At 34.7% G+C, this 72,089-nt stretch overlaps 2 long non-coding RNA genes across 2 annotated transcripts; both read left to right on the top strand.

Moving 5' to 3' along the window:
- The first annotated feature begins 14,057 nt into the window (after window positions 1–14,057).
- On the top strand, window positions 14,058–45,288 carry LOC150110395 (uncharacterized). Its single transcript, XR_016548381.1, has 5 exons — window positions 14,058–14,169; window positions 20,581–20,661; window positions 23,172–23,247; window positions 41,434–41,495; window positions 45,269–45,288. It is a non-coding gene; the product is annotated as an uncharacterized LOC150110395 (long non-coding RNA).
- LOC150110394 (uncharacterized) lies at window positions 45,287–62,250 on the top strand. Its single transcript, XR_016548382.1, has 3 exons — window positions 45,287–45,397; window positions 52,958–53,038; window positions 62,170–62,250. It is a non-coding gene; the product is annotated as an uncharacterized LOC150110394 (long non-coding RNA).
- Window positions 62,251–72,089: the final 9,839 nt, after the last annotated feature.

Here is a 72,089-nt window from a genome sequence, read left to right as displayed (position 1 = left end):
CTGTAGCCTTTTCGCATGGGGAATTGGCGGTTTTGACATGTAATAGCACATGCCCCTTCTATAAAACCTTCCCAGTGTGGGCAGCATCTGATTATCCAGAATATCAAGGTACTGAGGTGCTTCATGGAACCATGGAAAACAACCATAGGCCCACTCCGAACCAACTGAATGCACCCACACCATTACTCCTCCAACACCAAACTTTACTGTGGGTTAAACACACTGTGGTAACAAGCGTTCAGAAGGCTGACTCCACACCCTGCTATCAGACTGGAAACAGTTGAACATTGATTCATAGCTGCAGATTACACTTATCCATTTGTCTATTGTCCACTTCACACGCTCTTTGCACCAGGCCAGACAAGTTGCCTTGTTCCTTAATGTGATGTTCAGCTTGTGTGCAACAGCTCTTCCGCAGAACCCAGTAAATGGAGTTCTTTTCGTACACTATTAGTGTTCACCGTGTTACTTGCGCTCTGGAACTCATCTCGGATAGTCAGTGCTGATTTTAGTTTGCTTCTGCTTGCCACCCGTTTTAACCCCCTACTGTCCATATAACTCATTTCGGCGGCATTTTGCGTGTTTTACTGCACTACAGATGCCATAATATCTCCATTTGTTGATCATATCTCCACCCGTTGATTTTAGTTGCATGATGAAATTTAGTGTGCATAATGAAACCCCTTTCGAAGTCAGTGAATTCAGGTTGCGTTTCTATACCACCTGTATTCATCTGCTATGATGAAATGCTGCTTCTTACTTAACGTACACTGGTTTTTATGTTATTAACATAACTAGAATGTTCTATAACTTCAAATAGCATAAGTGTACGGACAGTTATTGGTAGTTATTTGTGCAGTGAATACACAAGTGTTTGATGGTTTGTTTTATCCGCATATAATCGATTTTTGCTTGATCGACATTTCAATTTTTTAGTTTTTAGTTCATTCAGAATAGAGGAGAATATGCAATAGACAGTAATTGATTTCTTACTAAGTGAGAAATATATATACAGCCTTACTATATATTCCTTAATAAGACTATCTTCTTCAGTAAGGATTATATTTCTTACTAAGTAAGGAAACTGCTTTCACCAAAATATTTTGCAAGCCGTGGTACTGGCAGCATTCCGCACATAATACCACACGGATTCCTCTCAATGTATAGCTGGATTGCGGCAGCATGATTATTCGCTAGCTAACCATCCTTATTATCAGGTTAAGTTAGACACAACATTACTTCACCTGGATATGAAGTAATGTTGTGTCTCTCTATGATCTGTAACGTAATTCTTTTAATAGACAGAGTGAGGTTGTTACCCTGATTGGTGAAACTGATATAACTCCTGGTATGTCTGTATCAAAAATCTGGGAAAGTCTAATCAGGATAACTCATTAATTCATATTAATTTTATGTTATTTAATATTATAAATTAATATCTTTATTTTAATCATGTCTCTGTTTAATAATATTCCCTTTAATACTTAGTGATATAATATCACGCGGCTTGTTCTATTTTTAAATGATCTATTGTTAGTATTCCACCTTGTATTTTTTTAAAACTGTTCATGTAGCGTCACTGAAGGTGGTCTGCAATTTTCAGACAGAAATGTTTGGCTAATTAAATATATTTCTTGTGTTTACGGGCTTATATTATTCAGAACTCCTAGTGATGCTTGACAAGGAAGAGGTTTAGTATTTCCTCTCGTGAGTCTGGATGCCCATTTCGAAGATTTTATAGTTCAGTTTATTCTGTATAATTTCTTGTGTTCTGAATGTCTGTGTCTGTTGAGTGAGAGATTTATCATGCATACTAACTGTCCCGAAGTAGTGGCCACAACATCAATTCATTAATAAATTTAAACTTCTCAGGTCGGGATCTAATAATTTCAATCATGAACTTACTTGGCTATTCGTGAAAAATGCCTTCAACCTCCTTTTAGGCTCATTGAATTCATTTCCAAAATAAATTGCATCACTATCGTATTCACTCCCTCATTACTGTGGTGGTTATCTATTTCGCTTTAAAAGATTTAATTCAATGGTCGCAAAATGACTACAAAAAGTTTACCGCTTTTGTTATTTACAAATTACTGCTAAAAGAAGCCGCTTCTTAATACCAGGGTCAACCATTCAAAGTGAAAGTATAATTATCAAATTATTATTAACCTACATCGTTTAGCACGTAAGAAAATATTATTCTTTAGTTTTACTGGCTTCGAATTAATTATGGCATCCGAATAAATCGGATGCCATAATTAATTCCGAATTATGGCATCCAAGCCCCCCTCCCTAATTTCTTATTTATATTTTCAGACAAAGTTATTGCTAACTACTTGGTTCAAATGTTTTGAATACTTTTTCCCTTACATTTTGTACTTGGCCGCCCAGCAGACCCTACGACCAATCGATAACTCTGTGTTTTTTTGTGTTTATGTAAACATGTATTGGGATATCTATGCTTCAAATCTTTTTTTCTATTAAACAAATGCCCGAACCTTTGCAAGCAAAAATTAAAAATTGTCTATTTTGAAGCTAAAGAAGTATGGAGGGCAAAATGAAAATAGAATTCTTTTACGAGACGCTCTTAGGTAAATTCAAAACAAAATTATACTATTATGTTATCTACATTCATTTTATCCTTTAGAAAATGAAGAAAACCGTGATTTTTTTGCATCTTTCAGTGTTTTGCAGTAATGCACGCATGAAGTTATTTTTAGGATCTCCTCAGTGTAAAGTAAGAAAGTTGCATATGAACAACAGCAGTGAAAAAAAGGAATATTACCAATGAATCTAACCAGACTATAGGATCAAAAATATTCGGACGCCGATTCATGCCAACTCTCACTCTAATATGAATGGCCATTAAAATAGAAAGGGTTCGTCTTTTGCCTATAACAACCTTCATCCTTCAATTTTCTGAGAAGTCTCTCTCTCTCTCCATTATATTTTAGTACGTTAAGGAATCCAATAACTTTCGTCACTAATTCTCTTCCATTCTATTAAAAATTTGTGACGAAGGTTACCGGATTCGGCCTAGATTGCATTCATAGTTACGATTTCACCCCATGTGTTTGACGGAATTGAGATCAACGCTTTGTGGAGGCCAGTTAATTCTTCAACACCAATCGCATCAAACCTGTTTCCTCAGCGAATTTGCTTTATGGACGGGAGAATTGTCGTGTTCTACAGAAAAGGCCTTCACCGAACTCTTTTCATAAATTAGAAGCACCGAATGAATTCTCTAGAATGTCATTATAGACTACGATAAGCCTCCAGTAAATATCACTATGAAGTTCAGCCCAACCATTAAAATCAACCCAAGACCATTATGTCTCTCCCTGCAAACTTCCCAATTGGCAATATACATTCCAGAAGATAGCATTCACCTGGCACCCCTACATCCAATCCCTTCATCGGACTGCCAGATGGCGATGGTACCAATAATTTGTTATTCCGGAGCGTCAGAGTCCAATGACGGCAAGATTTATACCATTCTACCAGACTGTTTGCATTACCTTTGCTGATGTTAGGAAAGGGTGTGGCGGTGTTGGATTGAAATACCTCTAAGCGAGTTTGGCACTGGCATTGATTACAGAGTCAAGCAATTCGGAGCTGGGTAATGAGTCTTTTTAGCGATTTTTTGCGCAATACACTTCACCACTTGGCAGTCAAGAGTTTTGATTTTATGAAGATCACAAGGTTCCGATTATGCTGTTGTTGCTCATAGCAGTTTTAACTTCACCATAACATTACTGACAGTTGATTGGATCAGCATTAGGGCACAAATTTCCGAAATAAATTGATTGCTTCAAAGGTAGCATAGTATGTTAGTACCAGTTCGAATATTGCCGTCTTCCGTACATCCCACTTTACTGTTAATGTTTCTCTATGAAGACTGCAAGAATGTATGCAGCTATGTCTTCCATTACGAAACGGTGTTAGGACATTTTTGATCAAAGTTTATACGGGATATAATTTCGCAATATATAGGGATAGAAATAACATATGCACTGCAGTTAGAACTACTTTTAAATTTTTGTTCTATTTTAACCGATTTTATTTAGTTAAGTAATAAAAATAAGCACTCTCCACTTAAATGTAAAAATTACACTTATTATTTTTTATTATTGTTGTTTTGTCAATTTCAATAGAGTTTATATTAAGTCAACTTTAATTTTAACAGTTATAGTAAAGAGAACAGACATAATCATTAACTGAAATGTAATAACGTTTGATACTAAAATGACTCCAACCTCTTCGATGCAAAACGAGTTGTAGGCTCTAATGCAAAATCATGGCGGGCATCAACATTCAGTAAACCACTAAAATCATTCTTTAAGTTATTTGCCTTCATTTTCAGTATCTTCAGGAACTTGATATAAAAGAATTTTGTTGAGATAATGTTGTTAAGATCAGTACAGATTGTAAACGTCGCAGAGGACTTTAATATCACATCAAAAATCAAACAGAAAAAAACAACACATATTTTGAATTAGAAAAATAGAACAAGAGCATAAAATTAATTAAAAGAACAAAAGCAACGACTAGTATCAGACAAAATCATAGGACTGATATAAGTGTGAAAATTAGAACAAATTGGAAAAATTAAAAAATACATTTAGGAGTGATTCTCACAAGCCAACCAAATTACGGGGCAGAATAGCAGAATGGGATAAAAATTGGTAATCAGACTTATTGCACTCTCTTTTATCTGTACTCTTAAATGATATCCATTGGGATACTAAAGTACAAATACAGAAATCGATTATTCTACCAAAATATATTAAATTTTAAACAACTTGTATCACGTATAACTGATAAAGTTAAAAATAACTAATATTAATGTAAAGTTTATATTTTCATATTTTTATATTATTATTACTTATTTATAACTTTATCATTTATACATACGAGTATATTAATATGCATCAGATAAAAGCCTATCAAACATCAGCTTCGAATGTTGGGAATAAATGAAGACCCAAACATCGAACTATTGACATATTTCTAAAGACAGACAGACAGAGGGAGAGAGAGAGAGAGAGAGAGAGAGAGAGAGAGAGAGAGAGAGAGAGAGAGAGAGAGAGAGAGAGATGTGGAGTTTCCACATTTTGAAATTACGTTGAGCCAAAGGCTCCATCAAAGCTTGAAGGCTAGAATTTCAAATAAATAAATAAAAAATAGATAAATAACTGTTTTATTAAAAGAAGTAATGTATTAGTTAGGTGACATTTATCTGAAGAAAGAAACATTACTAAAATGGGTAACACTGCATCTTTTAATGTCATAATCATCGTTTAATGTCATATTTTAATGTCATAATTAAATGGTTATATCCACTTGAATTTTGTAATAAACTAAGACTCATCTGGATGAATAATCACGCTTTTAATGAAATGCATTTAAAATAGAGCTCTGGAAAAAGAATATCGTTCAGAAATGTAAAATAAGGTGTAAAGATAATAGAAACAAATTAATTATATCTATATTATTCGGAACAGTTTTACATTATTCAGCTGAATTTGGTTACTGAAGAATTTTTAAAGGTATTTTGCTGCTGTCTATGCGGGCACCTTAGTGGTGCCTGCATACAGAGGCGGTACCTTCATAAAATACTGTTTGAAAGACAAGAGTAACCTAATGACAAGTGGATGGAGGAGGAAACAATTGACATATTAAATCACTTGGATATTGATAAGTTTTGCGATGGGGATGATGCATCACAATTGGAAGTAAACAGATGAATGACATAGTTAATTAATCCACATTTGATTATCTTCAACGAATTTCCCAGATTGGGAACAGTAACTTCTGATTTGTTACATTACATTTAGCGCAGATAGTAGAGAGTTGTTGAGTAGCAAGCCTTCTGTGTTTCGAAATACTGAAAAAAAAACTACTCATGTAACGCATTCAGGATTTTTTTCATAGAGATTTCTTGTTGATCACAGCAGAGAATAGTTTTTTGAAATAAGATCGGCTAGAGCCTCCGTAAATCACTCGGTATAGACGAATTTCTTTGATCAGAAAGGCCGGTGTTCGATTCTGTCAATGAGGTGAGAAACCTTAATTTGATCTGTTTTGACTATAGGTGAGTTAGCCGGTGTCATGCGGAGGTACACGGTTTTTTTACCCGGAAACTTAAGTTTTTTGTCCCTCAGAATAGGCTAACTGGTCCTGTGAACACACGTATCTACTGGCATAAGACACTACTGGAATAACGATTGACAGAACCTGTTCCCTGGGATTTAGTCTTTCGAATGCCTGCACGGTGAAGTGTGGGTCTACGCATGAACGTATATCTTGCTAACAGGAAGATCAATTATGAGAAACCTGCATACATTTTATCGTGATCATGAGGAAAATAGACCAAGGTTATGACAGTGATGATAGATTTAGATTATAGCAAACTCTTCGATAGTGTTCTCCATATTAACACGTCCAGGACGTGTTGGACGTGTTATGTCCTTACGGTACACAAGGACATAACACTCTGAGTGAAAACTGGTTTTTCATCCTTGAACAGAGGTAAACCTACGAGAGGAATAACAAATTAGCAGAACGAATACACGATATCTTTAGTTACTTCAGCGAAATTCCAAAACATCTTCAACAATAACACATAATAGCCTGAATAAGAGATGCCAGAAATATATTTTCGATCAGCTAATGAAATAGGTAGAAAACTATCCGACAGATATACGAGGAACATTAAGCATTTAGAGGAAAGTTTAACGTTTCAGACTGTCAAGGGTGCGGTACAGCATTTAAACAGTTGATAAGTGATTTAAGTTCTAATATTAAATGATATAATCCCTCTTTCTTAATCATGTCAGTTGTATAGATGAACTACATTCTTTACCGACTTGCCTTAAAATAATAAAAATCAGAAATAAAAATATATCAGGTGGATATAAATTGATTTGAGTTCTAAATTTAGTTCTAAATGATATTTAACAAACTAAATTATTGGTGTATTGATAAACCCCAGATGATTGCGAAATTTATTAAATCAAGTTTCACTTGTAGATGACAAGAAGTAATGCTAATGCAGGTATATATTGAATAACTTATTGAATTATTTCATGTTTTTCTGTCTACTCAGCTCAGGTAATCTCATATGTAATTTTATGTGTAATTTTGTTTTAAAAACGTTAAAAATTTAAAATATATAACCAAAGATTCAAGTATGAAAGTTTATGTATGAAAATGCAAGTATTTTATACGTAAAAATAAATCTTCGAAGGTCGTTTTATTCCCAATGGGATAGAGAAGGCCATTCCACAAGTCTAAACAAGTCATACGTGCTTTTATCTATTAAAAGCACGTATGAGTAAGATATCTAACATACAGAATAACTTAACAAACGAGTGCTGGATCGTGTACAAATTATCTAAGAAGCTAAAACCATGATAAACTAAAAAAGATTCTGATAATGAAGTAAAACACGAAGTATAACAAATTATACTTTCCTCTTGTTAAGTACTGCCACTCCTCTCGTGCCATCCTTATTTATCTTCTCTTGTCATTTACTATTTTGGAAACAGGTGTTGACAAAGAAAATTCAACCTTTACCTTGAACTAATTATGATATGAATTGGAAATGATCTCATCCCATGTAGATGTGCCAAAAAAGGTTGGCTTTAAACAGGCGAATGAAATTGTTACACGTATAATTTCAGCTGGCTTATCATTCATTTATATGTCTAATACACCTGCTATAGGAATGTTCATTTCGTTGTTCACACAAGGCGAAATCTGCACAATGAAATTCAAAATAACCTTTTTTGCTATCCTCTGTACCGGTTTTCATCAGAATAGTCAAGCAGATGTTTACGAATTCATTGGTTCATGGCTCTGTACTTCATGCGGTAAGCGTGTCTTTCTTTTGGAAAAATATTGTTGTGTGAAAGCAAATCCCAATTTTTTTTTTTTTAACAAGCTTAATAACAATTCGAAATTTTTACATTCAATATATAGTTAATTCTAACAAATATTTGATTGTGCAATTAAGATAATCAGAATTAAAGTAAAAACATTTATGTTACAGCACTTCCCGAAAATGTACTAATAGACTACGGTATTTGTTTGGATCACCATACCGATGAGCAAGTAAGTTCATATCAACAGTCAGAGTGATAAATGTGTCGTGAGTAACAATGCAATTCATTAAGAATAAATTTCTTGTAGAAATATATAAAAGTAATTAATGTATACGATAATTTTTAATAAAACGTTTATATGATAATATGATAATTATAAAAATAAATGTTATATAGAAACTATCTTAAAATATTGTAGATGTGGTGAAAAATGTAAACAAGATCATATCATTAATTAAGCTCATCTGAGTATTAGCAAATGTTTAAAAATTACCGAATATATATATATATATATATATATATATATATATATATATATACAGAGAGAGAAAGAGAGAGAGAGAGAGAGAGAGTTATAATGCAGAGACACTTAAATTTCAAGAGATTTAATTGTTGTCTGCTTACTAAAGGAATCTCACTCTATAAGATAAACAGAAATCAAAAGAATTCTGTTTTTATGCTGTAAATAAATAACAAAAACGAACAAAATGAAATAATTCTACTGGTTACAGGTGGAAAGCAAATAGCAGATTCAGCAGGGATTTTCTCAACTGCCTACCGTTTGGGCACGCAGTTGAGAAAATCTACGTGCCTCTTTGGGGACACTGTATACCTAAAGAGAAATGTGAAGAAAGCGAAAAAGTGGAAATCAGAGGAAAAACTAAAAAACTACTTTATTGAAACAAAAGCATTTAATGACACTATTTATAGACACAAAAAAAAAACAATATAGAAACAAAAACATAAAATACATTCTGAAAATAAACTAATAAAATGTATAAAATCTAGTGTATTGAATAAATTAGTTACGCTTACGGGGACATATCAGTATTGCATAATACACCGAGCCACTAAATAAAACTAAACAATAACAATGAATCCAAAAATTAATGGCTTCCTTGGGACTGTGTTACGGACGAAAGCTTTTCGTATGATGGTGATACATTGGAAATTGACACTCTTAGTTCTCTTTCTATATTTATCTGAGATCTATATTTTGTTCTTAAAGCAGCCACTGCAGAAAATCCAATTTTACAACGATAAGATGTTGGAAATAGTAATGTACACAAAAACTCTTGACTTTAGGCCACAAAATTCATCATCAAGACCGGTCCAAAATTCAAACTGCGATTTAGATGCAATTGTCATTTGATTTCGCTGCTTGACGTGAAGTCATTAAATTGTTCTTCTTCTTCAATTGAGAGACCTTCAATGGTAATTTGAAATGAGTTTCTAACACACTCGTATATTGCCATTATGTTGTCGTCGGCTATTAAATAGTTTCTTAAATTCTTCGTCAAAATTGTTAAATGATTTTGAATAGTCGCAAATAAAACTTTGGTATTTGCTATTTCTGCCTTGCAAGTTTTGAAAAATTCATCCACATTTGCAAACATTTCTAATTTTTATTGATTTAACTTTTGGTTCCATAACTCTAGATTTTTACAAAAGCATTACCTTTGTCACTTATCTCTAAGTTTATATAAGTTTCTCGAATATGTCCACAAAGTGGGTCAATTTCATCATAAATAAGTGGTCTCTAAATTTCTCTGTTCTCTGCTTCGTAGTGATTTTGCTCTTCCAAGAAGATTGCTATTTCGTCTCTTAAATCGTAATCACCTTGTAAATATTCCCCCTGTGATAACAATCTTGTCTCGCAGTAAAATAATAACGCTGAAAGTTCCGCTCCAGCTATGTCTTTGCAAAGTTCAGAAAACAGTCTTGATTTCAAGGGTCTCATTTTTCATATAATTCACCACGGTTATAACTGTTGTTAACACAATGTTTAAATCAGGACTCATTTCTTTGCAGCAAGAGCTTCTCTCTGACTCATGCAATGTGTCCAAATACATTGTGGGGATTTTTCCTTGGGTTTGCAAACTGCTAAACCTTCCAGGCATAACTCGAGCACCATCAGTGCAAATTCCAACACAATATTTCCACTGTATGTCTGCCTTGCATATAAAATCGTCCAATATTTTGAACAATTCAGGTGCTGCGGCTCTTCTTTCTGTTGGTTTACAAAACAGTAACTTTTTAACTGCTGATAATCCATCCAAAATCGAACATAAGCAATTAAATAGCAATCCTTGTTGCTATCTGTTTCCTCGAGAAGCTGAATTGAAAATAATTGGTCATAAAGCTTCGACAAAAGTTGTTGATCCATATGTTCACATATATCACCAGTTCGTAGCAACACTATCATTTGATAGACGTATGCACTGTAGTTGTTTAGTAAAACATTTTCCAATCATGGTTTCCACAATAATATCAATCGCAGCTGGCAGATTACGTCTTCTCCGATAGTTTTTGCACCTAGCTATTTTATATATAACTTTGTAAGCAGCTAGGAAAGCTCTTTAATTTAGAGACAAAGATTTTTTAATGATAGGTTTTTGATTGTCAAAACATTTTAGTTTGGCTGCCAAGTTGAAGTTTGTTAAGATATTCCTTATGAATGTTTCCAAATGTCTTTTAAGTTTGTTTAGTTTCATGCTTTCTGCCCCCCAAAATTTTCAAACAAATTATACGCAAGGGTCTTTCTTCATCATTTACTTCGGTCTTTGTAAAACCGAAATCTAAATATTTTGCTGTATAATTTCATGATTTTCCTTTCGAAGTGATATTCTGTGAACCTGCATTTCATGACGCCTATGCCCCACAGTCGTCAGATGCCCGCTTACGTCCAATTAAAAATGTATACATTTCTCTACACTAGAAAAGATTGTTTTTATACTTCTCACTGTTGGTGAGAAGTATAAAAACAATTGCAGTCTTACTGCCGTCTTGCCATTTCAAGCCTTATTTTTACTCGCAGAAACATTTCCAGAACATCCGATACTTCCCGGGATGAAATCGCGAATGTTTTCGAACGGCCGATACGATTCAACGATCTGTTCAGTGATGTCAGATCTACACAATTTTCAAAAGATTTGATGACGTATTTAAATGTGTATAGATATATATAAAGTTTGATTAATTCCTAGTTTCTTTTTTGTTTTGTTTTGCTAAGTTGTACGGGTTTTGTCAGTGTCTTAACAGAAGAATTGCAAGGGGAGACGTTGGGTGGCACCACCAAAACTAATATTAAAAATTGGGGCATAAATAAAAGAAGGTTGCGAAGCACTGCGTTAAACTGAATAAAAAAAATTAGGTATATGATGGTGCGCATTTCTAGAGCTGTTATATAAATTGAAGAAGAACTACAATATGTGTTGATTCTATATAAGTAGGGATTCTCACGTGTTTAACTTGACTTGAGTGCATAATTTGAGGTACAGTACACAGAAGATACTTCAGGAAAAAGAGGAAAGAGTGTAAGATGAATCCGTTTCGCAAAGATGATGAAATGACTAGCGTGTCTGAATACCTGCCTATTACTGTTTCTGAGGTGGTGATGGCGGTGTAGATTTTGAAAAAGATTGATAAGAGCTGGAATACAGAAATCGGTTGACGATGAACCTATACACTGCAACGAAAATCATGATTTTATTATGGGAAGATTCATGTTTGAGTAACTTGCTCGGTTGAGTTAAACAAGGTGAAGGGTTTTCTTTGGAATTTTTTAAGGCTTTTGATAGGATACAACATGGAAGGTTAATTCTTAACCCTAGAAGATATAGTATTGTATTATAACCTGTTAGCTTGGAAAGAAGATGATGGCTGAAAGATATCTAAGGCGGTATATTGTTTTGATTGTTAGGATTTGGCGTACAGCTGCTTGTTGATGACAATGAAAAGATAGGTAGGGTAAGAATATAAATAGCATGCATCACTTGCAGAATGATATGAATAGGCCTAGAAATATGGACGTGAAAATAGAAGCAAACTAAGTTCTCTTTCTGTGATCAGGAAATGCTACGGATATTTTGTATTGTTTCTAACCCCATCCCTTCTGTTCTTTTATTAACTATATGAGTAGGCAGTCCAATATTACATAAACATGGTATTTCGTTGTTATGCGAAGGGATTTCGTAAGGAGAAATTTCATTTCTCCTTATATACATTTCGTGTGTATAAGGAGATTTTCGATATCCTTTAAAATGAATTGATGGAAGAAGGTCTTTTATTTCTTTTATAACTGTAAATGCTCTCTTCTCAAAAAAGGCTAATAATGTTAAGATTCTGTGAAACGATTTAGTATAGAGACTGTGTTATTCGGTAGGTTTACCGTAGATATCTAAAGTGACGATACCTCTGGGTTCTCTTTAATAAAACAACAAAAAAAAAAATTTAAAAAAAGTAATATATTATAATTTTTCAAATTCATTGCTGATTTTTATTATGTAAAAATGTGAGTCGAGGAAGAGTAGGAAATTTTTTAAGTCAGAAACACATTTTCAGTGTATCTGACTCTGACTATATGTGATGTACTGTTCATTCGAAGTTGATCGACACACGAGTAAGAGACTGGATATGATCAACTTCGAAAGAGCCATGATTGTATGGCAATTATTGAATTCTGACAATATCTAGGATATCTGGAAATATTGTGGGTTTTTGCCAAGCTGCTGTGGTTTAGGTATCCTAAGATTCAATGGATACGGAAAAAATACCAATCATCTACCATGAGCGTCGATATGGTGTGCTACAGCACCCACATTGTGGATGCTCTGCCATATTGGTTACGTAGATCTGCAAGTGCTAGTTTTAGAATATTCACAAGTAGGTTCTCGGGATCCACATGAGGCTTGAAAACAACAACAGTTTTAGTGCTTACTGCTCAAATAAAGCACTTACGCTTCTTCAGTGCTCGTAGTGCAGGCAGGTTTCACTGTAACAATTGTATAAATCTATGGACGAAACACTGTGAAATGGCTGTCCAGGAAATTTAACCCGTGGATAAAAAGCAGTGTTTTCCAGATCACAAACCAATACACCTCCTAAATATGAGCTTTCAAAGAAGGCACTCAGAGAAGATTGCCATTCTAAAATATAATCGCCAACGTTGCATCTACAGTTTGGTAGACGTAGGAGTTGATGCTTATGAAATCTTCAAAGGTCCAGTCAGAGGCTTGAATGTGTGCCATTAAAGACTGCGAGAAAGTACCCTTTTTAAATATCTCGTTTCTAGCTGTGTATGGACTGCAGTTCTAAATGGCGAAACCTTGGGTCAGAGAGATTGGATCAGAATTATGATATGGTTTGGTTTCCCTCGAAATCTTTTAGCTCACTAATATCCGCAGAATGTGTTCTGAATTCTGTAAAGTATCTATATAAAAAAAGATTCTTCTTCTCTACTACGATAAATAATTCTTACGATCAGATCTGCAATCGCTTAGCTAATAAGTTACACTTTACATTCTTCTATAATACAATAGTGGAGAAATGAAAAATATTAGATAAACTCACTCTTTTCTTCTGTAGATCTGACTTATAAAATCGTCCAAAGAATAGTACGATGTCTTCTCGATTAAAATAAAAATGGATAAAGAAATAAACTACATTGCACAAATAGTCATAATTATTTCAAATTATCGAATGTACTATTTTTAGAATAATATTCTTGGAAAGGTTGGATGTTTTGTAGTTATTTATTATCACGTTTTATTTTTTTGTTATTTATTGTCACGTTTTATTTTTTTGTTATTTATTATCACGTTTTATCGTATGTCGCTTAGAAACTGTAATTAGAAATACGTTGCTAATGACATTAGACTTAAAACTGAAACTCAGCTACTCTTTTGCTCTCAAACAACATTTCTAGTTTCGAAAAGGAGGGTCTTTTTCAATCCAAAAAAAGAAGAAGAAGCATATAACTATGCTAAAAATATATGGAAATATTTTTTGTCTACGTGCCTCCCTCAAAAATAATTCCTAATGAATAAATTTATTGGGCTGGATTATTCAACAGCCAATTTGCATGTGAAATATCTTAATACTCTCATATTGATGACACATTATCATTAAATGAACGGTCCATTTTTCTTTCAAGATCGTATCCCGTTATGCGAGGTGTATGGTGAAAACGGGGATAATAGATTCTACTCCTCACATTAGAGATGTAGTCAAGTTCGTCTGTAGAGGAATCTGGAAGGATTGTAGCTGCGGACATTTTCCTAAGGTAAGAGTAGTACATATGATAATGAGATTAATGTAAGCTTTATATCATCATTATATCCAGTTTAGAAATAAATTATTCTTCTGTGCTTTAAGTTATATTGTTCAGGAATTTTGTCACCCATATGTTTAGGTAAGATTTGTTATGCTTTACGCTAACTTCGAAATGGAAACAAAATGTACTAGCTCTGACGCTTTTAACTAACACGTAACTGGCATTGTCAATAAATTAGTCGAGTTTTTTGCATAATGTCAAAGCAACTGAAGATATACGAAGTGTTTTACATTTTTTAATTATTTTTATATTTGCGAATTGCATATGTTCTCTGGTTACGTTGATGAAACACTTAAATTTCGCGTAAATTCCTAGACATACAGTAATTTGTTTATGCGTGCAGACTTACTAATTCATCGTTAGTATTTTTAAAAGCTTCTAATAAAATTTCACATCGATCTAGAAATTTTCAAAACTAAGGATATTATTCCTACCAAATGTAATTGCAAATCATCTGATACTTTAATGAGAGAACCTCAACATTGTTCAGATCATTTCATTTAAACAGTCGTGTAAAGATATAAAAAATATGAATCCACTGAAGGTATTTTCTGATGATATTATCCAATGCAGATTTATATATCGTAATACGATATTTTTATCATTTGGGTTGTGTCTTTATGACCAAGGAAATTTCCTGTTAATCTGTGTCTCCAATCAGAAGGGTGTGTGTGTGTGTGTGTGTGTGTGTGTTAAAATAATGTTATATTATTCGTGTGTTACTTTGAAATGTTTCATCGCTTTTTCTAGATGTGGCCCATTGTTACCTGACAGACGGCGACAAAATTATGCTGTCCCCCACTGACGTTTGTTCTGTGGAAGATGAAGTGGAACCATCTCTCTCTCTCTCTCTCTCTCTCTTGTAACATGGAGGGTCAACCCTTTAATTTATTAGTATTTACTGGTAATTCGTGTGATTCATAAAGAAAAGAAAAACTTTCTCAGTTTTTTAAATCCCACTCTAGAGTTTGTTATATTTATTGCATCATTCTTATTATATGAATATTTAATTCGGATGTTTAACAAAGCTTTGTTTGGATTCTCTGATAAATGAAGATACTTAGACCATCAGTGTAGGAGCTAGTGTACGTACTGCATAATCATCATTTTTATTATAAAAGAATGGGAATTTTTATTTTGTTGTAAGGTAGGGAGATTGAATACGCAGTGCACACCCTATACACTTTCAGAATATATTCTGTAAGAGGTTTAAAATTTTGGAAAGCTGGCTAAAATGATCTCTCCAAACGCAGTTCCATATTCTATGCTGTAGAAAGAAGCGAAATATCATACATAATTCTGCTAAACAAACATATTAAGCATTACTGCAAAATCTAAACAAACGAATGGATGAAGCATAAATGCTTTTCATATTTCCCTTTGTCTGAGTGGGAAGTTCTTTGAGCGTAGAGTTATTGAGCTTTAAACTTGCCCTGGAAGGGCAATGAGATTAGTTATGTTCAGCTGAGCATAGAATTGACTTGGGTCTTTTGTATTTGTAGAATTTTGCTTCATTGTAATCTGAAGCTTGCTTGATTAGCGGGTTTGAATGATTGCTTGTCTTGGTGAATAGATTTTCTGCTATATCATGAAGGAGGGATGTGATGCAGGGAGTGTTGACTTCTCGGTGAATCTGGGAGTTTCTAATGAACCATGGGGCGTCCAGAATCATTCTCAGGCATTTATTATGTATCTTCTGCAGCTTTTCAATATTTGTATTAGAAGTATGGCTCCATGCAGGAGATGCGCAAGTGATGACCGGGCGTATTACCATCCTGTTTGTTCCTAGTATCCAGTTTGCTTCTTCTGTTGATTATGGTTGTGCGATTACTTTGGATGTCTTCGAGTTTATGTGTTTTATCTGACTAGTGAATTGGAGTTTTCTGTTAATCATCACGCCGAGATATTTCACCTCTGTCTGCCATGGAATCTTGACTCTTAGCAGGTGTATGTCCTCCTTATTCTGGACCTTCTTTCCAAAAAGAAGAGTTCAGACATTGGCTGAACTCTTCTTAGGGTTTGCTTGGATCCTCCAACCATTTCTCCAGTGTGTGAATACTGGTTTTGAGTCTTGTGACAGCCAATTTGGGGCTGAGAGATCTTGCTAATAAAGAGGTATCAACCACATATAATGCAGTGATTGTGGAGCTTAGGGTTTGAGGGATATCAGCTATCTAAATAGAAAACAGCAGGGAGGCCAGAAGTGAGCCCTGCGGCACACCTACCAGGATCTTGCGACTGGTTGATACAGTTTCATTTATTTTGACACGCATATATCTGTCTTTGAGGTATGCGTCAATTATTTTTACTAGATTAATTGGTACATCGAATTTGATGAGTTTGTAGAGAAGACCCTGATGCCACACCTTATCAAAAGCCTTCGCATCATCTATAAAGACCGCAGCTGTGTGGAGGTGCCAGTTGAAACTAATCAGTAATGATCTGCGTTCTACGCTCAGCGTAAACAAACGAAAACCTTGCAGTGCCCAATTCCATGACTGTATCGTCTTATTTGATGGGCGCACAGATTTTACATAATGATAATGTGTAACGACAAATCTAATATTTTATTGATAAAAACTGAATATTGATTCAAGTCTCGAAACCCGTTTTGTTCAGAAGTTTCATAGAATTTTTTTTTCATTTAGTGTGAGCAATTTCATGATCTAGATTTATCTAAAATTTAAGCTCACCTTTTGGAGTTTTTAGTTTCCTAATAGAGACTGAGATGTTGTTATTCATTTAACATTAGAAACAACAGTTTAGTTTTTTTGTTTTGAAATTATAACTTTCGAAAAAAACTGCAATAATGTGAATAGTTTAAGAAATATAATAATCCAAACATGAGGCAGGTGCTTATTAAGAGTATTCTTGGAATAGGAGATTAAAATCTGTGCTTTTCTGTGAAGAATATATTACTGTATTTTGTTGTTCATTTCGATTAATCATATGGCAGCAGTCAATTCAGTGTATAATTTCTGATCATTGTGTTGTGGAATGTAGAGTTGTTATTGAAGAAATTGTAAGGGCGAGTATATATAATTTGTTTCAGGCTGGAGATTCTGGTAATATAAGTAAAGTTATTTAGAACATCAATGTAGAAACTAGTGTTCCCGCTGCAGAAGTGAAACGTACAAGGAATGCTTCACTATTTCCCTCACATCATTATACCAGATCGTTATATTCCTTGCCTCCTTTGCTTCAGGCTACATGACTTACACAAAGCATTGAGTAATAATTATGCGGACATCACCCATGCTATTAAACATGTCTCACACTAGAAGAATATGGGACCGGCTTTATCTTTCCTCGGAAACGATCTCGATTGCTCCATGGGAAGTTTTGTTTATTTGACATGTGAATCCATTATAAATATTTGCATCTGTCGGTAAAGGCCTGTGGTGGTAAAAGCTGCTATGCTAAATTCATGTCACTGCTACCTTAAGCATTGTGTAAGCACTTATGAGACTAATATCTCAAAACACTGATTCTCTAAAACCGTATACAAGTCGAGGTTATCGGTAGTGTCAAGTAGCGTTCTACCTGAAGTCACTCATAATTTCTGACTGAATGATAGGCGCTGACTGATTGCCAGTCGCCTCTTGTCATGCATTTATCCAGGTGATAACCACGGACTTCGCAATTCTTACTCGCTGTCATCTCTTTATTAGAGACATCCAAAGAAACTTGTCATGTTCTTACTTATCAGTACTTAAAACTTCAGCTCTACACAAATATAAAATTTATTGTAAGAAGTAAGCACGTAAGCATCCATAGTTTCTAGTAAAGCCAGCACTTTATCAAGGCCTCGCAAAGAGGCAAAATGTTATCCTTATCTTTAGATGTGAAGATTCGTTGAAGCATTGCAATTATCTTCTCAGTTATATTTGCAATCTGTCCTGAATGGCCCCTGAACATCAACTTTCTATCTACTAATACTCCAAGATCTCCAGCCTAATCACACTCTTCTAGCATAATTCCACCGATATAATACGGCATTGGATATCTAATCAAGCCGAAGTGAATGATTTTACATTTACTGACATTGAACTGAAATCCATTTTCCCAGGCTTACAAATCCAACCTATTCAAATCATTCTGCAATTACTGCATATCAGCAATACTTGCAGAATGATTTTGCAAGTCTTTCCATGATTTCGCATCATCAGTAAATAACTGTATGTCGCTTGTCGCTTGTCAAATCCTTCGCAATGTCATTTATGTACAGATGTAATAACATTGAACTAAGCTGATCCCTGTGGTACACCACTTGCTACCTGAAATCTTGCAGACTCACATCCCCCATAGACACTTTTTGATATCTGTCAGTCAGCCATCCTTTTATCCATGCTAATATCCTATAACCCCAAACCTATGTTCTCCAATTTATGAACACCCTACGATGTACTCCGTCAAAAGCCTTAGCAAAATCCAAAAGTATCATGGTGTATCTATTCCTTTTGTCTAGTTCAATGGCAAGATTGTTACAGAATGTGAGCAAGTTGCTAAAACACACCTTCCCTTAGTAAACTCATCTTACTCATTGCAAAGTAGAGATTCACTGTCAACCCATTTCTGAATGCGAGCGCTAACTAATTTTTCCAAAAGCTTCACACCACTCCTGAGATACTGACTGGTCCATAGTTGGATACATCGGTCTTTCCATCACACTTGTGCAAGGGAATTACGTACATTCCTTCCATTCCTGCAGAATATTCCCTGTTCTGACACTCATATTAAGCCTGGTCAAAGGAATAACCAGTTCAGCTGAACACTCTTTTATCCAAGTGGTAACTGTGGACTTCGTAATTCTTACTCGCTGATATCTCTTTATTAGAGACATCCAAAGAAACATGTTATGTTCGCACTTATCAGCAACTAAAATTTCAGCTTTACACAAATATAAAATTTATTCTAAGGTATAAGCACGTAAGCATCCATACTTTATAGTAAAGCCAGGCCAGTAGAATGTTGCGTACACCAGGTTGATACCTTTTATCAAAAATGAGCGCTTATTAGTACAACAACCTCTTCTACATCTGTAATCCTCATATGTATCCACGGTGGTGTTCTTATTTTTCTATTTTTAGAAACACCTTTAACACACACTTCATACACATAATTTAACACATAGGTTAGCACATCCCAACTGAATCAATTGAATGCCTTCTTCAGAGTTTGCCACTGAGAAATCAAAGTTTGGATTTTGTTTTCAAAGTGTGCTGAAAATTTTCTTCAATAATGTTTGCATGGTTGAGACTACAATTTACTTGTAAAAATTGTTTAACATTAATTATTTTTAAAAACTTTCTTAGATATTGTTCTTTTCAGTGTGATATTCATTATAATCCAGCTTAGTACTAAGTAATGGTTACGTCTAATTTCGAACTTCTGTACACTCTTGTATCCTGTACCAGCTTTATGATATCTCTATCAACGATGACGTAGTTAATGAGGATTGTTTTCTTTCTTGTGTCTTCTCTTCATGTGAAGAACCTTTGCACATCTTTATGCAGAAACATGTTGTTAGTGATGACAAGTCGTGTCCTGAGTAGCAAATACCTATGTTTATTATTAGCTTTGCCCTATTCTTCACATTTCCCCAAAATGTTCCTATATGCCTGGCGAGATTTATTTCCTACTCTGCTGTTCAGGTCTCCAACAAGGAGCACTTTTTACACTTTCTTTTTGTAGCTGCCTGTTCGGATTACTCAAAAAACTCCTTCACTTTTTTCTTACAAGACCCTTCTATGGGAACATAGGCACAAATAAGTTTCACTATCAATTTCCCTATTTTGAAGTTTGTCCACATAACCTTACTTGAAATTGCTTTCCAATCAAAAATTTATCTTCATGGTCAGTGTCGAATGATAGCATAATTCCTTTCTTTCCTTGATCATTATTGCCTGAAAATAGCATCCTATTTTTATTATTTAGGAAACGGCTCTAGAATGCAAAGAAACTTTATAAGAAATTTCTATATAAAAGTGAGTAAGTCGATATCTTACCGAGATTGCAGAGTTTTGGTTGGAAAACGGATTTTCAACCTCACAAACCAACCAAAGTAGCCAGAATCCTCCCCCCCTCCCCCACACAAAATTCTGCAGACTTAGATAGTACACTAACACTGGCCTCATAACTTCAGTTGTTTCGGACGTAAATCAAAACAGCCGCAAAGGAACTTAGAGTTTAAAAAAATTCTTTAGTTAAACTACTCTTACTCATAAATAATAATTACGATTAAATACCAACTGATATAACTTCCAGTTATTTTATATTTAAAAGTATTTAAAGGTAGAATGCGTGCGCTTAAAAGTATAATGATCATGAAGATATCAGCTAAAATCTTTAATATTTTAGGAGCAGAAGAAAGTTCTGGATTGTTTTCTAAATAATACTTCAAATTCAGGGTTTTCTAGAATCGGCGTAGAAGCAAGCAAGGTAAGATATTTTTGAAAGTGATAAATATATTTTAATCCCTAAATGATTAAAATAAATGTGTTTAACTTATTTTGAAGTTTATGCAGAGTTAACGAAGTGGGTTGAAGTTATTTTCTGACATCAGATGTATATTAGAGACCTATTCTAGGAATAGGTCTCTAATATACATCTGAGATATATATTCTCTAATATACATCGATATATATTCTAGGAATAATTATATTATTCCTAAATATGTATGTCAATTTTCCCAAAATGAAGGGAAATGCTTAAACAACAATACAGATGTATCACTTACATCATACAGATTCTCCATGCATATCATAATATCCTAATAATATTGGTTCATAATGTGGAAAACAGCGAAACAAGCACAAATCATTGAATAATCCTCCAGTTACAGATCAGCCATCGAAATCCTCAAATACCAAACTGTTTGTACTGTATAATATCAGGTAAGAAAAAGCATGTATCGGACACTTCCCATACCTGTATAACCAGGGCAAACTTCTTTGATCGTAGTTCGAAATTATTAGGCAATAACTGCCAGCAGAATAGCAGAAGAGATTGCTAGGCATATTCGCCTGACATATTCGTCAGGCGCATTATCAGGAGATGAATTAATGTACGTGCTTCTAATCTTTGAAGATTTAATCCTAAGATACATTTTTTATCCTCAAGGTTTAATAAACTTGAAAACCTAGAGATCTGGTGAAATTTTACCAACTTCAATTATATCGAATCGATTTGAATGTAACTGAAAAAAAAATACACACACAATGAAATATCCAATTATCATCATCGTTATACCTTTTCCACAGCGTGCCATGCGCCTCAGCGAAATCTAAAGGAATAGGATCGCCAGCTCAATTTCTAAAATTGACTACTCGTGTTATTTGCATGTGCACTATTTATATTAGTTTAATTGGCATTTTATAATAGATCTTGAAATTTTTATAAGAAATGCTTATCATATCCAAACCCAACATCCTCTTAACGTCTCTCAATGGTAGGTGATTCCGGAGATGATATCAAGTTTCTATGAATATTAAACATATAAAAGTATTTCTTTTTGCTAATCTAGCATTATGTAACGATAAGCATTGCACAACAATAATGCCACTTGCAGCTTACTAAATCATTCTGATGTCTGTTTTCAAAGTTTAATACAATCCATTCCACTTCATTTTTTATAGTTGAGAGATTATTACGCTCTCATCTTTTCCTAATCAGTCAGGATAAACAATTTGTTATGTTTCCGTAACTATGTTTATAGCAACACAACTAATATGACAGAGTGATGAATTCTACTGAATAATATGTATTTCTTTTATTTGCATGTATTATCCTGTTTGTCTCCTAACGAGATAAAAACTAAAGTTTTTGTTAGGAGCTCGGGATTATGTTACGAAAGTTATTATCCTAACGAGATAAAAACTAAAGTTTTTGTTAGGAGCTCGGGATTATGTTACGAAAGGAAAATCAGCCATTCTGAGACTATAAGTAATTCAGCTTTGCTCAAAAAGCCTTATAAATCTTCTTTATCACATAGACCACTTTCAAACCTAAGTTTTTCAAACCAAAATTATTATTATTATTATTATTATTATTATTATTATTATTATTATTATTATTATTATTATTATTATTATTATTGATAAAACCAGTGTTAGTGTTGAAGAAATAAATGTTGTAATTTCTTGTTGGATAAATTCTTATTAATACTAAGAAAAGTTTATTTGCCGTCAATTTTCTTTAATTGTGAAAATCATAAATTTAATGATCGGCTGTGGAGTCAAACATTTATTATATAATTCTTCCAGAATTATTCAGATTTTCTTAACAATATAATTCACTATAATCTTTAAGGCATATTTTAGATATATTTTTCTACATCATTTCGAAGTTTAGATAATTTCTTGGGAAACTTTGTTATACTACTATGAAAATTTCTTTCAAGGAAAGATGAAAACACATAGGACTTCAATACGTAGATATTAATCTAAGTATTAACCAGGATAAAGATTAGATAATCCTTTTCTAACCCAAACATTGTATTTTTCAAAACATTTCCTAACATCCATAGGAAACCTTCTGGCTTCTGGTCATACAACCATAAACTGCACACCACGTTTTGACTTTCATAAATATTCAACTCAGAATTGTAACGTGAAATCTAAGGTGTAACTTATATGTTGAAAAGTGAGCATATTATTCGTTTGAACAGTCAGTAGTGTAAGCTGGATTCTTCTTTCTATCTTTTTTTTTTCACTCTACTGAAGAAATTAGGACGACTGCTGCATTATAATGACAACCAAAAATAATTTCCGAAGCAATTTCAAAAGAAAAAAAATAACATTTATGACAACGATATTCAGTGTTTAACTGATAATTTGATAGATGGTTATTATCAGTTTAAATTCAATAGTATTACTATAATGATTTGATCATTACAGTAAAAATAGTTATTGATTCTATTATAATTTATCTTTCCTTTTTTGTATTCATAGATTTGTGGGATTGACATCAGTCCGAACGAATGCGCTTACTTTAATACTTAATGTTCAGGAAAATGATTCTATGCGGGTAAGTTAACTGCATTTGTGACTCATAATTAATGAATACTTCTTAATATTTAAAGCAACGGTTAGGTTTAAGAAAAAGTATTTAATCATTTCTGAAAAAATTCACAATAAAAATCTTTCATGGAGCAATTCGAGCTCATCCAGTGCTGGCTTTTGCAATTACCCATGGCCAGAATAAGATTCGAACCCACACCCTGTTGTTTGGACAGCTCGCTTGCTAGCTACTCGGCTAGCTAGGCCACTATTTGGATTCGGATGTCCAAATTGAAGCGTGTAACAGCCAAGAGCAGAAAAAAAAAATCTAATATTTGAGTTTTTCGTTATTTTACTTCTTATAGATTTGCAATTTTCTAAATCAGAGTTTCTGTATATTCCAAAGTTATTGAAGGCCTGTGCAAAGATTAGCTTTCGGCAGATAAGTATATAAACTAACACATTTAATATTTCTTTAAGCTATGGCAGCATTGGTTTATCTTTTGTGTTGTTAAATAATTTAAAGAAAGCTCATTAAGCTTTAATAGATCAACTTTATGTCATAGTGTTATTTTAAATTATACAGTCATTTGAGGATATATTTTCCAGTTCGTATTTTTTTTTTTAAATTTTGATTACTAGAGAATTTAAACTTTTGTTTTTAAGATTAAAGAGAAAAAAAAGACATCCCTTTACGAACGGATAACATTTTTCTTCCTATAGGACAGACTTGGAGAGAAACACAGTATCTAGAGTACACTGGCAAAACTTTAAGAGGATAAAATTATTTTAGTGAATAACTGTTATAACACTTTTCTGAAATTTAATAAACGTTTATGTTTGTGCAAAAGATGTCTTGTTTTTTTATTGGTGAAAGAAAAACGAGTGTATATGCTCAAGAGAAACGTCATGTTTCTCTTTGAATAAGTAATCTTTTGCTTTTCAATGAAGTTATTTCAGTTCACTGCAACCGGACTATTACTTTATAATGATTATGAATTATTGTTTAGAGACAATGAGTTAAAAACTCTTAATTAACTCTTAAATGAGTTAATTAGGAGGATATCTCTTAAACTACGATGGACCTTTTGAAATAGTTAAAGTAACAGGATTTATATTAAAGTAAGTTGTGTCCTTATTTCCTGACAAATTTAGAATATTTTGCATTACCAATTCCTTATGAACAATAATATTAGTTACCTCCGTCGATTCTTTCGTTTCACTTCTTAGGTTACAAAGAGATTTTATATCAGATTCTCCCCTTCGAAGATTGCCATATTTGGTTTTATATTCTAATGCTCCATTTCATCAATTTCAATTAATAATTTTAATTATTACTCTTTATAAATTTCACTTTTAACCTTTCTTTCGCACACACACACGCACGCACGCACGCACACACACACTTTATATATGACTTTTCTATCTTTTAGCAAACAATTTTTCCGACAGAAACTGTCAGGTTCGGCGAATCAGATCGCTCCATTTATTCTTGTCCTCCAAAAGTCCTCTCATCTGCCCTCTCTCCCTTTTCCTTGGTCTTTTTGTTAGTCTCTTTCCCTCAAATTTCATTTCATACATTCTTATTGGTATTCTTTCCAAAATCATTCGTACTGGATGTCCAAACGATTTAAAGTGAGAGTTCATAGAAATACTTTTAGCGTAAACTATTCCCGATGTCAGCATTTCTTATTTTATCTGTCCTTTTTCTTGCCATCTTTGTCCGTGAAACGTTCGTTTGCATTGCCTGCACTTAATACTCTTTTAGTCTCCATGAGTCTATTTGCATAAGTCAAAATAGGTAAAGAACAGTAAAAATGTTTTCTTAATCAAAAGCTTGCAATTCAGTGAAACTTCACTCTCCCAACGTAGACTACTTATGCTGTTAAAACGTTTGAACTAGTGAAATCTTCCTCATTATTTCCCGGTCTAAACTTCTATCACAAGAAAGTCTACTTCCCAGATATCTGAAGTTTCAGCTTTACAGATATTGTCCACTGAGACTAACGTCACTGATGTTTACATTTCCACTCAATGCTCTCCCTTTTCTTTCTATTAATATATAACCCATAATCATGTGTCATACAGTTCCATCTGTCCGGTTGCCTGTTATCCTTTTGAAGAACAAGAAACACCAAAGCCACCACCACCACCACCACCTGCAAACAGAGCAGTTTCTCCTTTTTGATCGTTAACGTTCTGTCGTTCATGAACTTACATAGCTTCATATTCCTATCTCCTTTTCTCTTGCTACATTTTACTCTGCATATACCTTACATATGACTTCACTTTATTACTATTTCTCTTTTGTGACTATCTCTTGGTGTTTGTATGAGTCTACTTTCGTTCCTTTAAGAGTTTGGGAATGATATCTATACTATAATAAGTAGCATTGCAATCTTGTTACATGCAGAATTAATAAGATATTTACACATCTATGCCAATGGTTACAATCGATCAAATAGCCTGTCGTTTGGAGATTATACTCTATCCACTCTACCAACCTAGCATTAATCATGTTAGACTAGTGGTAATATATTTATATTTTTGTATACATTTATCAAACGATGTACGAAAGGAAAAAATCAGCTATGTTGCATAAATAAAGAGATAATTGTGAAAAGAAAAGATTAATATTTTGAACATTTTAAGTAATATTTTTGGATTAGGCTTTGATTTAATACTGATCACTCGTGTCATGAAGTGCTGATTACGGTATCAGAGGCAACCAGGTAAATTTTGGTGATTCGCGGTCAACGTATAAATAAACGGTGACTCGCGGTCAACGTACAAACGTTGAACTGTGAGTTCAACGTTTGTCTTAATAGTGCCAGAATCGTCATACAAGAAAATCTAAAATGTAAATAAAATCTTACTTTTATAGGTCATTAATGATCCGAATAAACCGAAATCTATTTTTATAACTTAGAAAAGTGAGAAAGATTTGTTTTGGTTGATGTTCGTGATGGATTCTAGATTTTTTTCTATTTTCCTAATAATCTCTGCTATAGTCTTTATTAAAGTTCAGATATCAGCAACTTTTTATATATCTCCATCTCCTTGATCAAAATGATATGCTTATTATTCATAAATTGTCTGAATGTGAAATGTAAATGGCAATGATTATAATTAATATACAGGCATGCGATGACACAAGACTTTTGGTGAAACATGAATTCTTCCAGGCATAATGGAAATATATAATTATTAAATAATAAATGCTATGACTTTCCATATTCAACAGTCATATCAGCGCTTTAGTTTTCGAAGGATACATCTGAAATTCCGCTAATTCAATAAGCTAAAACAATTACACTTCTTGGAAAGAAGTCAACAGACATCCCGATGTGAAATATAATTTCACATCGTGCATATAACGGGTTATGTTTATAGACGGTATAAATTGGAGGAATGTGATGTTCCCAAGTGAATGCAACTCTTCCCTGGTGAAATGGTTGCGACAAGTGTACTGATGGAGTTTAAAAAAGGTTTTGTGATAGGATGCCATGATGCAGGCTGATCTGTTAGGAAAATTGTTGACATATTGGGCCATCCCAGGTCAATGATCAGTGATATCATACTGAAATGGAAGCGCAGAGAGTCAGCTTCAAGCGCTGCCCACACTCGACGACCGACCACACTCACCCAACCTTAATTTGGATGGTACAAAGGAAAAGATTGGCCGACACGTTGAATGAGGAGTTCTGGACATCGACTGGAACACAAATCTGCACAAAAATATTCAGAACCGAGGATCACAACATAGTAAACATTCCATTGTAGAACCGCAGTAAGCAAGTCCCATATTACCGAACCAATATGTAGCGTCGTCTTCAATTATGCAAATTGCATAGCGTGTAGAGTAGACATGAACGCTGGGAAAGTAGTGTTGTGGAGCGAGTAATCACACTTCACCCCTCTTCTGAGTAGATGGACGGGTGTGGGTGTGGCACATGACGGGTGAACGTCTATTACTAGAGTGCGTGACACCAAACTTTGAAATATCGAAGTGGAGATTTGTTTTTCCTGGTTTGGACTCGGAACGTTTTTGTGGTGCCACGAACATTGAACTCTGCGAGGTATCTGAACATTCTAGACAATACAGTGCATTCAATTTTGTGACGTTTCTACGAAACTGACCATTATATCTTTCAGATAGATAATGTACCGATAACGCTGCTGCTCTAACTGCATGATCTGCGGACATGAATGAGCCGACATTTGAATGGCCTCCACAGAGCCCTGATCTCAACACTATTCACATACGTGGGATGAATTGTGCATCGTGATAAATCAAGGGACGTCTGCCTCACAACAGCACAGAACCTCATTACATGCCTACTGGAAGAATGATCCAAAATTCCCATTGATCGGTATCGTACGCTAATGAATTTATGCCGTGTAGAATTGCTGCAGACATTGCAGCGAAGATAGGTCCTATATCTTATTAAGGTGTCTTTTACCTTTCAAACTATGTCGTCCGTTGACTTCATTCCAAGCATTGTATGAGAAAATGAAATCTATAGAGACAGGATTGTACTAACATTGATTCTGTTGTACTAACATTGAACACCATCAAACCATCCAAACCCCACTGAAAAGTGAATAGGTGATCGTATAACAATGCAAAAGTTTATATTCTGCAACTTCAATGCAGTCTAGAATGAGAATGCAGTTTAGTTAAAGGGGAGAAAGGGGGAGTGTAATGCAAAGTCTTGTTATTGATAAATGTTACTGAAATATACGGGTGAAAAGAGTATGTGAAATAACAAAGCCTTCTGGGTGATGATTATTTTCAAAGGTTAGGGATAAACATCAATCTACAATCAAACGTTTCACCTGAAGGTGATGTGGTGGGATCTTATCGAGATGGAGGGATTTTCCCTTTAAAAAAAAAAATTCATTTTTAATTACTGCAAAATAGAAAAACCGGCAAAGCGGCAAGAGGAATACACGTGATTTCCAGGAATAATACGCAGACCTCAATAGCATCAATTGTTTCGGTGTATGTAATGAGCTTGAGCTTTCAGGTAGAAAGCTCATAATAGAGTTGCTTAAGTCATAATACAGAGCATATCATGAAACCCTACTTGACAGACCTTTTGTGTAAAACTGGATCGAATGCCTTAGATATGTGATAAGAGCAATCCATTAAAACTCCAATCCCAAATTATAAAATATGTGTAGATTCTTTGAATAATAATAATATCCACTATAATTAATACCATATCGGGAAAATTATTTGGTTCTTCAATCTAAGAAATTGGCTACAAAATTATTCATTTTCATCATAATTATTTAGTATTATACAGAATTATTTAGCTTTAATTTAGGTTTTAGTTTTATGAATTTATAAAGACGCAAAATCAGTACAGTGGATTCAATATAGTAGTTGAGAGGTGGATACAGTATACTAAATTCAAATTTTATATAATGTATATGGTCAGTAGATGTTTTTGTATTACCTGGTGAATAGTTTTCTAATTAATTCACTGATAATCAATGTAGAAAATACTATTTGAGAAACACCTCTATGCTAACGAAGGAATTGATTGGGTAAGAATTATCATTGCATATATTGATCCAGGATTCTGAATAAAAACAGCAACATCGGAAGGTAAAAGCAGGATATACTGAAGGGAAAATGAACATGTTTTTGTGTACAAATTAATGTTACCACTCTGTCCTCTACAGTAAGTTAAACTACTTACTGTAGAAGACAGTAAGTAGTTTAACTTGATTTCCACACTAACATACAAATTAGACACAAAAAAAAACAGAAGAGAGAGAGATAGAAAGAGAGAGAGAGAGAGAGAGAGATTACTGCAATTAACATGGGGACCTTGATCTCTTTATGAAGTGTTTATGAAATTACTGCATCTTACGAACAGTAGCTATCGAAATAAAATCTATTAGTTAAACAGGCCTGTGATATTGTTGACGTTGCTGTATATAGAGCTACATACTCATATGTTAAATCACTGTTAATGATACCAAAAATAACGTAATTAAAGAGTTTGTTTTCTTCATTTTTCTATCAAGACAAAATTGACGAGATTATGTTTAAGGTGTTGTTTTTTACCTTTTTATGCGCAACGTTTTTAAATGATAGTGCTTCGAATTTCTACGACTTTATAGGTTCCTGGCTTTGCACTGCATGCGGTAAGTTTAATTTGCAATTTGAAAAACTGTTTGATGTTAAAAGATAACATTTTTATTCAGGAATTAGGAAACTCTGATAATAGCTTTGGTAGCCACTTATTCGCCTATTATAAGGTGTATTTAAAGCAGGAAATGAGGGGATATACTAGTGGGTGATACTGAGGCCATTTCTCAATAGCAATACTTCTGAAGTTTCTACCATATTCCAGTTCATGACACTCGACACTTTGAATTTAAATATGGTAGTATTATTTATATGCTAATAATCATTAAAACTACATTCATCACGAACATCTTTCTTAATTGATAATTCAAGTATTGTAATCCAAAGAGCTTCTGTTACCGGACTAAAAAGTAATAAAGTAATTGAAAAGAGGGAGACTTTTAATACAATAGTTTGCTATTGGAATTATGACGTACGTTTGAAACTAATAAAGGCAGAAAAACAATAATTGCTTAATAAAGCATTTTCTTGCACTGACTGGGAACTGTGAGAACGATATTCGGCACATAACAGATTATGTACTGATGCGATGAGTGATTGATTTTTGCCGAAGTGCATAATGCATGCCAGACGAGAGGAGAGCATTCGTAAGTTAGTCATTACGATGTGACTCGTTATCACTATCTCTCAGAAATATTGGCATGCAATGATCATCATGCTCCATTGTTTCAAGAAATTAATACATTCAGCTGTCCACAGCTTGATTGTGATGGCTTGACAAAGATTGAGAGAAAAAAAAAGGGGCGGAGGGAAAGCTCAGCTTGATAATAATAAATTACTGAAGATATCATAGCTGACACCGCTATAAGAATGATAAAAATTAGACTAATAAAGAAATATTATGAAGAAAATTCTGTTTGGAGTGTTTTCTATTTACATTTTTATTTATATTTTTATTTTCATTTATATTTCATAAATGTTGCTGTTGTTACTACTAGCACTCCCATGACAATTGCAACTGTCTCTTTCCATTTATTCCAAAGTGGTCGAATGTCAGTCTCCAGATCTCTATACTTGGTCAGTTTTTCACACTTTCTTGTACTCTATTGTCAACTAGTATTGCTACATCAATAAACCATAAATATTGTTCCTCGGTACACTGATGTGTAGCAGATTATGTTCTAGATAAATGCCTGATTTTGAAGTCTCATAATATCTTTGTATCTTATTTTCAATATTTTTTCAACTGTGTGTTCCGAATAGGTTCTGCAAATTGGGAACTATTTTCTTTCTCAAGCTCCTCTGTTTAATTTTTTATAACTCGATTATGCTTTTCGTTTATAGTGTGCATAAGCAATGTTGCTCCAAAAACTAATTACATGATACATTATCTCTTATTTCTCTGCTCAGTCGATATTTTCTATCTCTACCCTTCTTTTCATTCTTCCCTGATTGCATTCGTTTGTAGTTCTTGATCAAGAGTAGAAAGCATCCGACCTGCTAATTTAATTGCCAAGTTAAGCGAAGGTCAACTTTCTTTTCAATATTCTTCAAATATATAACATGGACTGTTCAATTGTTCCAATTTACTGATCTTTTTGCAATTTCTTTCTCTTTACACTCCATTTTAGAAATGACTAAATTCACTACTTTTGGTCTGTGAGCTTCAATTAGCATCTTTCTATGATGTACAGTAATTATTCAACGCTCGCTTTTCAAATTCTACTGTTTGCTTTACTTGTAAAAGGCAATATCCACTTTTCTTAGCTGTGTTTGAATAAGCGATACACAGTGCATGGATGCAAATCATGATTCATTGTTATTATTATTATGTGGCTCCCCCACACACACACTAAAGGCTTCTGTAAACATGTAGTACATTCACACCATCGATTATTTTTTTTTGCATTTTTGAATTAATGTCATATATTTTTGGTATTTTTTCATTTATTTTTATATACCCCAGATACCATGCTCAAGAGACCATTCACGAAAAACTTTTAAAGTTATTTTAGGCATCCACTATGTGGAGAGGCTGTGTCACACTAGATAATGAAATTCATCTTCTACTTGAAGACAATTACAAGCATCGATACCATGTAGAGATTCGAAAACCACAACCAGTTTGTTGGAAGGAATAAGCTAACCACCTGGCAAACCAGGTCTGCAATTTGGCGACATGTACTGCATATACAAGTGGAAGGGCTCAGACTGTCGAGAAAACAAAAGAATGTAGCCTTCAACGGCAGACGGTACATAGCCATCGCAGCAAAAAACATCAGATGCCAAACTGTCGACACAGTAACAAACAGTAGAGGAAATGAACAGCAAGGAGTACAATAACGGAAACTCAGATGAGGCTACTATGAATATATTACTAGAAAATAGATTACAAAAAAATTAACTGCTTAATCATATTTGTTTGAGAATAATTTGAAAAACTTACCGCACAAATTACGGAAAAATTTAATCAATATAAGGAGTTTATTAAATTTAATAATAGTTCTGTAGAGCACGTATTGAGGACCGTTAGAGAAATTAAAAACATCATAAAAGTGTTAGGGAAAGACAGTATAACTTCATTAAAGAGACAACGGAACTATGGTAAGAACTAACTTCTGTAAACAACATTAAGAACTCCTAAATTAAGAAAGGCATAAAAATTATCTCCTAATACATGCACACCCAGAAATTGCGACAGAACATTTAAAGGACACTGTAATTCAACTAAGCCAGAAAATCAGTCCATCGATTATCCCAAAAAAGAAAAAGAGAATGTTTTGTGTGACATAGTATGACTCTTTAACAGCCCGACAAAATTTAACCTCATAAAAGCTAGCAGGATTAAAAAAAAAAATGAGTAGTCCAGGATCTGAATGGAACTCACGACAACATCTCATTCTACCTGTAAGAGTACTTTACACCACATTATCGGAAAGTGTTGTACCATGCAAGAAAGTTAAAACAGAAAAAAAACTACCAGTTTATATGGATAAGAGACAGCAAAATATTCCTTAAAAAGATACGAGATTCAAAGAGGATCCAAATAAAATCCGTAGGAAATCTCAACAGGCTGCTACATTAAAAGTAACACTGATGAGTCTTAAAGAAGGGAACAACATGCCAACCCACTTGAACGCAGACCACCAAGAAGATCTAATTACCTCAGACTATTGCCACATTCTAAACTCGATAACAGAATGGAAACAAGTGACTAACCCCCCCCCCCAAAAAGGACTATTTCTCACATCAACATCAGGAGCATTAAGGTTTCAATAATTGAATATCAATTATTGATATAATTAATAAATAAAATCTTTAAAAGTGGACAACTTCTTAGTATGTTAAAAACTACCGTAATTTCATTCATGAGAAAAGATATTAAATCATCAATTTTCAGGCCTGCAACTACATGACCAATCATCGACCAAATTTTGTTGCGAATATTTTTTAACAGACTCGCAACATATATAGAAAACTTTCATATCATCGCGAGAACATTAAGTTTCAGAAAACGAGTAGACAAAAACATAGATTATTTAGCTCAAACTGTCCAGACACTCCATTAATCTATATTGCCTCACCCGTATGTCGCAGATACACGTCTGCAACTCTATCGAGAATAGACAAATGAAAATTAACAGTGTTCACATTCTTTGCGGTTAGAATGAGTAGACACAAAAAGAGCTGAGTTCGTTAGAAAGTGTGTGTGATATTCGGAGCTTACAAAGTCTGTGTAAAAACTGGTAGCTCAAGAAACTGACAAATCAGGACCGGCAAATTCTCTAGGGCAGTATTTCTCAACCTGTGGTCGCGGACCACATGTGGTCCGTAGGCAGACTTAAATTAATTAAATAAATATATATTTTTAGTTATCCAAACAAATTAAAATTGATTAAATAAGTAACAATTATTGAAATCAAATGGAGACGACCGCGCGGTTAGCCTAGTGACTTTGCGATTCGCAACCGTATGCCTGGGGAAGGAGTGTCCCAGGTTCGATTCCCGTTGTAGACGTGAGGAATTTGAGGATCTTTCTCAGGCATAGCCAAGTTAGCCGGTCTTGGGCGCGGTCAGTAGGGTTTTTTCCGCCAGTTTATCTGGCGTTTTTCATCCCGCAAACAGGCAAACCGGCCCCGTGAACATACGCCTCTACAGTCAAAAATATATCCCCCCCCCCCCAGCGGCAGACCAGGCGACGGGTCGGTTGGGAGTAGTACTACCAAGAAGTCGCATCTAAGTAACACGCGGACTCTGCATAGGAAGCGGGAATAACGCGTAGTAGAAGAAGAAGAAGAAGAAATGGAGACTTAAAAAAACAACAAATAGCCGGAGAATGTTCAAATGCGGAAGCAATAAAACTATATTGCTGATCACTTCACCCTTCTTTTATTACTCGTCATTTTGGCACGATAATAATTTATGGTGACAAAATGAATAATAATAAGAGGGTGAAGTGAATAACAATATAGGTTCATTTCTTCCGCCTTCCTTTGCTGTTTTGTCAGATTTGAAGTGAGCATGTGTTATCCACATTTCAGCCAATAGCTTGTTGTGTATTGATTTTTATTACTTATCAACCAAGGCTCAGTATACCTTCAGAAGTGCTAAATGATACTTGGACAAAATGTGTCATGAGTTAACATCAGTATTTATATATTTATTAAAAGTGGCTTAGAACTAAGACTATGAAAAGAAGAGCTAACCTTAATTGTGATACACGTGTTATAACGACGAGTAAATCTGATACTATTAAAATAGAAGAAATAAGCAGTTCAAAGAAAAAATTTGATCTGATCCTTTGGCTTCCTCTCTTTGAGAGAGTTGCAGCTGATTACTAAGGAAATAATGACGCAAGGTGGTTTCCCGTTGCCTTCCTTGCCGTATTTCTATGACTGTAGCCTGTGTGTTCATGGGTTCGGTTTGCCTGTTTGCGGGAGGAAAAATCCCAATAAACTGGCGGAAAAACCGTGCTGTCCACGCCCGGCTATCTTGGCTATGGTTGAGGAAAATCCTTAAGATGCTTACGTCGTCGACGGGAATCGAACCTAAGACACTCCTTCCCCAGGCATATGGTTGCGAAGCCAATAGGCTAACCGCGCGGACAAAGAAAAAATACAGTAGGAAACATAACAGTTCATATTTGGAATTCGGGTTTACTTGGAGTGGAGATGAAATTTGCAGAAACTTCAATGGGTTTTATGTTATGAAATGTTGTCGAACGAATGCATGAAACCTGAAAACTCCGACATTTAGAAACGAAACATCGTGATGCGAAAAATAACCAAATTAAAAAAAAAAAAAAGCCAAATTCCGCGACGCTTAGTGACATTAAATCATTGGGAAGATGTTTCGGCGATGGGTTCGATTACTAACAAGGCGTTGGAAGCATCTATCTCTTAAGGTTTGCGTATAGCGAAAACAGGGACATCTCATTATATCGGGGAAAATGTCCTCCTTCCAGCTATAAAAGATGTGGTAAAAACTATGTTTGGCAACAAGTTACTAAAAGATGTTGATTTGACTCCTCTTTCAATAACACTGCAGGTGGCAGAATTAATGATGTGGCAGGTGACGTAGAATCTTAGTTAATCGAAAAAGTTTAGTCCTTATTATGCGTTACAAATAGACGAGACTACTGATGTTATAGATTATGCAAAGTTAATATGCTACGTACGATATGCGCATGATAACAACATTCATGACGATATTGTGTTTTGTAGAACTTTGTCATCCCGAACAACTGGAGAAGAAATATTTCACACTCTCAATAATTACATAATACACATAGGGATCCAGTGGGAAAAATGCATCGGCTTTTGTTCAGATGGAACTTTCGCCCTTACAGGCAGGCATAGTTGGGGATTGTTTCAATGGACAAGGAAGTGGTTCCGTATATGTTTCTGTAGTGGCTCTGGGTATTGTTTCACACATAGGGCAAGGTTGGCCTCCAAAGGGATGCCATCAGAATTTAAAACTTGCTATACAACGCTGTAAAGCTAGTTAATTTTATTAAGGCTCGACCGTTAAATAGCAGGTTATTTTCAGTACTCTGCGATGAAATGGGCAGTGAATATATACAATTTTTGCTTCATTCTGAAATTCGCTGGCTTTCCAGGTAACAAGTACTAACAAGATTATTTCAATTAAGGAATGAAATTTTATTGTTTTAACTAAATCTCTCCCTTCAGGGAAATTCTTTAACTGTTGTTGTGGTTGCTTTCGACAAAATAAAGGCATTCGAGAGAAAACTGGTTTTATGGAGTAATTATCTAAAAGACAGACAATTTTCATCTTTTCCGACATTGGAATTTTTTAGTGGAAAATGATATTTTTGTTGTTTCTGAGTTTCTGAGTTTTTGGAAAGGTTTTGTGATCACCTCAAAACTCTGAAACAGAATTTTGAAACATATTTTCCAAATAACTTTTATAAGACATTTCTATGGGTTCGAGATCTGCTTCAGGCTAATAGTCACAGGAATGACCTTTCGTTATCGAATAAAGAACAGTTAATTGAGCTTTCAAGTGACAGTGGGCTTAAAATGCAATGCAATTCTGGATCTCGCCTTCACTGAAAAATTTCCAGAATTATCTGAAGAAACACTGAAAATCGTCAAGCAGTTTTCTACAACCTATCTTTGTTAGAAAAGATTTTCATCGCTGGTTCAAATAAAAACGCAATACAGAAATCGTCTTAGTGTGTGTGCCGACCTTCGACCAATATTGAGCCAGATATCCAGCAACTCTGCAAAGGCCGAGAAGCTGAACCATCTTAAAAGTAAGTAGTAACATAATTATATCGTATTATTTATTTGGACTACAGTTTCCGATTATTCTCGTGACTGCTTTTGGAATTAATCCATTTCAAAAATCGGACAAAATCGGGTAAGAAACGAAAGTTACGCAAACTGACGTCATTGTAAGGCTCAGATTTGTTGGCAAGGAGGATAGCTAAACCGACTCCTGTTTAGCAAAGATCCATATCTCGTACGGTCGCATGAGGGAATATGCGACTGAGCACACCGAATACGTCGCATGCAGACAATTCCGTATGGGCATAGATTATACAGAAACACATATCACAACGCAACGAATACAAGCAGCACACAGGACGGATATAAATAAAACCACCACACGATTAATGCATCTTCCAGATTTAAGATGACCGCTGTTGTGCCTTTGGATAAAACAGGACGCATATAATTAAAACCACCATCATAACACGATTAGTACAAATCACATGCGTACGGTATATACGACATATCATTGCTGGCGGTAAAATGTGCCCGACCATGTGGATGGCGCTTGGCGACTGACATCTTGGGTTGGACTGTTTATAGATATCGGGACGGACCTGACATATAACAGGATGTCTTAATATTTTTTGCTGATCATGGAGAACTCGTCAGAGAAATAAGGCGATTCGTATCTGCCGGAAGTGTGTGTGTGTGTGTGTGTGTGTGTGTGTGTGGAGGGGAGGGGAGGAATTAATGGCTTTGGGATGTTCTGAGTAAAATTTTTTGAGTATATGCAGGGGATGGATTGGACATCACAAGGGATGTCATCATGATGGAATCCATGGATATCAGGTTCGTATTCAGTATTGTGATGAATGAAGTAAGATAAGAACAACAGTTTTCACTAGTGTCACAACACACTTAGAGAAGGGAACAGTCTTCATAGCGCAGATGGAATCAGAGAGTACGTGAAGATAAAAGTTGTTGTGTGACTAGCTTCATGAGAATGGGCAGATAAATGTGGATTTCATTTAAAATATAAAAGTGGCTGTGGGCAGATGAATGGGGATTAAAGATAAAAATCGTTATGGGTAGATGAATGAAGGTCTCAGCGAGACGGCGCTGACAAGCCTCATTCATTTACCCATGGTGTCAACGACGCTAAAAAAAGTTGTTGTGGGATGAGCTTAATGAGTGTGGGCAGATGAATAGGGAAGGCATATAAAACATAAAAGTGACTGCGGGCAGTTAAATGGGGGTTTCAGAGGGACGGCGCAGATATCTCCATTTCACTTGCCGACAGAAAATCGGAAATTGATACCTTTTATTTGTTTACTAAATATTAAAACTTTGTTCAGTGATGATACACTTTTAATCCTTTACTTTCAACTTAATTATGTTTCCATGTGTATTCAAAACATGCTTTTAGATTTATTCTGTTATAAAAGGCACGGTTTTTCCAAAATGATGGTAATCCCCACATACATTTAAAAAAATTACATAACTTAATGGTCCGTAGAATTGTTTTAGGCATTTTACTGGTCCTTGGGCTTAGAAAGGTTGTCAGTCAGCCTTAGTAATCATCGAACGCGACTTCCCCATGAACTCTGGAACGGATTCCAGTAACAGAACTATTCGCCTGGAGGCGTTTTCTCTTAGCATTCACTGACACCTCACAAGCCTCTGATTACATCATATCTCGACGCCCGGCGTCTACTGGAATGGTAGAAGTAACACCATCTTTGGACAACGAAACAATAAAAGAGGGTGCTATGGAGAGTGATGAATCGCCGTCCACGATCAGGCAATCCGATGGACGTATTTGGACCTGGCGGATGCCTGGTGAACGATAAAGGTATCGACAGTGAAATTTGGAGCGGTAGCATAATGGCCTGGGGTTGTTTTTTCTGGTTTAGATTGGACCCATTGGTTTCAATTTCTGGATCTTTAAGCCTTGATGTGCACCAGGATATCTTGGACAATTCCATTCTTCCCACACTGTAGGAACAATTTTTAATGGGCCACTTTCTGTATCAGCGCGATACCAAACCTACTCACCAAACAATGGCTCTAGCTCTGTGGTTTGAAGAGGTAGTGGTGGAACTTGTCATTCCAAACCTCCGGCATGAACCCTACTGCTCGTCCGAAAGATGGTACGGGCTTGAATGAATTTTGCAATTTACCAGAACTTAGTGGAAATCCTTTCCCGAAGGGTAAGGATTTCCACTAAGATCAGCGAAAGGAAGGCAACGTATTGATAGCAACGGTGTAGCAACCGAAATTACAAAGAGTCGCTATCCAGGCACATTTCGCAAAATAGTGTATCTCTGTTAGAAAATTTTCCAGACATAAGTAACGCATCATTAGATAAAAATAAATTGTCATGGTTGTCTTTATTGACTTGACTACATTAGATGCAAGCGTACATGAAGTTTATAAGACCGTAAAGACATGTTGGAATTGTTGGGGCTCTGCACACCTTGAATAAAAATTTACATCAAGACCGTAAAACATAGCACAAACATTGCGGCAATACATAGTAGAGAGTTATAAATAACCTGTGAAGCTATGAACAGAGAGCTGGCCCCTCCCCATATTTCGTCAAAATCAGTATGAACAAAATTAATCAGCCACTTCTCAATGGTATAATCTTGTAATACACAGAAGGACAGTTATTCTATCCATCCATAATAATGCAATTATAGCCCAAGCAAATGTGCAACATGACACGAATCTTCTGATTAACTGGCTCATCAAAGATTTCATAAACCTAACTCTTATAATAAAAAAAAAATTAATGATATTCAAAAATTCACTCAGTCCGTCAATTGATACCAAGTATATAATATTCCATCATCCACTGTTCAACATACAGAATACCCAGAACAGTAAAAACATCATCATTACTGGGGTTGCAAAAAAATAAAATACATTAGAAATCACCTGGATAAATGCATGAACTGAAATAGCCACATGAATCATCTGCACAGACAATATCCTGCAAACACTAGCTCCATACAAACTGGTATTAAGCCTTCTTGTGTAAAGGTTTCTGTTTGGTCTTGTAATGCGATAAGTTCTATGTTATTACGTAAGCGTTATTAAAATGTGGTCTTAGTAATACGCAGCCAGTGTTTTATATTCTTTTTGCTTAGTATTTTGTATTTGCTTAGTACTTTACTATTAGGAGTTCCATTATTATCTGGTGTATACTGGGCATCCAAAGCACCGTTGACACGATTCTTTAGTGGCGTTTTTCTAAATTTAATAAGTGACTATTTTCTATATATGCACAGATAGTTAGACTGTGCCTTATATATAAGGTACAGTCTAAAAGACAAAACTCATATATATATATATATATATATATATATATGAGTTTTGTTTACGTTAGCTGGTATCAAGTCTTTATCTTGGAAGAGTTTAGCAGCAAGAGTGAATAGTTTTTTTATAAAATTATTTTATATCCTTATTCTCTTAACAGGGTTACGTATGTATAAACTGAGGCATTAATCGTATGTTACGGTTGTGATTTGGGGACAGTGGCAGCTTCCATGGTTAATGCAATGGTATGTGTGACTATAGGTGTAAGGTGCATGATTATTGGGTTGTTTATGATTATTATTTGCGTTTAGTCTACTTTACTATAATTGAATTGTGGTAAAGAAGGCGATTATTTTCTTCAGGTCATCTTTTGCTTTCGAGAGAGCAGTGTTAATATCAGTGTGGGCTGTTAATAGTGCTGTGCCATCTGTGTATTGATATATATGACTTTGTATGGCCAAGTTTCGAATCTTGAACAGTATGGGCGATGATATTGTCCAATGGGAAACTTCGCACTGTATTTGTATTCGCCGGCTGTGACATGTGGCTATTTTTTGTTACTTGCGTTCTGTCTGTGAGATAATTCCCAAACTAGGTATGCAATGTCCCTCATGCTAAGAATGACTATAATTTGGTTAGCAATATTTTGCGGTCAAGTGTGTCAAAAGCTTTAGTAAGATCAAACAGCATGTAGACAGCAAATTTGTTTTTTATCAAGAGCTTTATTTAGTTCGTATTAATGCATTTTAATAACATGGCTGGGATTTTCGTTTTCTGTAAACTTTTCTGTCCTACTGCTTTTATGAGATGATGTTATATTTCTGCAAGCAGTTTTGTAGTATTGTGTGTATTACTTTTTAAAGAAGTTCAGAAATGACAGGCAATTTAGCTATGGGGTCTGCGGTACTAAAAGTAATTTCTTTTTCTTTGTTTGTAAATAGGTGTTTCAAAAGTACAGGATTTAAAGTATGTTGTTCAAAATATGTTGAGAGTCTTTTGTCAATTCCAAGACTCGTCTTTCGCTTTAGTTCTGAGAGTGCAGTTCCAATTTGGATGCAAGAGGGAAAAACATGGTTTGCTGTTCACTATGGGTTAATAGTTTTTTGCTGGATCTAATGGAAAAAGTAAGGTTCTCTCTGAGATCCTTCTAGTTCTTCTCTTGTCGGAAGGTTTTCGTGATAAAATCTTGTCGGGCGCCTTTTTGTTTTTTGATTTAATGCATTCATTTAGTGCAATCAGTTCATTAAATGCAGATCACGTTTGAGTCATACTGCCACCGTATTCCACGAATTTCTTAAATTCATGGAATATGCTAAACACAATTACTTTATAGTAGTAGTTGCGTGTTTTTGCGCCCCTAATGTTTATTTTCAGTTGGTTTCTTGAGTTTATATATATCGTTTGTAGGTGAATGTTGGTTGGTGATTTTTTTAACCCCTTTCATAGCATGTATTTTATTGCAATACTGTTATGGATATCCTCATTTATCAATGGATTATTCAGTACTTGTCTCCTGTTTCTTTTGTGCTTTGTTGCTTTCTGTATCTTTCTGTAAAGAGGAATTTTAAGCTCGCGTATAAAGTTATTGGGCATTTATATTAAGCACTCTGTTCCTGTTTGTGGTTTTATAAGGTTATAAATGATGCTTGTTATAATGACAACAGAATTATCATAATATTGCAAGAGGATTACTCATTATTCCTGGAGGTGTTCTATGTCTGCAGACAGTGTGTGTGTTCACAGGCTGGTTGGCCTGTCTTGGGGACGAAAATCCCGAGTTTCCCGGTGGGGGGAAAACTCTACCTCCACTTGAGACGGCTAACTCACCTTTAGTCGAAAGAGACCAAATAAAGGTTCCTCAATTTACTTACGAGAATCGAACCCAGGTCTTTCCCACCAAAGGGCTTTGTCTATACTAACTGAGCTATGGAGACTCTGAAGTTGTTATAACAATTAAAATTACCATTGTACTTTAATGCAATGTTTAAGAAATATTTAATTACTAAATTAATAAGTATGATCACTATTTCTTGATTTTTGGTTGTAGCGCTTCCGGAACTGGAAATAGCAAACTACTATACGTGTGTCGATCATAATATGAGACATCCAGTAAGTTGCTTTCAAGTATAATATTTAATAAATATCTATTTTATGAATTAATCAAATACATCAAATACCTTATATGAATTTGGATTTATTAGGCTTTACAGAGTGTAAAATGTAAACACTCTTTATTCAACTTCTCCTCATTGCTCAAAATCTTTTCCATTCTAGATTTATATATAGCATAGTGATTATAGAATCTCTAAACTGACTTTCGTTCCCAATCCACTCCTCAAAAATGAAAACAATCATGTTTTTAATCATTCACTATTTCATTTTCCAAATATCTCATTTTTTAATTGACAAACGCAGTAAAATTCAGAAGTGTAGTAAGAAGAAATTACTTATACTTACAAAAGTACTAGTAATTTCTAGCCAATTCTGAAAACTTGCTTAACAGTTATATTTCAATAACTGTTCGCGTAGTACTTAAGATGATATCGTTTTATATCTTATTGTGTCAACATTAACCTGCATATTTTACGAAAAGCAACCGGGTTACATGATAATCAAAATATATCAAAAGCCACATTGTATGAACAAGGCTCTCCGTTAAATATTGATCCCTTGCCCTTGCGAAAGGACGATTTGCACCTTTTGGCTAAGATATAAGGAGTCTGTGGATAGCAGAACGAAAACTAATAGTACGAAACCTTACTCCTTTGAATGGTGAGTACTCAGGCTCAATCTTCGATTGAGCCTGAGTACAAATAATTAGATTGGTGTTCCTTTCGACTAGTTAGATGTAGATGCTTTTAGAAAAATCCAAGTAATTCTTCTTTGCAAAGTGCACATCAATTTTTATTTATTTTCTAGATTGTGCAATGAATATTTATTTAGAAAGAACGGCATTCAATTTCCTCCATCCATGAGGTATTTTTTTATGATCAGAAGAATTATCATAGATTGACTTTCAGCCATTGTTGCCTTTCTTTATTTCCTAGTGAGTGATTTTTTGCAATTGTATTTCCCTGCAGAGATTGGAAGAAGTGACACAATTTCGGTTGAAGTTGAATATGTTCTATATAACGCCCGGCTAATTTGCGGAGCGGTTAGTGTATATGATTGTGTTTAAGTGGAAATGAATTTTATCGCCGGTGTAAGACGACCGCCCCGTTTATTGGAGACCTGACTTGGCTTGAAAAGGTTGCATGTTTGGCCTTTAGAGCAGGAATTTAGGACTAGGTAAAAATAATATACATACTGTATATATTATTTTTATACTTGGTAGAAAGGTATCAACGAACAATCCCGTGGGCAAGGTGCATCGAGCCATTTAACCTGTCACGTGTTTGTAGCCGATATAAATTGGAGGAATATAATGTTATCAAGTCAGTGCCGATGTGGCCGGGTGAAATAGCTGCTAGCAGGAAACTGATGGAGTTTGAAAGAGATTGTGATAGAATACCACACATCAGGTCGATCTGTTCAGAAATTTGTTGAAAAATGGGCAATCCCAGATCAAAAATTAGTGATTCCATAACTGAGGTTGAAGCGTAGGGCGTCAATTGTAAGTGTTACCCACCGCACTCATCGAACGTGACTGTAGGATGCTACAAAGGTTATGCAAAAATTGCTATTTGTCGGCTGACGTGTTGAATACGGAGTACCAGGTATCTACTGAAACAGGATTATTCTGCATATAAACATTCAGAACCGAGGCTCACAATATGCGTTTCCATGATAGACTGTCATATGCAAGCCCCACATTATCCGAAGCAACATGCAAATGATTGTACAGTGGGACGTGCTATGGAGCGTTGAATCACACTGCACCCTCTAAAGAGCAGATAGACGGATGTGGTTACAATGGATGCTCGTTGAACATCTATTACCAGAGTGCGTACCCTCAACTATGAAGCGGCAGGTGGCGGTGGGATAATATTTTCCTGCTTGTCCTGATGTATTCTCAAATCTCGATTTGTTATGCCATGAAAAATGAACTACGACAGGTATCTGAACATTCTAGAAAATGCAATGCTTCCTACTTTATGTTGTTTCTACGGAACTGACCATTGTCTCTTTCAGAAAAACAATACACCGTGTCATGAGGCTGTTGCTCTCTATCTGCTTGGTGTTTGGACACGAACATAATCTAACTTGACTGGCCTCCACGCAGCCCTGATCTCAACCCTATTGAATATCTCTGGGATGAACTGGAGCATCGGCAAGGTAAAGGGACGTTGGCCCCACAGCAGTCCAGGACCTCATTCCATGCCTACAAGAAGAATAAACTCCCATTAATCGCAAACTTGCACTTCTGGAAAGAATTCCCATCAGGATTGCTACAGCCATCACAGCGATAGGAGGACATACATTTTAATAATGTGGACCCCATGACTCTTTTTTGCCCTGCACACTATGGTGTCTGTTGACTTATTTCCTCTAAGCTTTTTAAATTGCTAAGATCTAATTTATGGAGTTTCAATATGACCGGCTTCGATTCCCATTGCTTTTCTGTCAAAGCATTTCGATCTCGTTTTCCTAATTTTGACTTTTAGAAATATTTCATAACTTCCTTCAAGTTGATTTTAAACTGCCTTGTCTGGTTGCGAAGGAAGGAGATCTGTATCCTGTGTTCCACTTATGATATGATAATGATATGATAACCAGTCGATAAAAGCTATTTATTGAAAAATAATTAATCGAATAAGCAGTTAATCGAAAAACAGTTCAATGAATAGCAGTTCCTCGAAAAAGCAATTCATCGAACGGCAATCAATAGAAAGCACAATATAGCGAGTGGCAATTCTTCGAAAATCAACAATCCATCGAAAGATCGCAATTCCCGTAAACTACAAACATCGAATGAACAGTTCACCGAAAAATGACTATACGAGTATACTGCAGTTTTTAATGGATTAACTTGTCAGTGTAGTGAATTATTATTATTATTATTATTATTATTATTATTATTATTATTATTATTATTATTATTATTATTATTATTATTAGACAGAGACATAACATCTCAACCGAGATCAACAAAAAAAAAACAACATTTATTACATTGAAGTGCTGTAGTTACAGCGGTTAAAAACATCAAAAAGCAAAAATTGCAAAATATATATACAACTTACTGATATACTATAAATGCTGTTAAAAATGTAACCTTATCCAAATGAAAACTATAAATTACCATCCATAGTAACTATTATTAACGCATTTTAGAATACAAAAAACGGAAAAATGTCTATGAAATTCACAGTAAAAAAAATATGTAAATGTGTGTATATATCTAAATGCTCTGTAAGATGGTAAATAAAATGGTATTAAAATTATTACATTATTCATATAATTGATACAAAGTCAAAGCAAGATATCATTTAACAAAAATTTGACGGTGATACAGCGCAATTTAGATTCTACCCAAGTGTCTAAGAATAGTATTTCAGGTAGTGTCGTAAAATATGGACTGTTCCAGTAATGCTGATTTTTGTAGATTATATGGAGTCACTTCGTTGATGTTTAATTGATGTAAATAGTTGTATAGCTTCTTTGAAATGGTGCCAAGTGCACGGTACTGCGATGTCAATAATCCAAACTTGTCGATATTCCATAATTGTGATGTCAGGTCTATTGTGTTCCAAATGCCGATCAGTTTGTATTCGAAAGTCCCAGAGAATTTTTGCTGTTTCGTTTTCTAGTACTGTCTCTATTTTATGATGCCACCACTACTTATTATTTTTATTTTTACATTATTATTATTTATATGCATGAATGCGTGTAATAAATTTCTTAAATATATATTTGTATATATGACCGAGTTTTCTTTCTAGTATGTTTCCCGTTATGCCAGATGCATGGTGAAAACAGGAATTACAGACTGCATTCCCAATATGATAGATGTTGCCAGATTCAGTTGCACAGGGATCTGGAAGGATTGTCGTTGCGGCCATTTTCCAAAAGTAAGAGTATAAAGTGCGGTACTAAATTTAAATTTACTTTTAATTCTGGTTTGGCACTATTAAATTCAATTCATAAAGGACACTATAAAATCATATTTTCCATGCAATGTTTACCAGTGATTAATCTTTCATTCTATTCTGTGTTTAGCTATTTTTGTATTAGATTCTGTATTATTTGTAGGAAATGTTAAAAATCAAATAGAAATAAATATATAATGATAGGTATAAAAAAAATATAAATATATATCTATACATACATAATATACAGAAATATACACAAATACATGTAAACGTTGCCACACACTTGCACACATGTGCCCTGCACGCAGCACATTATAGTACATAACCCCAGAACATTATCCCATTTCTGCGGTTTCAAAATTCGTTGCTGATTTGAAGATAAAGTTTAAAAATAGAAGTAATGTAAACGTCGGTTCGATTTACTTCTGACGATGTTGTTTCTGCACATACACAGTTTATTACAGATTTAATTGGCACACTTATTTAAACAGTCAATAAACCCCGCGATGGTATGTTAAAACAATGAGGATACGAAAACTAGCGTCTGGTTTTAATATTGTTGATTTCTTACAAGAATTTAAATTAAGCGAGTCAACAATAAGAACGATCTTTAAAGATAAGGATAAAATTGAAGTAATGGATAAAAATGTTACGCCCTTAAAAAAAGTTAACTGAGTTTATGGAAGAGTTAAATCAAACATCGATACCCGTGAACATGCCAGTAATAAGTAGTGGGGTTCAAAGTCTGTGAAAAATAGGAAAATAAACCAACCACTCACTAAAATTCGACAAAACGCATCAGTGAAATGCTAACCATTTTTAAGCGGAAATTCGCTATACGCGCATTTCTTCGAAAGCAGCCTTCACGTAAAATGAGCGTTACTTGTATGGCTCGATATGCTTGATGAAGAAATATTTTACAGTATTTGTACAAATAAAGCATTTCTCCTTACAGACGAAATATCCACTTCTTAATTCGCTTCGATTATAACATTAACTTTATATTTATCTTTGGGAATATTAGCTTTACGTTCCTCATAATTTTCATGTTTCCGAATATGAACTGAGAATGAAGGTATTCCGTTATGTTTTATTTACTACTGTACTTTTCCCATCTGTTGCTCTCTTGTTTTTGTTTGAGACTTCCCATACAGATTAATTCATGAAATGCCCTCTTGTTATCACATGTAAACTTTGCACTAACTTTTAGTTTGATGATTCCACTCTTTATATTCATATGGTTGATTATTAATATTCATACGTGATAAACTGTTTTCGTAATTTATTATCATATAAATCTTAAATTGTAATGATTATGTTCGAATAAATCAACCTGCAAGTTCCATAACGAATTATGAGGTTTTTTTTTATTTATTTATTTATTTTTTTTTTAATAAAGCTAACTGAAAATGACAAAATTTCTAGCAAATGGCGATTGTGATCAAAATCTGCATTATTACACTGATAAATGCGATTTAACTTTTGAATGACTGAAGGAAAACACCTTAAAACCTGAACTTCATGAATGTCCATTATTTTATATCAGCGATTATATCATATAGCCATTCAAATTCAAAGTATATCAATGAATTCCGTACTAAGCAAGATATTGATATAAAAAGTGAATCAGTTAAGTAATAAGTTAGATATAAATTTTCAAAGTTCGAAGTATAGGGTGGTCAATCCTGTGAGAGGAGAACAAAGAAAGTCGCCATTTTAGCACTCACGCCAGGATCGCCAAAACCAGAAATCTGAAGTACTACAAAAGTCAGGAAGACCTAACAAAGGAAGAAAATCACATAACATGCAGGAATGTTAAAGAAATACTGTTAAAGAAATATGCATTTTCTATGTTCGCGATTCTCCGTGGCCACTTCAGAACGAAAATCGAATGCGAAGCTATGAAGAGTGGAGGTGTCCACATTGTAGAGAAAACAAAGGAATGTTGCCTTCAACGGCAGCCTGGAAACAGCCAATACAGAAAAACAACAGCTGGCAATAAACAGCAAAGGCAGCAATGAACAGCAGAGGAAATGCAAAACAAGGAGTACAACAGCGGAAACTCAGGTGAGCCCACTTTGAATGTATTACTAGAAAATAGATTACAAAACCTAAAAGACTGTTTAATCAATTTTGTTGGAGAACTACTTGTAACACATAACGCGCAAATTACCGAAAAATTCTACCAATATGAGGAATTCATAAAATTTAATAACAGTTCGTTAGAAGACGTATTTCAAACACTAGAGAAATTAAAAACACCATTAAAGAGTTCACGGAAAGACAGCATAATTTAATTAAAGAGACAAAGAAACTATCGCAAGAACTAAACTTTAAAACAACATATAAACTCCTAAACCAAAAAACAGCAAAAAATGATCTCTTCATACATGGTCTTCCAGAAATTGCTACTGAACATATAAAGGACACAGTAATTCAACTAAGCCAGAAAATTGGCCCTCCAATAGAATCAAAAGATATACGTTGTCCGGCTGTTGCTTTAACACATCAAAGTCATCCAAATAGTTATTAGGTGCCCTTGGTGAAATATCAAAGAAACTATCCAACTATTTACACTAATTAAACATCAGCTCGGTGATCCCCCATATGATCTACAAAAAACAGCATCACTGGACCAGTCCATATTTTACGAGGCAACCTGACAGACTATTCTTCGATTCTTGGGTAGAATGTGAATTGTTCTGAATCATCAGTGAAATTGTTGTTTAAATAATATTTGCTGTTTATATAATGTTGTTTAAATCTTGTTTTGACTGTATATAAATTATCTGAATAAAGTTTTTTTTTAAATGTAATAATATTTTATTTATCATCATACACTGCACTTACATATAAACAATAAAGCATACTATTACATTTTCTGTTCAGTACAAAATCTAGAGTAGAGTGGTTTTTTAAAAAATGTAAATATACATAATATAATAATTTTTTTAATAATAATAAAAATTATTTATTACATACGATACATACATTACATAATTTTGGTTACATATGATACAACGTTGCATACGTATGTTTATATATCATACAACGTTGCATACATTTTTTTACATATGATACATGTATTCTGATAATTAATAATAATAATTTTTTTTTCGCAATAATAATTATGATAATTTATAACATGTCATGTATACATTACATACTTTGGATTACTTATGATATAACATTGCATACATGTGATACATATTTTTTATTTTATTTATTTATTTATTTATTTTTATCTTGGATGACATGTAATTTCTCAGCTTTCATCCTCGAAGCTTTTTTGTGTGTGAGTTTATCTGAGGATGACACCAGTTATTATTTATTGGTTTGTTTGCTGTGTTGGAAAGCTATGAAATCAAGTCTATGTTTAATAGGCTTCATTTCCTCTGCAACCATTGATTGAGAGATTAGCACGGATGCATGCGCGCGCGCACGCACGCACGCACACACACACACACACACACACACACATGCGCGCGCGCGACAACTTGGAATGTCTTGAGGAGTTGCTGAACTGGAAGCCTGAACGAATATATTGTGTTTCATTGAGTTTGTATGATATTTTGGGTGCGTGTTTCTTGTTTATAATATGTCCTTAGAGCTCTTTTCAGGCTATTGTAGTTTGTAAAGTTTCTGTATTCAAAAGGTAATTTGTTTATCATGTCCGGGATGTAGAAGTTTCGTGTGGCCTTTCCGTAGTAATTATTGTATTTACATGTGATGTAATTAGTCGTCTGAGGTCTTGATATACGGTATGTATTTCTGACTGTCCTGTAGTTGGCAACGAAATAATGTTTTATCATAGCAAAGCTGTAGTGGCTTTAATGTTTTGCTATTAGTATTTTGCGTTCTGACTTTACAGTGTATATAAAGTCGTTATTGTCTCTTTGTTCCGAAAAGTTTTATCATTTTGTACTGTGACGAAATTAATCTGTTTAGTTTGTAGGGTGCACAGAAATCATATGTTGTTATAGCGTATCTTAGTATATTTTGGCATAGTGCTTTGTATGTTAGTGTTTTTAGGCATGTGGGAACTAAGTCTTTTAACCTGGAGAGTTTGCCACTTATTGTTCGGTATTTGTTGTGTAGATGGTTTATGTGGCAATTCCAGTTCATATCTTCAACAAAGTAAATTCCAAGATATCGTATTGTTTCAACTTGAGTGATTGTACTGGTTTTGCTGTTCTGTGTGTTTTTCATGTTGGCGAGTGGATATTGGATGGTTATATATTTGTTGTCACTGATCGAGTGAGTGGATTTCTGAATATCATTAATTTTGTCTTATCGGAGTTCAGGTGTATGACGTTTTTCGTAAGCCAGTCTGTGATAAGATTTATGTCATGTTGCATATTTGTTTGGTCTATGCTAGCATTACTATGGATGGATATTATAGCTGTATCATCTGCGTATTGGAATATCTTACCTTTGAGAGGTAGCTGATTAATATCGTGCATGTAAATGTTGAATAGATCTGAGGAGAGTACAGTTCCCTGTGGCACTCCACAGGTTACTGGTAGCTCTCTACTTCGGTTTGACCCGATACGTGTGATATGCTTTCTATTGTGGAGGTAGTTTGTGAACCACCTGTGGAGGGGACCGTCTATTCCAACATGCCTCAGCTTTTCTAACAAGATTTGATGTCAAACGCTTTAGTTATATCAATAAAGACTGCCATGGCAATTTTGTTTTTGTCTGAAGCGGTATTAATTACGTCTGAAAAGTCTTCCAAGAGAAATGTTGTTCCGTTATTTTTCTGAAAACCATATTGTATTTTGGGGATAATATGAAAGGTCTCTGTGTATGCTGTGAGTTTCTTCGGTACGATCCTCTCCGTAATTTGTTTGATAATTGGTAATGTTTCTATGGGTCTGTAATTGCTGATTAAATTTCTTTTTCCATATTTGTGATTTTCCATATTTCCATGGATGTGATTATAGCAGTCTTTAACATACTTGGTATCTGTCCTGTTTTAAATATTTCATTTATTAATTTTAGTAGAATAGGACCTAAGCTAGTTGCATGTTGCTTGATAACCTTAGGTCTTATACCATCAATTCCTAGGCCTTTGTTTGGGTTGATTTAGTGTATAAGAGAGCGACGTTCTGCTTCTCTTATGGTTGAGAACCATAATTTCTGTGTTGATTGTGGTCCAAGTTGACGGTCATGTTTTGCGACTGGGGGAATATTTCTGTACAGTTGTTGGATGGAGTCTGAAAGTATTGGTCAAAGTCTTTTGCTAGTTGTTGGATAGGATTTGAGTCTTTCATGAAGCTGTGTTTTATTGTTTCGGAGGCGGTGGTGTTGGCAGTACAATCTAACATCTCATTGATCAGATGCCAGGTCTGTTTCATGATGCTTTGTGCAGAGTTAATTTGTTTCTGTAGTAGTTTCTTTTTGCATTTCTGATTTGTGTTGTAAGGCGATTCATTGTTATCTTATATTCAGTTTTTAAAGCTGTGTTATTTGGATATCGCTTTAATTCTTTCCATAAAGCGTCCTTTCTGTGTATTTCTAGGATTAAGTTTTGTGTTATCCAAGAAGTTTGGGTTGTTTCTGAACGAATTCTGACTTTCTTTGCAGCTTTCTTATATATTTCCTCCGGTGTGAGTTTAATGTTGTTGCAAAAGATTTCTGCTGAATCTGATGCCAGGTGTTCCCAGTGTTTTTTTTTTTTTTGTCTTGTGGTTGACTATTTCTTAGTCTATTATTGTTTTATGTTACTTTTCTTCTGTTGGACATTGCATATATATTGTCTTAGTGTGCTGGTTTAGAACAGAGAAATAATGGTCTGTTACTCTGCACTTTATGACTGATGCAGTGTAACTGTTTAGTGGTGCGGGGATGTTTATATGATCTAGACAGGAAGGAAACAGTGATAGTATTTCCGAATATTTCTTTTCTGGTACACGATGTTATTGTTGGTATTAGATTATACATGGATAGCGTGTCTAGGTATTGTACAGTGTTGTTCTGGTGTTTGTTTGCAATATTTATGTTTATGTCACCAATTATCATTAGGTATTATTAGGTATATCATTAGGTATATCATTTAGCATATTTCTTGGCTTGATAGCCAGCAATGGAGTTCGTGCAAGAATTTTATAATGTTAGGTTTGGTGGCCTGTAAATAGCATTTAATATTATGGGATGCTGTCTATTGGTGGTATTAGTGATTTCGAGGCAAAGGGTTTCAGCATGCTGAAACTGATAGGCCGTTTCTTTTCCTATTAATTTTTGTTTGATAAATATTAATATTCCACCCCTCTTTTTGTTTAGCGGCATGATCTATGTTGTTGGAAGTCTGGAATTTGGAAAGCACTAGCTTCGTTATTAATTATGGATACTTCCGTTCGGATCAACATATCAATAATATCAGTGTAATTACTTAGATAAGCCTGTAACAATAACCAATGTTTTCGGATATTTCTGATGTTAATATGCAAGTTTCAGAGACCTCTCACTTGTACTGTGTATTGTTTCCATGCATCAAGCGATTCGAAAGTACAATTGCTGATGCATTCTGGTGTAATTGCATCTATCTGATGGTTCACATTCATTTTTGTTGTGTTGAGGTCTTCTTTCTTAACTAAATTGGAGTCTTTTGTTTCACTTTGGCAACCTATCTCTGTCTTCCGAGCTTTTTATTTGTATATACTTTGTAGTGTGTGTGACTTTCTCAAGTATATTTTTCCGTCTTTGATACAAAAAATTGAAACTTTTTTTTTCTGTCTTTTCTTTTCTTGCTTGGTTCAAAAGATTCTGATTGAAAGGTGTTAAATACTCAGATAGAAAAATTGGCGTATTGTCTTGCGATGCAGTATACCCTTGACAACTGGTTTTTTCAGTCTTGTGGCTTTTATGAGATTGTCTCTTGCAACCTTGCTTGTCAGACGGACTATGACTGGTGCGGGTGTGACACGCGTTGTTTTTTGTTCTTCCTGGGAATCCAATTTATGCTCTGAATATCATTATGCTGTACAGGGATATCAATTGCATGGCTTAACTTTAAAACTACGTCTCTGAGATTTTCTGCGGATTCAGTTTCTGGTATTCTGTTTCTGTTTTCTGTTTATGTATTTTGTTTCTGTTTATGACAAGGTCATCATGTTGTATTGTTGTTGTTGATTTAAAACTTCGTATTGTAATTTTATGGAGTTAAATTCTTGACGGATTTGGGATGTGTCTTTTATCAATTTGTGTTGCCTGTTAGTAGGTTAATGCTGGTTTTAATGTCTTTTACCGTTTTTAAGACTTCTTCGACTTTTGAATTATTAAATTTAACAAACTCTTCATGTTCGCTAATTTATTCTGTTATTTATTTATTCTGTTTATCAAAAAGTTCTTTGACAAGATCTAGTAAGCTGGCTTTTATAATCTCTAAACCTTTTTCTTCTAGTAATAAATTTACGGAATTCAAATTATAAGACTCAGCGGTATTTTTTTTTTGTCTGTTTAGTTCATCGTCTGAAATAATAATAATAGTAATAATAATAATATTAATAATAATAAAATCATTTCCAATTTTTTCAGGAACAGAGAGAAGTCCTGGATTGTTTTGTTAAGAATATTTCGCTTGATCAGTTTATCAGTAGCGGGGAGCAGCTGGTTAAGGTAAATTTTTTTCCTGAATTTTATCAAATTTCTGAAATTTATCGCTTATCATAAAGCTGTCTCCAAAGTCTATCATAATCACTTGCCTTATAGTTTCACATATACTACCCCTTCTTAACTGGAATTTCCAAATATTTTCCTATCGCAATGAAGACCACATGATCATTGGGGACAATGTTGCTGCCTTAGTTATGGAAAGGTCTGAACCAATAACAAGATCCTACACTTTCATACCTCAATTTCCTTTCGTCATATTTTACTTCAACTAATTATCTCGCAGTAAGTGTATAAATTTTATTTTCTTAATGCTATGTGATCCTTAATAATCTATATTTCTGAAGATCCCCATTATAATTACTCGACTTGTCCTCATTGTACTAATCTACTGATTCATGTCTCATACACATCATTCTGGGCACCCACTGGCCTATAGCCTAAACTAGTTTTATATTTACTGCTACTGACCTCTCGAAGTTATATCCCATGATTTCATTGCAGCGACCAGAAATGAACATATGTCGCAAATTCCAAATATATATATATATATATATATATATGGATTTTACGATCAAAGAGTGTGGGAGCAAATGAAATGCTTACTTGTTGTCTATTCATCGCCATGTTTAAGTTCGTTTTTCGTCGTTTTGAATTTCTGAAGATCATTTTATAAATAAGGATCTAAACTTTTGTTCGTCTAGATTTTTTGAAGTTGCCTTTTTTGTTCAATCGGGTAAATCTATTTATCTGATACGCAGTGGTATATGGAATTTGCTATGAGTAATGTGAATAGATTAAGCATAGTTGGTAGGTATGTTATTGGACGATAATTACTTGGGTCTTCGCCAAAACCTACCATTGAATCTCCCACGATGAGTCTCCCAATTCCATGGAGATGACGTATATAATAATAACACGTAAATCGTTTATTAATTACATCTGTTATTAGACTGGATATGATATGTTTGTAAATTTTAATTTTCTATTTTATAATTAGTAACATAAAACAATTTAACTTTATTTCGTGGTTTAACAAAGTCAAGCCTCTTTCACGTAATCATTTAGGTTAGTGTACGAATATAATAAATATTCATTTACTAACCAGAAATGTGCATGGTATAATTAAAAAATCGTTTATCGGATTCATTAAGAGATATGATTTTGTTAATCCTGTACAAAAAACAGGATTATTAATTAGGATCTTCATATTTTGATCATTCTCTATATTCCATAATTTTAATAATTTTTATAACAAAAATTTAGCTGGAGTTCGTTTTGTTTTTGATATAGCCGATTTCATTTTTACTAAGCAGAGGATATACAAGCTTTGCTGTTAATAATTAAACAAATAGAGATTTGATAAAGAATAACGAATTAAAAGTAATAAACAAAACGAAAGTATGAAGTATCAGTTTCATATACCAAATACCGACAGGCCTGGAATAGATAAAGAGATAAGGAAACAAAACTTAAAAGCAACCCAAAATTCTTTGAATAAATATAATTGCAATACATAGCAAAGAAAAAAAATCTTTATCTTGATTTATTTAGGACTAAATATTGATTAGCTAAAACGAAAGAATTTTAAACCTTCAGAGTTTATCTTTAATCTAGAATGAATTATGAAAGCTTATAGAAATCAGAAACTAAACGTAAGAAAGCAGTAAAGTTTAAATTTCGAGTTTTTCAAAAGCTTTAAAATTAAAACGAGCTAAAATGAAGCAATTTCACTGATGATTTGGATGCAAATGATAGAAATATACCTATGATACAACCACAAAAATGTGTATATTAACGATAAATTGAGACAAAAGGAAGTGAATTAGTGTGTGAAATAACAGAACAACGCCTATTATAACTTAACAGCTTGTCTGTTACCTTGTATCAGAACCAAGAACCTATATAATGGAGATTGATACTTAGCTCTATTAATAAATAGAGGAACTATCACTACAACACTTTTATTTCCTACTAAGGAAGTACCTATTTCAAGCCAAGTGTTATCTAAGTATTTCTCAAGTAACTAAATCGCGAAGAAGTTTAAAAAATCATAAAGAGTTAACAATGAATAAGAATATATCTAAACCTCCACACTATGAAATATATTTAATCAGAACTATGATAAGTTAGCTACATTTGGAAGAAAAGATAAAATATAGTAAAACACAACTTTAGAAACTCGGTGAAATAATAAATATTATTATTTCTTTGGTTTTATTATGTCCTTGCGAGCCAATGATGTTATGTGTACTTTTGGATTTCTAGCCCATTGTTTTGGATAACAGTCGCAATTCCTAAGCATGCAGTATATTTTGTATATAAATTATGCGTGTTCACCTGCCTTTATGAGGGATGAAAAATCCTAGCTGACGGGAGGAAGACCCTGTCACTCTCGTAGGAGACTAGCTAACTCACTTCAACTTGAAAATCTCGTGGACAGAATTCGAATCTAGATACTTCAAGGGAAAGGGCGTTGTCAAAACTAAGTGAGCTACGTAGGATTCAGGTTAAATATTGCATTTTTAATTCCTAATTTAGCTGCATTAATAACAGGGGCCCCTGAATGGATTCTGTACTAAAACGTATTAGGTAATATACCTCATTCTAGTGAGATATCTTTCCTAGTGATTCAAAAACAGTATATGTCCAATGAGACCATAGAAAATAATACAAAACATGAAAGAACTAGAGATATTTTTGCTGTTGACCTGTTGCCTAAAAATATAAGAAAATTGCCGGCTTTGCTGTGCATGTGGTTAATGTTTTCATCCAATAAGCTACAGACTGGAATCGCTGGAATCTGTGATTGTTCGTGGGGGAGAAGTCAGCTGATGTGAGATTACAATGTCGAATTACTGAAGGCCTAAAGTAGCTTGAAAAAAGCCCTTGAAAAAAAAAAAAAAAAATATATATATATATATATATATATAGTTTACAATATTTAATGAGTGGGAGAGGGACTCCTTTTATTCCCTTATACAGAGTAGGCAAATATAATTTAAATTTAATCCTATCTAACGTTTGAAGACTGGGTTGGCAGTTTCAAACGTTAGTCATTACCGCTAGTCAATTAAGGATAGTTGGCCCAAGGCTATCACTAATTATAAGCTGCAGCCGATAAAGGGATTAGTGGCAATTAAATGCGCGATCTCGTCGTCCATAACCCTAACACAATATGTTGTTCTTTGAAATAGTGTGGATTCTTCGGTCGATTTTCTTACGGGACGAAAATCCACTTGTCCGTGCTAGAGATCGACTAACTCTGGAACCGGCAGAAAAAAGTCTTAGAAAAAACTCCTCTAGTCGGCGAGTAGACTTTAACTGAAGCGTATCTTTTTTCTCAGATAATATAGACTCCAGTTTCACTGAGATACACAGGCGTTAAATGAAAATAAATGAAATTGACATTATATTAATTTATGTGAATCTAATTCAAACGGCTTTGTTACATATTGGGCTTATTGCTACAATGATCCCAATATAATTTAATTGAAGATTTTAATCCGTAATGATCTATTAAGGAATACAACATTTAGTTTTAATGCTGTTGACACAACAGTATTAAAATATAAAGAGATGTGAAAAGCAATTTTTTGATATTTCAGTACGTTGGAGCCTCCTTAAACAGCAGGTCTGGTGCGTGGCCTTCAATTATAAAGACCTGATTTCGAATCCTATCTAACGTGAAGAATCTCTATTATGGATATTTAACTGAGATCAGTTAGCTGCTCTCATACGAAGGTGGAAACGTCTTATCTCCCGTTACCAATCTAAACCGGCTATTCCTTACACTAGGTTTACATACAAATATGTATATTAGGCATATCACTAAGCATCGTATCCTAACATTACGGTTTGTTACGAAAGCCAGTCTGAGTAGGTCGCGGGAGTAAAGAAACTATAAGTATTGAGGAATGATATTGCTTTCATCGCTATACGTATGTCTAACAAATCAATTTATTGAAATTCAAGTTTTCTACAAAATACAGTATGAGAGATTTTTTTGAATTATTTCACTCACAAAACAGAATTATTACAATTAATCAACTATATTAAAGATAGTTTAGATTTAAAACAATTCTGAAAAATCTGAAGTTTCACAATTAAAGTTATGTAGCCAGTACCTGTGCAAAAATAAAAGCTAGCAATAAATTCAATGCCTAAATGGATAAACTAGCATAATATTAATAAAAATAACAATTCATTTAAGTATATTGACAAACTTAATTGTTACACAGTCAAAGCAGATACGGAAAATGAGAATTATACACTATTATAATTAAATATTTTAAATAAAAACATTCAGAGTAATAATAAAAAAATCCACCAGTTGAATTTGGAGTTCAATGCTCGACATTTTGTTTTATAGTTCACTTAGAAAAATGTTATAAAATTGAATATGGCTCAAATGCTGTTCACTGTACTGATTATTAGGACTAAAACGAAAAGTATATGATAAGAAGGAGCAGACTGGTAAATGGATTTCAAATATGTAAGAAGGAGGAGACGATTTACGTGCTCATTGTGACTTAATTAATGCAGAGAATATTATGACAAATCCGATGTTATATAGCTTTTCTCCTGATCATCTATCTAGAAGCTTAAAAATTGATAAAATTACTCTTGCTTTTGCAGATATTAACAGAAACGAATATATCAATAGAATTTTGATGAGAATTGCAGATCAAAATGAAAATGATAAGTTGATTAACTTAACATCCGCTTAATTTTACACTATCGAAATGAAAACAATAACCATAGACTGCTTAGTTGTGTACAGTCTATGATGGTTAAATTATAATTTTTTGCCTATTATTTTAAAGGGTATCCTCAGGGGCTCACTTTAGTGAGTACGGGCATGGCAAACCCGAGGTGCCTGATGCTGGACCATGCCTTACTTCATGTAATATACAGCTGTTGTATTATCTGTAGACCGGTCCCTCCTCTTCCCCCCTTGCTTCTTTCTTTCTTCTCTTCTTGCTCCTTTCCCCGAATACAATTAGAGTATTCGAGGGGAATCTTTCCTATTTTGCTGTGTCATTTCGTCTTGTGCTAACAGAACATTATCAAACACTGTAACATTATCAGACCAGCAAAAAATGTTCATACCGCATCGTCCGTCGCGCGGGTTACGAAGGGACGCGTTTGGGTTTTAGGCAGAGGGACACCTTCGAAAATATATGTTATAGTCTCCCTTAGACACCACTCCTCAGCACTCTGCTAGAGGAAACTCCATCAATGGGCCCACTACCCGTTTGGGGAGGTGTTTAGGGGTAGCGCAAAGTAATGTTTCTGGAAAAGGGCGGAAATGGCACCAGACTATGGCTTTAGGCAACTTGAACATCTCTCTGACAGGGAAGGAGTTGGAACTAGTCAAGGAAGCCAAGCGCTACCAGCTAGACTTAGTCGGGATTTCTTCGACCAAGAGGAGAGGATCTGGAACTGTTGACCTGGATAAGGGGTGGAAGCTCTACTACTCTGGTGTGGGGATACTCACAAGCCCCCAGCTGTCAGACTGTGTTGCTGAGTGGATCCTGCTGGGGGGACGAGTATGTGTGTTAAGGCTTCAGATGAAAAACCGTGATTTGCTGTGGTGCAAGCCTATGCACCTAATCTGGAGTCAGAATACTCTGCCTTCTTAGAGGAAGTGGATGCTGCTTTTGACAGGGTGGCAGACATGGAATCAGTCCTGCTAATGCGCGACTTCAATGCACATGTTGGAACAGATGACCAGACATGGAGGGGTGTGGTTGGGAGGAATGGCGCCCCTGACCTTAGTGCGAATGGGATGAAATTATTGGACTTCTGATGCTAACAGCTTGTCCATAATGAATACCTTCTTCCAGCACCGAAAAGTCCATGAGTATACCTGGTATAGGGATACACTAGAAGAAAAGGCCCTGATTGACTTCTTTATAGTCTCAGCAGACCTATTTTCCTCAGTGTTGGACGTTCGTGTGAGGAGAGGGGCAGAACTGTCAACTTACCACCACCTTGTGTGCACTCTACGCCTTCAGAAACTAGATGCCACAATTAATGCTGGAAGGCCTCTGCAGTTATACCGCGTGAAATGGGGGCATTGGAAAATGAGGCTGTGAGGAAGAATTTTGCAGATAACATTTCCCCCAGGTTCAAAGAGATTCCCAAGCATACTGCAGATGTTGAGGAGGCGTGGAAGCTGTTCAGAACAGCTGTCACTGCCTCTGAACTCTCATGCTGTGGCAGAAAGCGGCCTGGTTTGGCAACAAGCAGTGAGAAAAGGACACTTTCTTGGAACCAAGAAGTCCAAAAAAACTGTCTGGGCAAAAGAGGAGTCCTACCTAACATGGCTTAGGATCAGGTCACCTGAGATGCGCTTGCGGTATGCTGAGGCACGAAAAACTGCTGCTGAGGCAGTAAAGACAGCAAAGCAGAAGGCTTGGGAATCCTTTGGACAAAGATTAGACTCATCCTATGCAAATGCAAACAAAGTATTCCGGCAGACCAACCGCCACCTTCGAGGGAGGAAATCGTGCACAGCAAGGGCAATTAAGGCCTCTGACGGTGCACCTTTAATAACCGAGAAAGATATCCTCCACAGATGGAGGGAATACTTTGAGAGCCTTCTTAACCCGGTTGGCCAGGCAGTTGTGGACATCCAAGAGGTGCAGATCGGGTCACTGACTAGTCTCACAGCAGAAAAGGTACGTTTAGCAATAAAATCGCTAAAAGCTGGCGATGATGAAATTCGGCCCGAAATGCTAAAAGCTTTAAATGGAGTCGGTGTTCTTTGGCTGACTCGAGTGTGTCAGGCTGCTCGGATATCTGGGGGAGCACCAAGGCAATGGCAGACAGGCATAATAATACCAGTCTTCAAGAAGGGACACAAGAAGGATTGCAGTAACTATCATGGCACCTCTCCGCTTAGCCAGCCTGGGAAAGTGTATGCTAGGTGCTTGGAAAGACAGTGCATGAGCATAGTTGAGTCAAAGTTCCAGGAAGAACAATGTGGCTTTTGTCCTGGTAAAAGCATAAATGACCAAATCTTCACTTTAAGACAAGTCTTTGAGAAATCTTGGAAATATGTCAATAATGTCTACACATGTTTTGTGGACTTGGAGAAGGCATATGACCCGGTTACTCTGGATAAGCTTTGGCAAGAAGTACATGAGTATGGAGTGGATGGCCAACTATTAGCTGCCATCAAGTCCTTGCATGAATGTCCAGAGTTTTGTGTCAGGGTAAACAGCACAAAGTCTGAACATTTCACAGTCTCCGTTGGCCTCCGCCAAGGGTGTGTTCTGTCACCCCTACTTTTCATAAACTTTATGGACTGGATTGATAGACACAGCCGAGGCAGTGAGTGTGTCAGAATTGGAAGATGTAGTATTGGACGTCTGCTTTTTGCAGATGACCTAGTTCTGCTTCGTTCTTCCACAGATGACCTCCAGCGGACCCTGGATAGATTTGTAGCTGTTTGTGCAGACGCCGGAATGAAGATCACTGTGGCCAAAACTGAAACATTTGTGGTCTCAAGACAACCATCTCAGTGCACTCTACATGTAAGTGCAGTCCCAATGAGGCAGGTGGAGAAGTTTAAATACCTTGGGTCCATATTCACGAATGGTGGAAAGTGGGATGTAGAGCTAGATACTCGAATTGGCATAGCAAGCTCAATATTGTAGAGGTTCACGCTCAATATTATGGCTGTTCGGTAATTGAAGCCCGCTAACCCTTCGAAGGAACCTTATTTCAGCCGCTTGGATTTGTGTCCACATTCTTTCGGTCATTCCCATCTCCCCATCCTCACTTATGGTCATGAGAGTTGGGTAATGACCGAAAGAATGTGGACACAAATCCAAATGCTGAAATGAGGTTCCTTCGAGGGGTTACGGGGATGACAAGACTCGACAGTGTCAGAAGCTCTGCAATTCGGGAAAGCCTCAATACTCAACCGCTGCTTCTCTGTGTTGAGAGATCACAGTTACGTTATTATGGGCACCTGGTCAGAATGCCACAAGAGAGGCTTCCTCAGCAGGCCCTCTTTGCCAAGCCAGAGTGTGGGAGGCTACGTGGAAGGCCAAGGACTCGCTGGATAGATTATATCCAAAACCTTGGGTGGACACGTTTGGGAATCTCACCAGAATACCTGAGCTTGGTGGCAGAGGATCGTGACTATTGGAAGTTCTTCTTGCAGCTGTTGCCCCCACAACCCAATTAGGAAAGGTGGGCCTTGAAGATGTATTTTAAAGGCATTTTTCATGTATTGTTGATGAAATTTATAAGACATAATACATTTGATGTATAATGTATAAACAAAAAATTAAATGTTTTTTTTTTCATAGTAAGTTCAAAAATAGTGTCAAAATTCTACCTGTTAACAATATCTGAAATAAAACTCAAGAATCAGTTTCGAACAGGAATAAAATAACTTTTTAATAAATGGAAAATATTTGTGAACTAACGAGGGAATCAAATTATTATTATAAAGGAGCTGATACTTTGAATACAAACAGTATAGAGAGAATAAAAGTTCTGGAAGAAAAAGATTTAGCAATATATTAATTAAAGATGCAAATGGTAATCATCTCTATTCTGGTGGGTATCTCCAAAAATAGAGATCACGACTCCAGATGATTCTTCAGATTATGATGATGTATCATTATTCAATTAACACATGAAATTCTATTATGGTTTGAATAGAAAATCAGAAATATTTTGAAAATTTTGAATAAATTAATTTGTGCAAATTATATATCAATTTTTCATATCAATGTCATGTCAATTATGCAAACATGCCGATTTGCACATAAAGTGTGCAAATTGACATGTTTGCATAATATTGTGGATTTTTGGATATCGAAATGTTGATCTCCAAAATCCGCAATGTTATGAAAAAATATCAAATTATATAGTAATCAAATTGGAATCGCTCAATGTTATTATCGTATATATATATATATATATAGCAGAAATTAGTTGATAATAACTGTTGAGAAAAAAAGTTATTTGAAGTAGCTTGGAAAGGCAATGGCAGCAGAACAAAAAAATGTAAACCTACTTTAATGTTGTTACCAGTTTATTATTGCTATTAAGGAAAATTTCAATATTAATAATTATGTATTTATTTATTTTTTGTTTTTTTCTATATGTAGATGTGTGGATTAGACATCGGCCCAAATGCGTGTACTTTCTATAAAGCATAGTGTACCATGCAGTCACACACTTTTATTAAGGTAAGTTTACTATAAATATTACGCATAAAAAGTAGTGAATTATTTTTATATTTTTATAATGTTATATTATATTGTTTGTTTGCCTGTCATGTGGGGTTCCCCCAATTTTTCCCATCCTTCCCCCTTTGGACTGGTTGAGGTGGTGCCCTCCAGTGAGGGACTTTCTAAGTATGTATATTTGACTGTATTACGTCGTTGATTTTTCTTATGAACTATACTTCTATTTATTCCCTTTTATTCCAACTAAGAATGAGATCTGTAATCTATCTCTCTGGGATCGTTTCCATTTCGACCTCTGACAAAATCTGTTTCTTTAAGCTGTGCCAGTCAGAGTTCTAGGACAGAAGAATTCTTGCCTCAGAGAAACCTGCCAGAGTTCTAGAGCTACCTAATCTTGTTAAAAGTTTAAAGCGTCTGTCGAAATCTTAGCTTGCAGTCATGGTCTTATTACTCTAAAATTCCCTTATCTTCCCCTTATGCATAGGTTCAAACTTTTATGAATAGTAAAATTAGTCTCATGCTCAGGCTTACGTAGAAAAACATGTTTATTAAGAATCTAAAGAGTATTTAAATATGTTTAAACATATCAAAAGCATATCACATTATCATTACTAAATCAATTGGCAAACAATGAAAGAATACTCTAATTAATGAACATAAAACACATATCTTTAGGTTAAATAAATAAATACACAAAAAATATTGATGGATTTATTATCCTCTTAACTTATACAAGATTATAATTCCTAACTTCAGTTGCCAACATCAGCCCCTCCACATTAATTAGATCTCACACAAAATCTTAAATCTTCAGACTACCAGTCCAATGGAACTAACAATTCAGTAAACACATTAATCACTCAAAAGTTCTTTAAGTAATTGTCCATCTTCCTTTCCAACTAAATTCGCATTCACTCTTTTCCTCTAATGCTAACTGATAATTGAATAAGAAATTTCTGTACGTTACCACCGCCATTTGAGGTTACCAGTGTCTCTTTCATCCGTCCCTTTGTCCTTAGATACCTTACTTAGTGGGTCACGTCCACGTGGAGGTCACGTTGCTCGTCACGTATAGCCATTTTGTGCACTCTGCTGGGCAAACGCTGGTCTCGCTGGTCATTGTCGTTAGCCTGACTGCTTTCCAGAGGGATCCTTCTGCTGTCTCATCCCAGTAAAAACCTTTACCGATGGCTCGAATTGGTGGACGCCGTCATCACGCTAACAGCTCGTTCGATATTAGTCAGTGAGTAACGGGGAAAGGCCTACCGTCGGTCATCGCAGAGCTTCTTTCCACTGGTCAGCATCATAGCTCCAAACGAGAAACGGTAACAGAAAAAACCAGGGGCTGAAACCCGCGCAAACCCGCATTTATTCTCCTTCGTCGCGCCCTATTTTGGTTACAGAAATTTCTGATGGCACCTTCCTATTCGTCCTAACGTTATCACGTCACAATTCTTCTCCTTGAAGAGCGCTCTTTTCATAGAACGCGAGTTCGATTCGCTTTTAGCTTTTTCACGAATGCTTTCTCCTCGATCGATAAGCTATCGTAGGTAACTCGCACGTAACCTTTGGCCTTTTTTTAGCATTTTGACATACATTTTGCATAGAGTATATTTTAATCATTAATGCTTTTAAACAACAAAATTTCTAATTAGACAGACAAATTTCTCCTCCTTATTACGTCCTTTAAGGTTAATCAAATATGTTTTCCATTACAATTTGTTTTCTTCACTAAGGTCAGCATTGTATTCTTGTTTAATCTTGTATGAATGATCCTTTTGATGAAAAGGTCCTCATTCAGGATCTAACAACTGTAGATCCGTGTGGGTTCTACAGTTCTCCAGCACACCATCCCTGTGGGTTCACAAGGATGGTGTGCTGGAGGGATGAAAAACCCAAGTTTCCGGGTGGAAAACCCTCTACCTCCGTATGCAATACGGAACCCCAACTCTCTCCGATCAAAGGGCTTTGTCTCTACCGACTGATCTACGGAGGCTCTATTATAATATATTGTTATATTAATAACATTATGTGTTAATATTTAAAATATCACCATCTTTATCCTATACAAAATTAACTAAACATGTCCAACATCTCCTACGATAGGATAAGTTATGTATAAAACAATATTCAAGAACCCCTTTACTATCTTATTCATACTATCTTATTTGGGTATTGTAACGGATCTATAACTTCAACATACAGTGCAATTCACCATTGTGCTTAGCAGTAGTTTTCGGAGACAGTGAATGATGATGGATGATGTATAAATCAGTTATTAGTGCCCACTTCAATTTGACCTTATTACTGCATATGTATTGATGTATGATAGCTTTAAGAGTGCATAGCGTATCAATGTTCATCTAAACTGGTCCAATGCAATTAATTGTAGGATAACTTTTAACAATTAATATAATTTTAATTATGGAAACCATAAAGGTCAAATGAACAATAGCTATGCTTCACCTGCGTCGTTTACTTAAGAAGCACAAAACGTTTAAGCTTCGCAGTGAGATTAGATTATCATTGGCAAATACTAGAGTGAGATACGTTAATTTGAATTATTTTTCCAGACTGAACCAAAGAAAGGCTCAAATAACTTGTTTTTCTTATTTATATATAAGTTCCAACCTTCTTTTAACACTTTCATTGCCAAGCTGAAAATTGGAATTTCGTGTGGTGGCCAATTTTGTTTTTATTTTTTTATTTAGTTAGCGATGTCAACGCGATAACGCGTGATCGGCCGTTTGGTGAGAACTTGCATCGCGTGATATCGCGTGATTGGCAATGAACGTGTTAAATGTATTCATACAATCCACGAAAATTCTGACAAAAAACGGAATATTCATTACATCGTCAACACTGTTTCCAATTAAAATATGGGCAAAAAAGCTAAAAATTTTTCATAGAAAATATATATCTAAAAAAACCTGTCCATGTCGGTGTCATAAACAGTTCACACAGCACACAATACAGATCAAACACAAGAAAGAAAACAACAACTCATTACAAATGACAATGTTCAATTGGATTGCTTCACACAATAACCAATCACATCCCCTAACAACTTCTGGGTGCTATTGTCTAAGCGCATTCCGTTCCTCGCCTTCTAGACAGTTTAAAACCGCTGGGACGATAAGTATTTAACACCGTGCGCCATCTGCACGTCTATTTAAAGGGCTCAAAGGTTCCCTTATTTTTGACCACACACCTTGCTATTGAAACGAATGTTTACGCATCGAAACGTCTTCTCTTCATGAGTATTAATATATTGTGTGTTTAATTTTAGGAATCACGCAAAGCCAGCAAACAGTTAGGGGGTGGGGACTTTAACAGGAATAAATGCAAAATACAATATCGGTGAAACTGCTATTCCATGGTTATAGAATAACAGGCTACGTTATTCTATAACGTAGCCTGTGTTAGGTTACTGCACACGTAACCTAACACAGGCTACGTACACTCCCCTGCTATATTGCCTATACCATGATGGTCGATCAGATATAGATAAATTATATAATGAATTTATCAAAATTTATCTACAAAACAAAACTCATAAAAAATCTGTATAAAAATCTATACAAATTCTGAATCGGTGAAGAATTAGTAAGAGATCAAATGTTGGTAGTAAGAGAAAACTTCTTAATGGAATTTCTTCACTGTATGAATGACAGGAATGAAGAATGGAAATTGGTCAATTCTATAATCGGAAGTAAAAACCTACATGTATATCCCTAAATGGTATCGACGTGACAGCGGTACCGAATGAAATGGATAACCAGTTTACTAGATACGGTAGTTGGGAATTGGATCCTATGGAGAAGACAAGAGAAGACAGGAGTGACATTTCCTGTATAAGAAACTCTACCTACTTGGAGCCAGTCGTAAGGATAATAATAGTGTAATTAAAGGAGAAAAAACGATCGTGTTCCATCTGCTTGGTTCGAACAGTTTTTATTAAATGTTTAAATTTAAAAAGTTCAAACTCTGGGGTCGGAATTCACTGCTAAATTCGTCAGTGAAATTTATTAAACACAATTAAATTCTTCCTATTTTTTTAATGTTATTATATAAAAATTTGTACGATGAGGGTCTGGTAAGTTCTGATAAACACCTAATACAAATATCACGTTAAAGCAACTGAAATAACCACAAGAAAGAAGAAACTAGCGCAAAGTTATGACCTTATATATACTTATATTCTTATATCCTCATATGTTCTTTCTTGTGATTATATCAGTTGCTTTAATATAATGTTTATGATCTTCCCCTTGTATTTATTATAGCATCGATGTTAAAAAAAAAAAAAAAAACCTTTTTGAGTATCGGTGTGTCGTGATTTCCAAAATTGTTGTTTCACTATTTCGGAAAGACTTTGTTTTTCCCTCAAGCTATATTGTTCGCGATATTTTTATATAACGAAATAAGAATTTCATCATTTCACTGATGTGTTTCCACGAACATGTAAGAAAATAATGCTAATTCTGTAATTATTAATTGTAATAAGTGCTAGTTGGATAACCTTCGTGACCAGTTGTCGTTACCTACTTCACTATGAAACCAATTGCAAAATTCTTAACGTGAATCGTATTTTATTGAATTTTGCAAACAATTTCATTAAATATTTTGGTATTTCTCATTACCCTGTTGAATTCCAAAAATCAGTTTCTTTTTCTTCTTCTTCATGTAGATTCCTCAGTGAGAGGGTGCAGCACCAGGTCCTTCCAGTTCTCTCTGTTGATGGCTTTCCTTTTTGTTTCTGCATAGCCGTCTGCATAGTGATCCTGTCCATGATCCTATATCTTCAAGCCATGTCCTTCGTTTTTTTGCCTCTTGATCCTTTTCCCATAATTTTTCCGCCTAAAACTGTTAATATCCTCTGTCCTGCTGCACCTCTCAGTACATGTCCTGCCAATCTCATCTTTCTCCGGATCATTTCCTGTAATAAAGATCTCTGTGCTCTCATTCTCTGTAGGACATCTGTATTTGTCACATGTTCTGTCCATGGGATTTTCAGAGCTCTCCTATAGCACCACATTTCAAAGGCCATTATCTGTTGCCTTACTCTCGTCTTGTATCCAGGTCTCACTTCCATATGTGAAAATTGGCTACACTAATGTTCTTATCATTCTTTTCTTTGTCTCGATATTCACAGAACTTCTGAGCAGATCTTTAATTTTCCAGAATTCATCTTTAGCTATGACTGTTCTTATTTTTATTTCTTTATCTTGCTTTCCATCTGCAGTAAAGTAGGCGCCTAAATGTTTGTATTCTGTTTTATGTTCATTTTTCATATTGTTTATGAATATTTCTGGCTCGGATCTGCTTTCGTTTGAGATTTTCATAATTTTTTTTTTGCATTAATATCTAATCCAAATTCTTTACCTTCTTCAATTAGTAGCTGCAGTAATTTGATTAATTTGTTTCTGTTTTCTGCAATTAAAATGGTATCATCAGCATATCTAAGATTGTTGTAGTTTATACCATTGATACTAATTCCTGTTTTTTGTTTTTCGATCTTTTTCATCACTGTCTTACTATAAATATTAAATAGATTTGGTGAAAGGATACAACCTTGTCGTACTCCTCTCTTTATTTTCACTTCAGAAGTATCAGAGTTAATCTGCTACATTTTCTGTTTGATGTAAATAATTTTTATTATCTTAAGTACATGCTCTTCTATGTGTAATTTGTCTAATATATATATATATATATATACAGTATATATATATATTGAACATATTATTATGTTTTACCTGGTCAAAAGCCTTCTGAAAGTCTATGAAGCATATGTAAATGTTCTTATATCTTTTAAGTGATCTTTCTATTAGTATTTTTAGTTCCAGGATAGCATTAATGGTTCCCATTCCTCTTCTGAAGCCTTTCTGTTTTTCACTCAATTCACTGCTTATGGCTCTTTCAATTTGTTTGTTAACGAAGGTTAAAATAATTTTAGATGCATGGGATATTAAGCTCACAGTTCTGTAATCCTAACAATTTTGTGCATTATATTTCTTTGGAATTGGTATACAGATAGATGTTGTAAAAACTTCAGGTAATTGTATTGTTTTATAGATGTCCTGAATGGATTCCACTAATTAGTTGTTATTATTGCCAGTTTATTAAAATCAGTTTACCTGACTTAAAAAAAAAACAATGATGTAGGACAAACAGAATTCGGCAGACAGTGTGTCTAGACAAACATTTCTAAATTGAGACCTTATTATTTATAGCTTTATTAACATCACACTGATGGTGTGCGACGAATGTTATACTTCACATAGACGGAGTTCACCTGGATGCGCTTGGGGAACTCATGCTTTTGTTAGAGTAGTCGGAGAAATTGGCCGTTAAAGACCACGGAAGTGCAGGACATCATTACATGCCTACAGGAAGAATGGTCCAAAATTCCCATTGATCTCTGTCATACCTTTGTGAAAAGTATCTCCCGTGGGACTGATGTATTCATCGCTGCGAGGAGATCTAGCATCTTAAGGTGTGAGTCATGGCTGTTTGTTGCCTACTCTATGGTGTCTGTTTCTTTGTTTTCCAATCAGTGTATATATTCTTGTATGGAAATTGTTTGTAGCCGAAAGCCCAAAAGTCCAGAAGGAAAAATCTCTTCCACATCCATGAGAACATCTAAGTCACTTCAGTTAAAATCTCGGATAAAGGTCCTTCTAGTCAAAATTCAGCAAGTTGCTGCTCTTTCTTTCGAACCAAGGAGCTTCATCAAATCCGACTGAGTTATGACAGCTCCTCCTCACTTGATGTAAACCATTGTTTCTAAAATTACGTGTGGTACTAGTAGCCCTCGTTGTTCACAGGAGATCTTTAGGGGTTAAGGGGTATATCTTTTAACAGTTTGATTTTTTTTTTTTACTTTTATAATTTTGTCCAAGTTGTTGTAGATGTAGATAGGTGTAGGCCTATTCTATAGTTTTTCAATAGCTAAAAGAAATTATAAAGTAAGTTTTAGACAAAATGGTTTTCATGGTATGGATTGAGCACCTTTGTATCTGGATCTGATTGGGGGCACGATCGCGTTCCATTCGCCTGGTTTGACCTCTTTCAATTGTATATTTAAATTCAAACAATTCGAAATATGTGGTTGTAACCCTTAAATTTATTACTGATAATATCGTTTCATAAGTTTTGCTGCTGTTGCATGATAATAAAAAGATAATAAAAATGATTCGTGTCTGCTTATTATAACTTCAATGTTAAGGAAAAAAATTCCCCAAATTGCCTTTCCTTGAGGTGGGTACACCGTAGTTACTCAAATCTTAATTGGGGTACCCGGGTACTGAAAATTTGTAAAACACTGCTGGAGCTATAAGAAGAAACCTAAAACTTTCTCTCAAGTCTTTTCCGGGGAACTAAGGCTGCTTGGCATGAAGGAATACCGATTACCTAGAGAACGTACTTATAGAACGAATCGTCTTAGAGAACATTCAGGCTATAATGACCAATGTAAGGAAGATTAATAAAAGTGGATTTATTTCACTAATAGACTTCTTTTTCGGTGACAACATTTATGTTGAAGTGTCATTTCCGAGGTCGAGGTTTCTCTACTAGCTTCGTATCTTTTAAAAAGTTATTTATAATTTTCGTCCTGTTTATACCTCAATAGGCTATATTTAGAAACTGTAGCCGCCAAAAATTATGCATGTTTATTGTTGTGTGATTATACATTTACAGAGCCATATACAGATGATTTATATCAAACAAATAATTAATAGAAGACGTCATTCCTACTTTTAATAGGAAGTCTACTCTATTAAACCAACATTTTAATGAAATTTCATATGGTGATTGTTTTAGTTAAGTTTATATTTATCCCTCATGCAGAAAGGTTTGTGATTCAGCAAAATCAATATGCTTATTAAGCTACAGATTTTGCATACTTCTGAAAAAGGTTACTCTTCTGTGAATCATTATATCTGGCAGAGGTAATAAAAATCGCTATTGCTTTATGTAAAACAAGGAGTCTGTTGCTGCAACCTTTGCAGCAGAGATATTTAATATGACTCTTATTAGACTTAGTAAAAAAAAATGGAATTATGCGCTGTGTATGACTGTGGATTAATTTATTTGTGGATCAGTTTGGTATAGATATATCTACGGAAATACTAAGTGTGCCTAGGGTTGAGGACAAACATCGCATCTGCAAGGGATAAAAGACAAAACTAAATGAAATTTGTGGTAATTGAAAACAATGAGATGGTGGGATCCAAGTAATAATAGATGTACATGCATATGATATTGTATGTGATGTGTATATATATATATATATATATATATTACTATTTTGCCACTTATGCATGTAAAGGACTATTTCATATTCTAAATAGAATTTTTGTGTGTGTGTGTGTGTGCGCGCGGGCGTGCGTGCGTTGAAATGCGGGAAGGGTGGGTGGGTTTCCATACGTGAACTCGCTAATTAAGAGATCTACAAATCATTGAATTTTGTACGGAAGAAATACGGTACATAATAACATGTTGTCTGTGAAGTTCGTGGTGACTGTGCGTTACCTTAGTGGGGGAGTAATGATAACATTATGGGAATGTTACTTAAGAAATAAGAAATGATTAGTAATGAGAGAGAATAATATGGAACATACGAGCTGGAAGAATTAAGAGGTAGATAACACGACCACTCGAATAGTTTTGAGCAATTTTAAGATTACTATTTGACCTTACTAGACGGTAGGATCTTGGATTTTACAATCATCAGAGAAAGTGGACACAATGTATTAAGGTAATTTCGGGTTGAAATTATATTTAAGTAAATTGAAGTTTAGAAAGAAATTTTAGAAATTTAGCCTTGAGAACTGCAGTATACGAGTAGACAGTTTGAATTTAGGCATCTTGAAGAAACATTATTCAGTTGTTATGGTGGAAAGTTAATTTATATGATATACATAATAATTAATTAATTTGGTAATTCTATGCTGTCTGCAGCATTATTGCTGTAAATTCTTTGTATATAAATATTCATGAAAAATTGAATTGTTTTGTAAAACAATAACACACACGCACTAATCTATATTGGGAATCTCGTTTTATACACATAATATTGATTTAATACACTGGTAATTATTCAACTGATTCGTCCTTGCTTTTTTTTTTTTTTAAATAACACTGAGTAATTTGGTCTCGGCTGACATAACTATTATGTCAGCTTTTTCTCTTCCTTCTTGATATTTAATTTTCATCACAAAAAACCTCTTCTTCAACGTATTTGGTAGTTTTTCCCATTTCAGTAGAGAGGAGTAGTGTTAATTTGCGCAATTCAAAAATTTATGCCGTTTGTCACTTAAATCAGTTTAATGTGCAGTTTATATTTTGTATTATTCATTTTCATTATAAGACCTTAATCTATGTATTCTTGCTTTTCAGAGAAAAGGAGAAGTAACGAAGCCACCTTTAATCAGAACAATTCTCAATTTGTATTTTGATCTCGAGATAAAGCAAAATAATTATTCCTGTACTTCCATCGAAGCCGAAAAAGTATGCTTTTATATGTTTAATACTAAATATTAATTAAGTAGTAATTTAATATTTAATTAATATTCAATTAATTAAAATTTTTAACTAATAAATATTAAATATTTCATTTTAATATTTAAATGAAAGATTCATGTAAAATTTATTCACAACTCTTTAAGGCTAATTAATAAAAGTTCTTGTTAATTAAAGAGTTATTTTGTACTTTAAAATGAAAATGTATTCAAAATATCAATAACGAGATGAAAATAAACTACTTGGAATGAATTTCACATTATAACTATTATTAGAACTTGCACTGATATGATGCAGTTTGTGTGGTCTGTATT

The sequence above is a fragment of the Typopeltis vanoorti genome, chromosome 1 (assembly GCF_054136105.1).
Source record: "Typopeltis vanoorti isolate ZY-2024b chromosome 1, IOZ_Tvanoo_1.0, whole genome shotgun sequence".
NCBI classification, from domain to species: Eukaryota; Metazoa; Arthropoda; class Arachnida; order Uropygi; family Thelyphonidae; genus Typopeltis; species Typopeltis vanoorti.
Note: the sequence above shows the minus strand (reverse complement) of the source record. Positions and strands in the feature narration are given on the sequence as shown.